The 70,684-nt window shown below is 32.4% G+C and overlaps 11 protein-coding genes across 12 annotated transcripts in view; 5 read left to right on the top strand and 6 right to left on the bottom strand.

The window, feature by feature from the left end:
- The first annotated feature begins 6,216 nt into the window (after positions 1-6,216).
- LOC122594536 (transcription factor bHLH18-like) lies at positions 6,217-8,030 on the top strand. Its single transcript, XM_043766980.1, has 3 exons — positions 6,217-6,753; positions 7,088-7,462; positions 7,560-8,030. Exons 1-3 carry the CDS (start codon positions 6,217-6,219, stop codon positions 7,632-7,634), a joined length of 987 nt encoding a protein of 328 aa, XP_043622915.1. The 3' UTR covers positions 7,635-8,030.
- Positions 8,031-16,047: 8,017 nt separating this feature from the next.
- LOC122594041 lies at positions 16,048-17,738 on the top strand. The gene is made up of 3 exons (XM_043766523.1): positions 16,048-16,230; positions 16,384-16,719; positions 16,824-17,738. The coding sequence occupies exons 1-3, from the start codon at positions 16,111-16,113 to the stop codon at positions 17,637-17,639; spliced, it is 1,272 nt and encodes a 423-aa protein (XP_043622458.1). The 5' UTR covers positions 16,048-16,110; the 3' UTR covers positions 17,640-17,738.
- A 220-nt stretch (positions 17,739-17,958) lies between these two features.
- On the bottom strand, positions 17,959-18,738 carry LOC122591829 (zinc finger MYM-type protein 5-like). The gene has a single exon (XM_043764060.1). The coding sequence runs from the start codon at positions 18,736-18,738 to the stop codon at positions 17,959-17,961; it is 780 nt and encodes a 259-aa protein (XP_043619995.1).
- A 4,823-nt stretch (positions 18,739-23,561) lies between these two features.
- Positions 23,562-28,994, top strand: LOC122593035 (methylmalonate-semialdehyde dehydrogenase [acylating], mitochondrial). The gene is made up of 19 exons (XM_043765377.1): positions 23,562-23,705; positions 23,871-23,971; positions 24,662-24,733; positions 24,863-25,024; positions 25,126-25,204; positions 25,282-25,436; positions 25,651-25,714; positions 26,408-26,487; positions 26,672-26,737; positions 26,827-26,877; positions 26,969-27,120; positions 27,211-27,301; positions 27,373-27,453; positions 27,629-27,706; positions 28,093-28,128; positions 28,214-28,257; positions 28,341-28,419; positions 28,553-28,643; positions 28,757-28,994. Exons 1-19 carry the CDS (start codon positions 23,678-23,680, stop codon positions 28,870-28,872), a joined length of 1,626 nt encoding a protein of 541 aa, XP_043621312.1. The 5' UTR covers positions 23,562-23,677; the 3' UTR covers positions 28,873-28,994.
- Positions 28,995-30,021: 1,027 nt separating this feature from the next.
- Positions 30,022-32,109, bottom strand: LOC122593037 (uncharacterized protein C6C3.02c). Its single transcript, XM_043765379.1, has 5 exons — positions 31,979-32,109; positions 30,978-31,037; positions 30,807-30,887; positions 30,530-30,696; positions 30,022-30,293 (listed from the first exon to the last, which is right to left on the bottom strand). The coding sequence occupies exons 1-5, from the start codon at positions 31,998-32,000 to the stop codon at positions 30,201-30,203; spliced, it is 423 nt and encodes a 140-aa protein (XP_043621314.1). The 5' UTR covers positions 32,001-32,109; the 3' UTR covers positions 30,022-30,200.
- A 1,614-nt stretch (positions 32,110-33,723) lies between these two features.
- LOC122593036 (GATA transcription factor 24-like) lies at positions 33,724-39,758 on the bottom strand. The gene is made up of 7 exons (XM_043765378.1): positions 39,224-39,758; positions 36,298-36,381; positions 36,088-36,221; positions 35,079-35,180; positions 34,527-34,632; positions 34,167-34,238; positions 33,724-34,009 (listed from the first exon to the last, which is right to left on the bottom strand). Exons 1-7 carry the CDS (start codon positions 39,656-39,658, stop codon positions 33,932-33,934), a joined length of 1,011 nt encoding a protein of 336 aa, XP_043621313.1. The 5' UTR covers positions 39,659-39,758; the 3' UTR covers positions 33,724-33,931.
- A 3,652-nt stretch (positions 39,759-43,410) lies between these two features.
- Positions 43,411-44,393, top strand: LOC122593435 (costars family protein-like). The gene is made up of 2 exons (XM_043765846.1): positions 43,411-43,598; positions 44,076-44,393. Exons 1-2 carry the CDS (start codon positions 43,518-43,520, stop codon positions 44,256-44,258), a joined length of 264 nt encoding a protein of 87 aa, XP_043621781.1. The 5' UTR covers positions 43,411-43,517; the 3' UTR covers positions 44,259-44,393.
- Positions 44,394-46,083: 1,690 nt separating this feature from the next.
- On the bottom strand, positions 46,084-51,810 carry LOC122592758 (protein EXECUTER 1, chloroplastic-like). Its single transcript, XM_043765057.1, has 12 exons — positions 51,278-51,810; positions 50,651-50,767; positions 50,506-50,571; positions 49,852-49,958; positions 49,516-49,597; positions 48,699-49,403; positions 48,478-48,601; positions 48,166-48,335; positions 47,395-47,469; positions 47,059-47,151; positions 46,803-46,949; positions 46,084-46,439 (listed from the first exon to the last, which is right to left on the bottom strand). Exons 1-11 carry the CDS (start codon positions 51,695-51,697, stop codon positions 46,857-46,859), a joined length of 2,052 nt encoding a protein of 683 aa, XP_043620992.1. The 5' UTR covers positions 51,698-51,810; the 3' UTR covers positions 46,084-46,439; positions 46,803-46,856.
- Positions 51,811-54,255: 2,445 nt separating this feature from the next.
- On the bottom strand, positions 54,256-56,643 carry LOC122593500 (probable small nuclear ribonucleoprotein F). Its single transcript, XM_043765920.1, has 4 exons — positions 56,558-56,643; positions 56,123-56,248; positions 55,747-55,811; positions 54,256-54,584 (listed from the first exon to the last, which is right to left on the bottom strand). Exons 1-4 carry the CDS (start codon positions 56,561-56,563, stop codon positions 54,515-54,517), a joined length of 267 nt encoding a protein of 88 aa, XP_043621855.1. The 5' UTR covers positions 56,564-56,643; the 3' UTR covers positions 54,256-54,514.
- An 8,435-nt stretch (positions 56,644-65,078) lies between these two features.
- LOC122593365 (magnesium-dependent phosphatase 1) lies at positions 65,079-69,214 on the bottom strand. Its single transcript, XM_043765760.1, has 4 exons — positions 69,039-69,214; positions 67,230-67,401; positions 65,436-65,552; positions 65,079-65,327 (listed from the first exon to the last, which is right to left on the bottom strand). The coding sequence occupies exons 1-4, from the start codon at positions 69,146-69,148 to the stop codon at positions 65,205-65,207; spliced, it is 522 nt and encodes a 173-aa protein (XP_043621695.1). The 5' UTR covers positions 69,149-69,214; the 3' UTR covers positions 65,079-65,204.
- A 959-nt stretch (positions 69,215-70,173) lies between these two features.
- The window catches only part of LOC122592454 (general transcription factor IIE subunit 2), a 6,310-nt gene continuing 5,799 nt past the window's right edge, over positions 70,174-70,684 (top strand). The window contains exon 1 of one of the 2 annotated variants that reach the window (XM_043764689.1): positions 70,174-70,321. The gene's annotated coding sequence lies outside the window, so the exon portion shown is untranslated. Of the gene's footprint in view, positions 70,326-70,684 lie in introns of both variants that reach the window. The other variant, XM_043764688.1, reaches the window with a different exon arrangement.

Here is a 70,684-nt window from a genome sequence, read left to right as displayed (position 1 = left end):
ACTTATTTGTAAGTTTTTTTTTGTATCTTAGGTTTTTCATTTGGGCACGTGTGAGGATGGGTGAAACGAGTATTTCACGTTTTTTTTTTTTTTGTTAATTGTATAAGTCATAATTTTATACTGCTTACTGCATAATCTTTCTAGAAGAGAGATATATTTACATTACTTTTTAGTCATCTACAACAATTATATATATTTTACAGCACAGTATACAATTGTACGATGCATATATTATTGTAAATGGCAATATGTTGTTGTAGATATATACCAAATGACGAGAAAGAGAAAAAGAAGTCTCTTATCAGAACCAATGTTTGTTTTTCTAATGAAATAATTACGAGTATATGTTTTTTATATGAGATAATCTAATTCTATATTGATGGGATCTTATCTCCTTATTGTTTATATATGGTTCAGAATCTTTTTCCTATCTTTATATATACTAAAAGACAACTAGACTAACAACTTATTAACCAATCATAATTCTTGATTTCTCTTAATTAAATTTTGATGATGTCATAAATAGATTGCATTACTATTTTATATTTAATTATAATAATAATCTAGATAACTATAAATACGTAAATAAAGCCTATCTTATAAATAAACATCGACTTTAGTTGAAACAAGATATACGAACTCAATCTTAAATTATTGATAACAACATAAAGACTTTCAAATTCAAAATTATCTACTTAATATCAAGGGAAAAAAAAACGTTATTATTCTTTATACTAATAATAATTATAAAAATGTTATGTGTATTTGACACGGAGCTAAATCTACAATCTACAAAAAATACTAAAAGAAAACTACTTCAACAATTGACCAATCATAATCTTTAATTTCTCAAAATTATTTAAATTAATACATGTATAAATTAATTTACATTTTTTGTTTTTTCATCACCAATTTACATTTTAACTCAATATAAAAACAATAACTAATACCTTTATTATATAATGTTTATCTAATAACAATTATATAGCTAAAAGTTAGAGAGGTTATAACATTTAGATTGTAATCAAACGAATTGTAGTTTTGTTGTTATTAATAAATGTAATCAAACTATAATTAAGATAATCATTATTGTTATTAGTAATTAAAATCAAGTTATATTTAGGATACAAATTCTTTTTATATAAAAATGAATCCTACAAATAAAATCACAGCACATGAAATCATTAAAAACCCACAAACTAAAATCTTGATTCCTGCTACACCATCCTACCTTGATATAATTTAGCATTCAGTATTTACATTTGAATATCTCGATTCCTTTTTAAGTATATTTTTACATTTAACGTATAAGTTTTATTTTTCATATACTAATTATTATATTGATAATGTTGTAAAACCTGTGTATCTGACACGAGTCTAAAAAACTCAATGTTTTTTAATATAGATCATTTTTTATTACTAAAAATTGTAAACTAAATTTTAAATTATAATAAACTAACATCTAATATAGATAAATTTATAAGCTCGTATATTTGATACGGGCCTAAAATCTAATATGCAACTATTGGCTAATAAGATTGATCATAAAGAATAAATCAACTACTAAAAAAGATGAACCCTACATTTACTGACTTGCATACGAAATATATATTATATTATTTTACTTTTTTTCAAACATTGGACACGACATATGGGAAACTTCAACGTATAAAGGTGAAGTCTTGAACGTCAACTGAATAACGAGATGTTTACAATAAGCCGTTACAAGTATTCGGAAGAAAAATCGCAAGACTTACAAAACGATTGATGGATGGATAGAGCTAAATAAATTACTTCCTCTATGTTCTTCTTTCGCTACATTCAATATATCGCCTCATCATTTTATAAATATTTGCCAGTAATCCGTTTAGGAAAATGCTAAACAAAATCCTTAGGCTTCACTTAACGTGCATGAAAAGATTGTACATTTCCATATTAAAAGTATACCTCTGAATTTTATGATAAGTATACACCAATTAATGCACCTTAACGAAACGAAAGTCCTTAGGGCTTCGTTTAGCAAAACCATTTGCTTATAGTTGAATCGTTTTTTGTTGAATCATTTTATTAAAAAAAACTATCAAGTCATTTAAATTAAGAAAGAAAATGCTAAACAAAACCCTTAACTCCTTAAGGCTTTACTTAACGTTCATAAAAAGATTGTACATTTCTATATTAAAAGTTCACCCTTGAATTTTATATTAACTGTACAATTAATTAATGCACCTGAATGAAAGCTTTTAAGGCTATGTTTAGAAAGAAAAAGTAATTAAGAAATATGTTTAGTTTGAAGTAATAAACAAAACAAAGAAATCCCGCGAAAAGTGGAGCATAATTTGGGATGATTAAGACCCCTATGGCGGAGGGCATTTTTGCGCTTCCGGTTCCTGTCCAAAGCATATGACAGCTTCGTGTCTAAAAATCAAATGGGTCATATTATATACTTGACATTGGATTTTATATATACTCATATATAGAACGGTCCTGTTAAAATAATAATTGTGTTTTGCTAATTACTGATCATGGAACATTAGTGTACTTAATAAAGTCAATTTTTTTTTATAATATAAAAAAAAGTATATATCATACAAGGATTTTTACCCCGCACGATGTGCGACTCTTGAATTATATTTTCAAAACTTTTAGTATTGAATCAATAAAATTTCTAATAAGCAACGCTTAGATAAAAAATTATATAAAATAACTGAAAATATTTAAAAACCAAATATTCAAAAATTTCTTAATAGTCGAATCCACTCCATAAATGAGTGGACAAACAAAATATTAGAATACATACAAATAATTAGCAACAACAATTTTGTGAAATAAACTTGTTATATTGATTTAGTATAAAACACATATTGATATAGACGCTTCTATATGTTAGTGATTAACAAACTTATATATTGGAAAACAGGTGTTAGCAATTATTTATTTGGAAACAAATTAAAAATTGATTATTTTATTCATAATATGTTGTGATTTTGTTTTATTGATATTGTAACAAAAAAGAAATGTAGTATATATTAAATGGAAAAAATTCATAAAGATGACACATAGGAAATATCTTATGTGGCAAATCTAAAAATAGCTTTAAGTTGAGTTGGATGACTTTAAAAAGCTAGGATAACTATTGTTTTATTAGATACTAGGTCAAACCCGCACGATGTGCGGCTATTTAAAAATGTTATTCGTGTTGTTTAGTTATATATGTATTAATAATAACTTTTAACAATTATAACGTGTTTTTTAAGCATAAGAAAGAAATTGTTCATAATGAGATAAAACTAACCAAATAAAAAACATCCAGAAAGCTAAACTTATATTCACAAGTAAAATAGTTAACACAAAATTGAAATGAGATATAATGATAAACATAAAAGATGTTGGGAAAAACCAACCTAATGGATGTTGTTGATGATGAATAACGTATAGGAGAAGAATTAAAGATAAATAAAAACGGAATTTGCAAATTTCATACGAACTATTAAAGGAGGAAAATCTGCCTTTTCAAAAAGATTTAGAATGTATAAGTTTATGTATAGTTTTAGATATTAGATATTACATTATTTACTGATATTCTTATATCATTAGTTTGAAGATCTAAATTAATATATTAATAATATTATAAATGTACTGGAGTAAGAGTTAAAATTTTGTTGCCAAAATTTTAGATTTGCATACATATGCAATTGATATAATACCCATGATATAAAAAAAATTGATTTAATATTACTATTTTAATATTTCATAGATTGTTACTTTGATCGAAAATATGCACATTAGACTATTATTATTTTGATATTTTATAATAGTTTCGATTAGTATATATAAATGATGATAAAAAATAAATATTGTGAGGAAAAGTATGGAGATGTCACATAGAAAAAATCCTATGTGGCAATGTTTAAGAATAGTTTTGAAGTGAAATGGATGCCTTTAAAACGTCAGGATAACTACTGTTTTATAAAATGTATAGATATAGATATAAAAACATTAATTAATTATTAGATTGAGTTAATTAATAATAACTAAATGTATGTTTTCTTACGGATTTCATCAAATTCTTCATAACCGGTGATATTGGGGTACCATCAATATTAGTGTTATGGAAGAATTGAGAACTTTGAAGTATATATCTGTGAACAAAATGCTCCCAAAAACGAAGATAGAGGTTTTTTCATAAAATTAGTTCTCTCCATAATAGAAATCAAGTAGCAGAAGAGACATGTCGATCAGTCCACATTTACTTTAAAAAAAAAAAAAAACAAACGAAAACTTTTTAAAAATTTTATACCAAAAACTACGGTTAGAAGTATATAATTAATAAGCATTCTTTTTTAACAATGACAATAAGTCTCTAATGAAGTTTTTGCAAATAAGTCTTTTAATTTTAGCTTGTTGTGCCAAATGATCCATGGTTAGAGTGTTAAAACAACTTAGTATTACTTTAGAGGCAAGAGTTCAATTTTTTTTAGGCTTAGTCTTTATGGGAATTTGTAAGTTGTAAGCTTTCTGCCATACTTGTCTCGTTATCTTAGCAAACACACATACACTTATTTGCAAAGTAATGCATAGTTTGCTACTTAAATATTAACAAAACATACTATAACAATCGCTTATCTCACACTCCGTGTATATTTTTATGGTTGTATTATATAATACATCTCGATATACTAATATTTAAAACTAGTTCACAACTTATAGTCATAAAGAAGTTAGGTCAAAGTTTCATCTAGAAAGATATGAAAATCAAAGTAACACGATATCTCGCTGATCAATAAAACTACACCGTGTAAGATAAAAATGACTCGATCAGAGCACATCATGTCATGTATTCAACCCTTCAAAACACCACGTATAAAACTAATTACTTTCTTCTTTAGTTTAATAACTTGTAATATATAGACGGGGAGAACCTAATCAAATACTAAACATTACAATAATTTTTAAAAAAAAAAAATACGAATCTCAAGACTACCAAATAATATTTGCGTGTATGAATGAAATTGTGGAAGGGATTGTATATAATATAGGGGTAAAGTTAATGTAAATGGTTTAAAAGAAAAGAAAAAAAATTAAATGGCTACTAATTTGAAAAAGTAACTGTTTGTGGTGTCTACGCACATTGTACACTGGTGGACGTGAAACCACGACGGCATCCTCCACGCGGGTGCTGCCTATCGCGTCGTGGTGAACGAGATAGAGAATGGCGCAAGAACTTAACAGATTTTTTGTTAACGTTAACAATGTTAACGATTCGTTAGTTTCTCTACATCAAACGAACATTTTGAGTGTTCATTCATGCAATGCAAATTCGACAAAAGGTTAGTATTATATTCCAATAAAATAGCCCTATCATAATCATAAATTTTTTTTAAACACTACAAATAAATCAATACTTTTAATTGTTTTGGTGTTTGTGTATTGACAGGTTGATAAGGAAGTTAAAAGTGAAGTATGTGTGTTTTATATCAAAGTCAAGTAGTAGTTGATAGAAAGTCTAAAAATCCACCATAATCATTGCGTTCAAAAAGTCTAAATCACCATCAAATTGTCACACCAGCTCACGTAATTACTATTACTATCTATAATATATTCAAAGTCATGGTTCTATTTTGTCATATGCTAACATAACTATTTATATTATATATAAAAAAAACAACATAAAAGTAGTCAAAAGAATTTTAATAAATGTTTTAAACAGCCACTAATGTGCTGATTACCATTTGTTCTAGTTATTCAAACTATCATTAATCTAACTTTGTATATTTTATTCATACACGGCCATTTGAGTTCACATCACCGACCGCTGTAAAGACTGAAACAACATTAGTTGACCAATTTATGGCATCAATCTTCACTTATAAAAGCCTCACTTATTTGTCCTTAACATAAAAATTACAAAAAAAAGGCAAAAAAACTAGAACTCACAAAAGCTTTGTTTTTCTTAACTCTAAGGTACAACTTTTCTTCGATTTCTTGATCTGGGTATTTGAAATTTTGTTGAATTATCGAAAAAACGTATCGTATATTGATAGATATTCGTTCTATCTTTCTGTTTTGCAGGTGTTTTTTTGTGATATCCGTATCATTATATTTCTATACTATACTTTTGGCCTAGTTTGATCAAGGGTCCTCACAAAACATATCATTTTTTTCTTCTATCATTTTATGGAGATTTCACAATTCAGAGGCTTTTCGGAATTGTCAGGAATGGAGGACCCTTGTTTCAATACTCAATGGCCTTTCAACTCTTTTGATGATCATCAGCTTACTACATTTGGTGATAATATTAATACACATCATTTTTATGATAATGCATTACCTATGTTTGATCATCATTATAAGCCGATTATGGAACCGTCTCCAAGACCATCAAAGCAACTTAAAACTAGCAGCTGGAATTCATGTATTAGTTCTGATCAGTCCATAATGAATCCGACACCACATTATAATGGTAACGATTCGTACGTTGCAAATCAAGCTAACGTTGTGAGTCCTAAAGAGGAAGGCGTCGTTTCTTCAAAAAGTACTATTGGTTTTACTTATGATACTTCTCCATCATCTAATGTCCAATTTCATAATCAAAGCTACAATCACCATGTTGGTAGTGCTAAAAAAGTAGCCACAACAACCAATACAGCTAAATTCAATACACCTCAAGACCATATATTGGCTGAAAGAAAAAGAAGAGAGAAACTTAGCCAAAGGTTCATTGCCCTTTCTGCTTTAATCCCTGGTCTTAAAAAGGTAACCCTCTTTTTAATTACATGAATTACTTTTGTAATTTCTTTTTTATGAATTTGAATATATGATCAAATATTTTCTTAACTTGACTAGTCAAGTTCGGAAGAAAATTCTCCTTTTGGAAGTGACATGTGTCTGATACACTTTTTTATGTTCATACACATTTTTACACCTTGATGAACCAAAATGCACAAAAACTAATTAGTACATCAAGGTGTAAAAGAAAGTGCATCAGACACATGTCAATGCTAGAATCTTTTTTACACTTTCTACTATTAACAAAAAAAATTTATACGACGTTCTTACTAATATATCATATATTCATATGCATATATAGATGGATAAAGCTTCGGTTCTTGGAGATGCAATCAAGCACTTGAAACACCTTCAAGACAAAGTCAAGACACTTGAGGAACAAGCAAAGAGAAGATCCAATATAGAGTCGGTGGTTTTTGTCAAAAGACATGAGGTGTCAGCTAATGGTGATGAAGTCCCTTCATCAGATGAGAAATTACCCGGTGGACCGGAGCAATTACCTGAAATGGAGGCAAGATTTTCAGGCAAGGATGTTCTAATTAGAGTTCATTGTGAAAAGAAAAAAGGGGCTGTAGAAGAAATACTTGCTGAAATTGAGAAACTAAATCTATCTGTTATCAACACTACTGCATTGACCTTTGCCAATTATGCACTTGATATAACCATTATCTGCCAGGTAAGAAATTAGACCATCATTTGTGATTGTCACAAACAAAACAAAAAAAGTTAATTCTTTTTTACATATTAATCGATATATCGTGTTTTTTTCACAGATGGATCAAGATTTCACCATGACAACGAAGGATCTTGTTAAGAATCTACGTATCAGCTTCAAACGGTTCATGTGACATTCGGGACTACGTTTCTGTTTGTTTTTTTATAATCCTTTTTTCTCCAAAATTTCTTTGTTTGGTTACAAAAGGCCTCTTGTTCTCCACACTTTTTACCACACATATGCCTTCAAAACTTATTTGCTATTGGGTTCATTTTACAGGAGGGTTTTTTTTCACATCTTTTTTTCATGGTTGACTTGTTGACCATGTTCACAATCCTCCTGTTGTAAAGTAATAACCTTTAATGGCTAAATTGAGGCATTTTTTTTTTCTATAACTTTTTCCCTTTTTCAGACTGACTTGAAAAGGGCTTTTTGAGGGGTGGATGAACAAACAGGCTTATGTAATCAGTCAAATTAAGTGTTTGGTGATCAATGTTTTAGAGGCCTTTTTCTTAGGGTCTCTTTTTTCTTATGTACTATATGTGAATGTAAAATCTTGTATTATGTTTGTAAGATCTTAATTATGATTATGAATAACACTTTGATCATTTTTGTGGAAATTGTGTATTTTGAATGCCATCTAGTCGATTTTGGTGTTTTTTTTTCCTGTATTTATATATTTTTTTTAACGGTTAATCGATATCTTAGCAAGATGCTAAATATATAGTTTACAAAATACAAGATTAAAAGTTTAATATATGGATCAAATGTCGAGTCAATCCAATTACAAGAGAGTAATTAAGTCAATATATATCATCACAAAGAGTATATAATAATATATGCATACATTCTGAAATTACATTCGATTTTTATTTAATTTTTCCAAATAATCCATATAGCAGTTTGAACCACGACATTAAAATGGGTGGTCTAGGTGTTAGTGGCAGATTCAGGACCAAATACCATAGAGTACATTTTTCTATTGTACCCGGTCTATTTTATTAAAAGTGAAATTTTTACAAAAAATTTAATACTATAGAGAAAAAAAATTCATAAGTCACCCCTGTTTGGTGTTGTCTAGATGATCATGATCTACCAAAGAGATTAATAGAATTGTGATTCTAACCGGGTTGCACGTATTCTCGACAAAGATGGTAAGCAATTGGTGTATAAATCTCTACTCTTAATCCCATTAGTCCATTACTTAAATTAAACAAAATCCAAATACTATATCTTCCAAGTTGTTCTACAACAATTTAATTAGATGGAGTGCTACGTAATCACTTTTAAGAGGTATTATAAAAATCGAAATAAATCATTATGGATCTATTTATTCTTTAAGCCACCAATGATCAAGTATTTGGTCAATGCTTCTTTTCAAGTTGTTGGAAGTTGGTGACAAATGTTTGACATTGATGAAGAAAAGACAAGAAAAGAATTTCTTCTTTCTAATTTCACAAATATTATGTTCTTTGAATTTTTTATATCACCAAAACATCACCTGTTATTATCAAACATAGACATGATTCATTGGATTCCAGGGACCAAAAATATTAATATGTTAAAATCCCGAAATTATCCTTATATAAAATGCTCGATTTTATATCACTTCATAATCGATATAGATTGGAAACGTATATAGGATGTGACCGTTTTTATGTGTATGAATAGTATGATTTCGGTTTAGTGTCGCTATATTTTATGAAATGACTTTATAAAGTTGTAATGCCTATTATAGCTCAGCGGCTAACTGAACAATAATTTTTTATGCTGGAGTTTTCGAGTTTAAGAAATAAAAAATACATTTCAAGGAATATTACAAATAAAGTTCACGTTGCTTTCAGGCAATTTAGTTGGAGATTTCTCCTCATACTAGGTATTAAAAGTGAGGGGGCTCTCTAGCGCGAACCCGATTAAAAAAATGTAAGTTAGATACTCTATTGCGAGCAAATAATCCACACCTTTTTGAAAAACTAAATGACTAGGTATTTAAATAACTGTTGATACTCAATAATCAAAACGTAATCAATTATTTATATGTTTTAATCATCAGTTAATTTATTATTTACTTTTAACAAAAAGTAAAATTAAATCTTTAATGAAACAAACAAATGTTTTTTTATAATATATATTTTGTAAACTTAAATGTTGCACCTAGTGCAGTTTGGGATTGCCACACATAGAGCACTTTACATGCATCCTGTGTTTTGTAAAGCTCTATATAAAGTCATGATAATATGATATACAGTTTTGTGTTTGTGTGTATTATATATATAATTAATATGTGTATCAGTTTGTGTTTGTAGTGAGGAATGAAGATATAGTGAGGGTTTGTGATGCCAACAAATTAAAATGAGGGTTAAAATTGGAAAAAAAGAAAAAAAAGTTGAATTGACATAAAAAGATTGGTTGATTACGTGCAAATCTCTATTAAGAAACTAAACTGGGAACTCATTTACATCGGATACTTTAAGCTAGTCTTTCTCTTTTTAACATATGTATAAATTAACTCTTTTCTATATAACTCGAATAATACAATTAGGTGGTCTTCCATCAAATGGGATTGTAAGCTAGTTAACAACATCCACAATTCCCCATCTTGTGAAGTCGTCATTGCAAGTTTATTCTATTGTAATCCACAATAAAACCATCAAGTATATAATAAAATAATGAATGTTCATAGATATCTTAATTGGTATCTAAAACCAAAACTAATATTGAAGTCCTTAGTGAGTTAGTGATGTTTTTGTTATACTGACAAACTATAAAATAATCATTCACACGCTTTGTATATTAAAAACAACAAAAATGGTGAAAAATTAGATAGGAAGGATGATATTTTACGATACTTTGATATCTTGGGAATCAAATTGTTTGATTTTATTTCATAAATAAATGGATCTTATTGTATAAATTCTATTTATCTATGGAAACATTTTAGTAGTTGCTACCTCTCTATCTCTTGCACCTATTTAATTTCAATAAGGGCACTAGCTAGCTAATATGCATTAGGTTCTTTCAACAATATTATTGAATGCAATTAAATAAAATACCTACAGAAAAATAAACACACTTGCAATATTAATCATTCTTAGAGCATTATTTTTATTATAATATGTGATTCTCAAATCTCTTGATAATATTAATAATTACTTGTGTAGTTGTGTATATGGATAACTAATGTTAATTTGTAGTAAAATATACAATGGTTTTGAAGAAAATCTAGTTGTATATATAATGAAGTGATCTTTGTTGTATATCTTGTTTTCTAGATCAACCATAAGATCAGTTTTATCGTATATTATCATTAAATGACAAGTGATCATCTTTTTATCTTATTTTATGTTTTTTTGGTTGTGACATATAATTGATATGAAAAAAAAAGAGTAAAATAATAAACAATACTTCTCAAACAATACATCTCATTAGATATATAGTAAAGTTTTTAAGCAGTTCAAAAATAAAAAAGATAGTAAAGTCTATAAACTTCAATAACAATTCTCAACCAAATTATGTTGAAATTATTATTTGGAATGTCGGGAGGTTGAGAGCCGGGCAGCCAGCAGCGCATGTGCATATATATATACGAGTATATATTTTTTTGACTTGAACATGTCCACCATTTTGGGGGTTTTTTAGCTAACGACAAAAGCCCAGGTTACTAGAATCCCACATTTTCACTTTGGATCCCAACCTAGTCTTATACAGCCACGTTTTTATTAATTTATTACTCGTTCTCTTTGTTGACCTTATAATCTTATATACATAAGCTAAAAATGTTACACTGTACATAGCTACATGCGATACAAAATTACAAATCATGAAGTATACAAATCCACCGGATCATATATGACTAAAAAATTTTTATCTTTAAACAATAGCTAATAGTATCCATTAACTTATAAAAGTTGTGTCATTTATATATTGTTTTGAAAACTTTTTAATTATGTTTTATTGATAAATATTTGGTGTATATATTATTTTCATCAAAACTAATAGCCATAAAAAGTGGACGATTTTGAAAGTATTTTGCTAACCAACTTACTCAGAACTATCAATTAATTTCAAGAAAAGATCAAACCAATTTGGAATATGTGATTATTGTATTAAAGTTTTCAGAACAACTAATGTTTTTTTCTCTTATTTATTTTTTCCATGTGTCATTTTAGGTTTTTTATTCATGCAATTATAAGTTGCTTTAAATAGCCTAGATGATTGTGCTCGACGCACGCCAATACATATATCGTGAGAGTTCCCATGATAACCATAATAATTTTTCAAGTTAGCTATATTTTAAGCAGTTTTACTAAACGAAGCCTAAGAGCTTTTGTTAAGATTTATTAATTATTTATATACTTATTATGTGTGTTTTTAATATGAAAATGTACAATCTTTTTATGCACGTTAAATAAAGACTTTATTTAGCATGTTTCATATCCGAGAGAGAATAATAAAAATAACTCTATACGAGCATGGTACCCGCGCAATGCGGCGACGATGACATTAGTTGCGATGTGGTGGCGTCGATGGATGGTGATGGCGTCGGTATCAAGTGTGTATGTAAATGATACAAATATATTTGATTTTTAGGGATAGTTTATGGAATGATTGTGTAAGTTAATTAATTAAGGGTACAATGATAATTTTGCATGTCCCAAAATTATAACTTTTTAACATAGGACTATAATTTTTATATAGTAGTATAAAAGTATAAATAAGATAAAGCCGTAAAGGTGTTTCATCAATTATATTTATTTATTGTGAATTATCATAATGGCATCAATAGAATAACTTAACATTATTAAAATATTTGGGTACATAAAGTTAAAGGTTACATCATAGATTACATCGTAAAGACATCACTGCTTGCTAATTACATGTGAATCCAAATGGGTGTAGATTGGAACAGGGAATGCTGACTTTCTATTTGTCAATTCATGCTAGTATATAAAGCAGATTTTCTAAAATTTTAGGTTAAACACTCTTTCTCTTTCATCAAATCTCAACCAATCATCTTTTTTTTCTCTCCTCCATAAATCACTTACTCCACCAATTCATTCAAAAATTTTTATCTCACAAACCGTACATCGATAAACTATAAAAATTATATGGGTGTTTTTAAAATTTCATGCTCTTTCATTAGAAATGTCATTCGATATACTTTCGATGAATTTTTAAATCCAAGGGCGGAACCCGTACGGTTAAGGTCTTTGGCTATCACACTTTATGACCTATCATCCCACCATCTCACCGCTGCAACGCGCGGATACTTACTCTCGTTAATGTAAATATATATAAATGCACATATAATATAACAGGAAATATGATTTTGAATACGATAGCATTGAGATTTAATATTTTAAATATAACTTTTTTTTAATAATAAGATACATAAGCAATCAAACACAAACAAAAGTTAACATAAAATTTCAGTTAGGATCAACATCACAAGACAAAATAGTAATTAACTGAAAGTTAACATAAAGTTAAATTAGAGACTCTTTATTTTAGAGATCATTAAGGACACTTCTCAATCATTCATTTTTCACCATCTCTGACCACCAGCACCAGCACCTCAGACCACCACCATGATCCTCTGACAACGACGATGACTACCGCTACCACGACTTACGCAACTTAAACATGTGTAAGTTACATGTCCCTAATGGTCCCTAATTTAAGACGACCCTTGAATGGGATTAATCCCTTTTAAACCTACCAATTTAAAGGTTATAAAATTTTGTAAATAAACACATTTTAATGTATAAAGGGGTTCAAAACATTTCTCATAAAATGTCATTATAAACATCATCCTACTATGGAATTTGAGTTTATAAACCATCCTTAAAAGTTTTTAAATCTTTTCATGAACCTTTCATTGGACATGTTTTAGCACTATATTTTAGCTAAAAGAAATGATATATATATATATATATATATAGCTCATATGCTTAAAAAATGTTTACTTCATACATTATATGATACGTGACTTTCACTGATTCTCTTTCATCAACTCTACGTTAATTCTTATCGTATGATTCAATCTTCTTTTTAAGTTTATCTCTAAGCACACCAAATTACTCATGCATCATTTATTAGTGTTAGTTGGAAAATAAGCAGATTTTGATTGGATAATAGAAAGAAAGAAACTGCTCGGTAACGCTTTCTGCAGGTTTTGAGTCTCAATAACTCAACGGTGTATGAGGGATGTTAAAATATATAAGCAGACCTTACCCCAACCAAGATAGAGATGTTGCTTTCAGTTTCTATCTAAATGATAGAAAAGGACTTCCGATCTTTGCATGAGATGAAGATCGAACATTTGTATGGATTTTGATTGGATGTAAATGTCAAATTTTAAGCTTCCTTTTTTTTTATCAAAGCTAAATCGTATTTTGGGTTTTCATTTCCTTGATATGTCCACTCTTTTTCCAAGTGCAGCATAACCCCATGGGGTCTTGGGTTTTTTTTTGGTGAGTAAATTACACTTTTCGTCTTTAAAATTGGCATGTTTTTCATTTTTGAACCCTAAACTTTAAAATTACAATTTTGACCCTAAAGTTGGCCAATTTTTTCAATAATCGTCCTTTGGTCTTACGACGTTAAAAAATGACCGTTAACGTACACACGTGCTAGACACGTGAGAGCACTAATGTCATTTCACCTTACACCGAGGACAAAAAGTGAAAAAATAGCTACCTGAGGGACGAAAAGTGAAAAAATAGCTACTTGAGGGACGAAAAATGAAAATCATACAAATAAATTTATTTTTTCATTCTTTCTTTTCCGATCATCTTTTCTGATGGAATTTTCCGACTATACATTTATTTCCCCTTTACCAACAAGCCTCTGCAATCACCACCACCTAATAACCACCAACAACAATCGTCGCTACCAGTCACCGCCGTCTATAACCACCACGAGCCACTGCCACCCACCGCCACCCCCCCCCCCCCCCCCCCCCCCCCCGTGCCTATAATTACCACCAGCCACTACAATCAACACCAACCACCACCGCTTACAATCACCACCAGCCACCTCTGCCTACAATTACCACCAAACACCACCGTATAGAGTCACCTCCAACCGCCGCCACCTAGAATCACCACCATCCACCGTCCCCCTTTCAATTAAAATCAAAACTTAGAAAAGAAAAAAAAAAGATGACTAGCATGTTTGAACTATAATTTGTTTGATTAGTTGTATTTTGAATGTCATGAATTTAAGTAAATGATTTTGTTTGTGGTTTAGATTTGGATTCAAAGTCGAGTTTTTATTAGGTATTATCGGAAAATAAATGTCTAGTCGGAAAATTTCATTGGTAAAAATGATCGAAGAAAATGATCGGAAAAGAAATAATGGAAGAATAAATTTATTTGTATGATTTTGATTTTTCGTCCCTCAAATAGTTATTTTTTCACTTTTCGTCCCTTAAGTAGCTATTTTTTCACTTTTCGTCCCTCGATGTAAGGTAAAATGATATTAGTGCCCTCACGTGTTTAGCATGTGCCTACGTTAACGGCCATTTTTTAACGCCGTAAGGCAAAAGGACGATTATTGAAAAAATTGGCCAACTTTAAGATCAAAAATGTAATTTTTAAAGTTTTAGGATCAAAAATAAAAAACGTGTCAACTTCAAGGACGAAAAGTGTAATTTACCTTTTTTTTTTTTTTTTTATCTTTCCTTTTTTTCTACAACATAGCAAATAAAAATCTAGATTAGAAGGCCCAGTTATAAGTTAGGTACAGTTATGAACTGGCCTATCTCCATTTCTACATCTTGTATGTAATGTTCTGACAATTTCAGGATATATTTCTTGACAAACATGATGTAAAATTGTAGTAGCAATTACTTGGAAAACAAAACAAATCCAGAGTAGAGATATGTTATATAGTTAACCATTACGTCACAACCAATATCCCTATGGATTAACAGGCTAACAACCAATGATGAAATTTTTATCATGCCAAATCAAAAGTTGATGATTATTTATCAAAATAAATGAACATACGTTTAAGCTTAGAAACACCTGTATATAATTGTATGTTACGTTTGTGATCACACTAGTATAATTCTCATTATGATAATTATGTTTAATTGAATTATATTAAATCTTTCTTCTAATCTCATCTTATGATCAGACCACTGTGTCATGATCAAAGAATTTTCAGGAGGATGTATTACAAGGAATAATCATTTTTTCATTTATTTTAACGTATCAAAATCAATCATTCCATGTTCTAAACAAAGTATAGCCATCTGGCAAGCATAATTAAGGTATATTGATGTATGATTAGTATCCAAATTTAGCCAATGGCCCATTGGGTTTCAACTTGATCATTTTTTTTTGGCCCATTTTCTGGCCCGACATAATAAGCCAATCGTGAAAGACTTTTACGTCAACGTTTCCCCAACGTAATGCTCACGGTCCACGATTTCCACGTCAACACGTCCAACGTGGACCAATTACAATGCAAGTTCGTATCATATTAATATCACACCTTTGGGGTCTCTAAAAACATATCATCAACCTTACAATTTTGCCTCTTAAAATCAAACTTTAAACTCTCAAAAAAACACTCAAAATCATAATATTATCGTATCGACAATGGCTATTAAGGTTATAAGCTTCGTGTATTTATTTGTTTTGATGATACAAATTTCATGTTCAAGTGCTCTTTTAAACTCCATGCCAGATGTTAATGTTCAATATTCTAAGTCCATATCTGTAAGTTAATCATCTTTATTCTATGCAAATTAATTATTTAGTATTTTTTATCTACATGAAAAACTATTGATATTTTTGTTTGTAGGAAAATTTTGATATATATTATAGATTTTGGGGGTTCTAATCATGATTTTGTATTTGTTTTTGTTTTAGGATTTGAAGGAAACAATTGTAAAGGGACTGGAGTCACAACTAGAAGGTGCCAAAGTATCAGGTTTTGACTTAAAGGATACTTTAGTAGCTAGATCAATGGAGTTTGAGCTCGAGATCGATAACAAAGTTCTTCCTATAAAACTGTTGGAGGATGTAAACAAATGGGAACACGTCGAATTGCCTACTTTCCTAGTGGAAGATAAGGTAAGATTATCTGATGAAAATGGGTTGCTAGCGAAGAAAGATAAGGGTTTGCCTAGTTTGGCTCCATTCCAGCTCTCGGGTCCAATGGAGCTTTGGATTCAGGATGCCAAGGACATGCGCCTTTTTTTGCCAGTAAGTTTTTGTTTATGTATATATGTTGATTTGTTTGCCAATTTTGGTGATTACTGTACTCCCATTAGGTGTCCTTACAAATTGTGATTGTAAATAATGTGCAGCATGATGTTGATGCTGGAGAGCTAAAGAAAGTAATCCTAGCAGATGGTGCTGTAGTCACAATACACGGTGCCAAGTCTGTCAGTTTACGACACCCCATTGAACTCCCACTTCCTTTTAACAAAACAAATGACGGTTTTGCTTCAGGCCTCTTCACGTTAGCAGACCACCTCCTAAACGCCTCTCGTTCCAAAAGCCAACTTATCTCTCTCCGTATCGTTGGACCTGCGTCACTAAGTTCCCCTGCCACATCATCACGCTCTTCCAACAGGCTCAAGCTTAAACGCCTTGCTCCTGGCTTGGTAAAACTATCTGCAGTTTCAAAGCCAAACTCAAAAACTGCACTCTCTACCATTGATCTTCAAGAACAGACCCCGGCCCTCTTCACTCAAGAAGGCGTGAACACATTTTGGCCCGTTTCATCCCTCAATAGGTCAAACTCAAACTTACGTGGTATAGAGACGCTAATTTCTGCTGTTTTGGATTCAACAGCTAGCACGAGTGATTCCTTTAAGGTGTTGAAAGTTGACATATCAGCTCAGACTTTTTTGAAGCTAGGTTTTGCTGTGGAAAAGAAGTTGACCGGCAATGAGTCCTTCTGGGAGGGGTACCCTGAATGGAGAACAAAGCCTGAGAACATAAATTTGCATTATGAGGTATTGGCGAAGGTCGATGGTCAAAAGCTTGTGCCAGAAAAAGTCTTGGAAGTTGACCCTGTTATTGTTGAAGATTCGGTGGCACCGAGTGTCCTTAACAAAAACATTTCCATGTCAAGGATGCCGATCATTCATTTTCCCTTTAGTCCTTTTGCATTGTGAATTTGGTTGAGTCAAACTGTACATATACAGCTTTTGTTACTAAATTTTTGAACTAATGATTATATATTCATAGATATACAGTATATTTATTTGAACACACAAACTTCTGCATCTTTGTCAAATATGAGATTTGAAACATCAACCACTTTGATCAAAAAAACACCTTAAATACATCTTCGGTGTTGCAAGCTGAAAGATCTCTTGAATAAAGCAAAATGGCAATCAGAGAAAATCGAACCAAAAAGGACAACAAAATGATAATTATAACTCAAAAACTAACAATCAAAATAGATAAAGATTTTTTGTTAAACTATGACATTTAGACATTTGGTTCCTTCTCAGCAACTTTATCAATTGTTTCATTCTTCTTCAACCGTAAACGCATCTCAACCCAACTAACCATATTCATCATGTGTTCTGAACCAACTTCATGCTCTTTAAGTCGAGTGCTAAGATGTCTCCAATTCGAAAAACCCTCGTTAGCTAGCTGACCTTTCACGGACCCCTTTCTAAATATCTTACAGCAGAAACAAAAAACTTTGCCAAGCTCTTTCGAATATACCAACCATTCCCTGTCCCACTTCTCTTTATTTGGTAGAATTCTAGTATAATGAGTCGCAGAAAATCGTCTAGAAAACCTATCTTTAGGACCTTTCTTGATAGATACATCTCTTTTAGGACCCTCTGCTACTAAAACCTTAATCATATCCGAAGTAAGACCATCCCAACATCTTGGATCAAATATGTCAAACTTAATATTCTCACCGGCATCATTGACATCATCACCGTTAACACCATCAACATTACTATCACTATTCTTAAGATTAGGATCATCCGTGTCAGCAGAATCCACATTCATGTTGCCAACACAGGTATCATCAGGACCATCGCCACGGCCATTATTAACATTGTCATTCTCATTATGATTGCCATCGTCGTTGTCAACATTAACATCAGTTGCATTAGTACTAGCATCAACCTGCGATTTCCGTTTATATTTTTCTAGAGCTCCACTTTGAGACATAATAAACGCTTCAATTCTTTTTTTCTTCTTACGCTTTTCCCATCCACTAGGTTGTTTTCTAATCACAGGAGCCATAGTCGTGTATTCGATACCTGGTAATTGACTAATTAGCTACTAGCCAATTGTAATCTTAAGGGCATAATCTGCTGAAAAATGTAGCTTATCTAAGTAAATTAGTAACATTTTGCACAAAAGTAAACTACATAAAAGAGCCCAATATCAACTACTTATATTACTACATCGAAAATAATTAAAATTAATTATTAATAAGAACGTTAAGTCGTGTAATTTAGGATTAAGAGCAAATTATAATGCCGTTATAAAAATAATAAAAATATAAATAGAATAATACTCTAAGTCATTTATCCTGTACTCCTGTAGCCAACATTCACATTTAACTTGCAATATAACTGATAATCTAGATTAAAAAAAATCAGCAAAATTATGATAGTAAAGAAGTTAGGGTTTTTTAAAATACCAGAATGGGAATTGTGGAATAGAAAAGACCAACATTATAGGAGAGTCTTCTTTCTTTATTTTATGGAGTGTTTGCCGCTATTTATTTATTTTCGTTTGGTTCAAAACCTGGCGCCCTGGCGGGCTATGGTGAATTGGTGATCTATAAACTGGCGCCATGGCGGGGTATAGCCGTATAGGTAAAGTTTATTTCTTTGTGAATAAATAAAGAAATTCAAACGGTTAAGAGCAAAATATGAGAAGTCAAAATTGGTGGTAAAACTAAAAAAAATAGAAGCTTAATGGTAAAATATAAAAAAATCCAAGTTTGTTGTCAAACAATAAAAGTTAAAAGTTTTGTGATAAAAATAATAATAAAAAAATATTACAATTAAAAAACCCTAAAAGTTTAAATGTGGTGGTAAAAGTAAAGAAAGCAAAGTGTGATGGTAAAAATAAAAACGTTCAAAAATTTACCGTGGTTAAACCTACTTTAATTGTTATATATATAATTTGTTCATATTGATGATAGCCACGTAATGTGATGAGCACCGGTGACAGCTTAGCGGTGACGATGTGGTTATTAATGTAAAAGTAATTGATATAAAAAGGATTTGCATAGTTAATTTAAGGATTGAGCAATATATGTTTTAAATAATTTTATTAAGGGTATTCTAAGTATATTAGGTGGAGATATTTAAATTTGTGAATGAAAAAGATGGATAGTTTAGGTAGATATGGGTTGGAAAATATTTTGGGGTGTATTAGGTAGATGTATGTGTGGGTTGAGAAAGAGTTGGATACTGAAAGAATAGAGATAACTTAACTAATTTAAGGGTGTTGACTTCCCGTCTTAATTTCAACCTCTAACTCATCACTCACCTCCAACCAATCCCCTTATGTCACATCAACTTTACTACTCACTCACCACTCACCCAAATTTTGTTGGCAACCCACCACTCACTAGAATTTTATTTTATTTTTTAAACTAAAATTCCATTAATAATAATTACATTACATAATAATATTATGAAAAACATAAAACACATAAAAAATTAAAAACAAATATAAAAATTGAAAACCTAACAACGTTACTTAATGCCAACCCAATTGACAATCTGTTGAGGATATGTCACTGTTTTCGTCATTGCAATGGATGTATTCATAGTGTCTAAGAGACCGGCCAGCCTGGTCATCTTGACCTGCGTATTCCTTATTCGGGTCAGTCTGGTAACCTTGGGGTCGTCCATCATCGACACCACCTTGCCAATATTCACGAGTTTAAGCATGGTCGTTAATGTAGAAGCGACATCTATAAGCATGACAAGGATTTGATCCAACCAGACGATCTTCTATGGAAGATAAGTAACATAATTGGATTCGTTGATGTTAGATAGACCCCCCAAAGCTCGTAGTTGTGCGACCATGTAAGTCGACCTGTTGTTGGTTATGCTTTAAATACAGCCTCCACCTCTGATCTATGTCTTGCGTCGTCAAGCATGTGAAGTTGCATCGAGTTTTTATACTTAAATAAAGTCATAGTTGGCCTATTGTTTGCCATTGTTGATTTGAAAATGGATGTGTGTAGATGAATATATGTGTAATAAGGTATAGATGAATATGTGTGTATATGTAGTATAGATGATTCTAAGTGAAAGATACGTGTGGATTTTAGTTAAATAGATGTGTACATATAGAAATTGTACAAAGATATCCGTTGAGAGACTAAAACTGTCAACTTTGAAAGTTCTTTAAAAATTTAAAAATAAAATAAACTTGTTGTTGGAGGGTGGTTAGGCTTCCCATGGTCACCTTCCACTCACCTCACCACCGGCGACATATTTCCACCCATTTTCATGCCTTCACGCGTGAAAAGGGAATGGCGGCGGTGTAGTAGTGTAGCGCCACACCTTCTACCCGCCTACCACCCACATGATGTCAATAACCTAAAGGCTAAAAAGTTGAAAAGGAGACATGGTAGTTTGTTTTTATAAATAAGTATAAATTTAATCTTTATATATAAACATCCATTTATAATTTTAAGGTTTTTTTTTTTCAATTCAAACGCATAAGCTTTTCAAATGTATATATTATTTTCTTTATATAATAGGCTTGTAAATTGTGCAATAGGTGTAAGTGTGTGACATACTAACAAGTAACACCGATCATATACCCTTAAAATTGTAAATGAGACATATTATTGACACCAAAGAATGTAACTATTGACACTAAACCCCATAAGAGGCTAATTGACTAAAAAATTTCCCTCTTCTGCTTGTCAGATAGTTAACGCAATTGATATTGAGCAAAAGGGGCAGATTTTGCCTCATCTGGTATTACCCCTTTTGTTTTTAAACTAAATGTGATCTTCCACATTTCTTTCTCCTCCCCGCACTCATTTCTTTCTCCTTCCATTTTGTTAAAGGCCAAAATTACTATCTTGATTTACTCTATTCATAATTTTATATATATATATATAGAGAGGGAAGGAATATGTGTTATCATGGGAGTCATGTGATTTATTCATTTTGAAACAAATATTAAGAAATTAATATATAAGGGGATCTATACCCAAACTTGTCAAGCTTGGGTACAAGATAGCCATATATTATATATATATATACCCAAACATATATATATATATACATGGATAATCAAATAAGAACAGTTTTAAAATAAGAACGGTGAGAACACCTTAAAATCATCATTTTGATGCATTAAAAGTCCATAAAACTGACATAGTACATAACTAATTATCATTATTTAAGTGTTTAACAAAACATTGATTCATCAAAATCGAAAAAATCAAGTTTTTTGTTGGATGCATCATTTTGATGAATATGCATCCAAGATGGATGCACAAAACAAAAAACATGATTATTTCGATTTTGACGGATGAATGTGTTGTTAAACATTTAAATAATGATAATTAGTTATGCAATATGTTAGTTTTATGGACTTTTAATGCATCAAAATGATGTTTTTAAGGTTTTCTTACCGTTCTTATTTTAAGAGTGTTCTCACCGGAGTGTTACCCATATATATTATATTATATTATTTAAACTCTGTCTCACTTTATTTATAAAAATAACTAGGTTTGATTGGTTGGATTACACCACCGCCGCCACCAGCCGACCTTCGCTGCTGCCATCCTACCACCGCCGGTTGTCCGCCACTGCACCAACTTCAGCCCGTACATCCAGGACCTTCCTCCAAAAAATATAATCGGAAAGGGAGTAGAAAACGGGGTGGTTGTAGCATTGACGAAATCATACAAAAATGAAGTGACGTCGTAGTCAAAATTACAACCTTCATTTGGATTGTTACCATCAAAAGTATCCATCTAAGATATACAACATTACTTATGTATGTATATATGTATGTGTATAGAAATCAAACAATATTTTATATAGTTATGAAAAGTTAACAAATACATACCTGATATGGAAATAAAAAAACTTCGGAATGTAACTATAAATGGAAATATATGGTCGCTCGTTCATGCATAAATAGGAAAGGGAAACGGCGAACAAACGAAAGAGCAAACAGGGTGACATGCCCTGACATTGTCAGATAAAAGTGAGATAAAGGTGATAGGGGTTTGGGAAGAAGTGTTGTATTAGATGGGACGAATTTCGCTTCTTCTGTTTCAAGATTCACCCTTCAATTCTGACATGTCAAGTTAAATTGACATAAAGGTGACAACGGTATGACAAAAAGTGTCGGTCAGATGCCGCCCTGTATGCCCCAATAGATCGGCCCCGTATCAATAGGAAGCCCCATATGTAATTCATTATTGAGATAAATATTTTTGAATGTAACAAATTTTTGACGAATGTATATAGTGAGAAATAACTAATGTTGTGTTCATTGTATGTAATAATTTTCAAATCTTGTCTATTATATATATCTGACCAATCAGAAACGTAGAAGTGACAGCTTAGATGGTTCCCACATATACTCGAATATATATAATAGGCAAAATTTAAAAGCTATTACGTACAATGGTTCAACTTTAATTTTTTGACACTATAAATATTCATCTAAAGTTTATTAAATTTCAGGATGCTTATCCCTTTGACTATTCAGTTTATTAAATTTCGGATGCTTATCGCTTAATTATTCATTTATTAAGAATAGAATGTACAAGTGGTAGCAGTATTGAAAAAAAACCCCGAATAATATAAAAAAGGGTTTTGTTAATGACAGCCCTTAGGGTTGTCATTAAAAATTAATTGGGTGCATAAAATTTTGTATTTTGCTGTTAAAAAAATCAAGAGAACAATTTTTAATATATAATGTATAAATTTTTAAGCATGTAATAAATTGTTAGTAACAGCCGACGTGACAGCTGCTGACGTGAGTCATTATCATTTTCCTATTAAAAAAAAGTGGTGATAGTATAGTCCAATATACTGTCAGTGCTTACCCACCCTCGTGCTGATCCAAACACACTCCCATTTCTTCACTTCCGTCTTTAAATTATTAACAAATCAAACATCATCATCATCATACATTTTCTGCTCAGTTTTCTCTCATCTCCATTTTCACAAAAACGATGTTGCGATTATCTTTAATTCGAAAAGGTTTTTCTTTTTTTCTTTCATTTCTTTTCATATTCTTATATTATAATTATCATCATCTAAAATCACATGTATCTATCCACTAGTCTAGTTTTTCATCATATTATAATTTTACTGATATATTTTTCCGTTTTTTTTTATTGCTGTAAATGATGTTTTATGTAACAGTGAATACTTTAAGTCCTCAGTTATTTGCGTTGAAAACTTGTAATCTATCTACTGAGCAGTCTCTCAGACATAATCCCGATCATCATCATACTCCTCCTCCGGTATTTACTCTTTTCTTTTACTGAGTTTCGTGCAGTAATTATTGTAAATTTTCTTTAGGTACATATTGTCATATTATTGTATGTGTGTGATAGTGTGTATTATAAACCATTTTGCATTGACAAATTAACTATCTTTGTCCTAAATCTTATAACTTAATTCCCGACTGTGGTGAAGCCGAAGGCCGGCATCCCACCACTTAACTATCTCACTAAAAAGTTATAAAATGATGTACACTGGGAAATTATAAGATTGTTCGAAAGTGGAAAAGGTTCAAATAAGAATTTATTGAATACTTATCATGTGAGATGAATTCAAAGTGATGTCTTTGCTGAAAAATTTGATACATTTTTATCGATTCATGTCATGAGATGCAGAGATATATCTTTCTGAGCTTTGTGAAATTCAGTACTGAGATATTATATCTTTCTGAGCTTTGTGAAATTCAGTACTGAGATATGAAAAGTATGATTTTGTCGAGTTAGAGTTAAAACGTCTGATTAGTTCTTACAAGGATTTGAGTTCTTATTTTGATCCTAGTTCTGTAAGTAGTGCATGTTAATATAAACGGTGCTTAAAGATCAAACAATAATAATTATGAATTTTGAATTCAAATGTGTATCTGGTGATGTCTAGTATCTATGCTTAATAAAAAGATATTTTATGAAGAATTAACTGTTTTATTGTTTCAGAAAGTACGAAACTTGATTGGTGGTAGCTTTGTAAACTCACAATCATCCGAGTTTATTGATGTTATAAACCCAGTAAGTCACCGGACGTTGAAAATCTTTGATCTCATCTCCTTTTATCATTACCTTGTTTCTTGACACATGTTTCTGAATCTTGGTTATTGGCTTATTGCTGTCTAATTTAATTAACTGATATGGAGTTAGGCGACACAACAAGTTGTTTCACAATTACCCTTGACAAAACATGAAGAGTTTAAGGCTGCAGTATCTGCAGCCAAACAGGCGTTTCCATCGTGGAGGAACACGCCGATTACCACCCGACAACGCGTCATGTTAAAACTTCAAGAACTTATTCGAAGAGACATGGTTAGCTTGGTTATAATTTAGTTTCACTGCATAAAAAGAGATTCCTTTTCTAGCTTACAACAGTGTCGATTAGTTAATTAGTACTCATATACTTCTGTCAGGACAAGCTTGCCATGAATATCACTACAGAGCAAGGAAAGACTTTGAAGGATGCACAGGGTGATGTGTTCCGTGGACTAGGTAGGTTCATTGATTTCATTCATGGTTAAAGTATGTGAATCAGAATTTTGAATTCGTTGGTGTGCTTTTTTGTAAAGAGGTGGTGGAACATGCGTGTGGAATGGCAAGTTTACAAATGGGTGAATTTTCTTCAAACGTGTCGCAAGGGATTGATACTTACAGCGTAAGGGAGCCGCTTGGTGTATGTGCCGGTATATGCCCTTTCAATTTCCCGGCAATGATTCCCTTGTGGGTATGGTTTCCAATCTTCTGTTCTTTTTAAGGCCATTACATGATCTCCTTAGTTCATTTTTCAGTGGATGTTTCCTGATTATGATTTCATATTTGTATCTTGCTCCTAGTTTCATTTAATATGCTATTTGGGATTGCATGCTTTCATTTTATTTTTTGTACCTCGTCAGAAGCAAAATACCTACCTTGGCTCTTCCATTTATTTCTTTTTGCAGATGTTTCCAGTGGCAGTTACCAGTGGGAACACTTTTGTTTTAAAGCCATCAGAGAAAGATCCAGGTCATTGTTTTCCCTTTCTCAAAATCGATTATTATCACCCTTAAAATGCAATATTCTCACATTTACATCATGTAGACAATCTTGCCTTGATACCTATACATAGTGGCATTTGGTAATTGCAAATTCCCACTCGTATATACATAGTGGCATTTGGTAATTGCAAATTCCCACTCGTAAATACTTATGAATTTTCTCTGAATGATTATATGAATTTCAATTATGAAATCAATTAGAAAACACTTAGAAATGAGGTTTAAGTTTTATAAGAAATATGATCCCTACCTTCTCCGCATGCTTGGTTCTTGATTTTTCTTAATCTTTTAAAACATGTTATTCTTCTATTCTTCTGAAAAGACTAATGATGGTGGATCTCATCATGTTTTTGGTTTCTGTTCTCTTAATCTTTTAAAACATGTTATCTTCAGCTTTGGTGAAGTTCTTCTAGTTTTGTAACTTGAGTAATCAATATACATGGTAGCTCTCATCATATTGCATTTCATTGTTACTTTTAATCTGAAAAATATGACCTGAGTCACCTGACATAACCACACATATCTTTCAGCTTCTCTTTTTCAGTCTCCTTCTGTACATTGCACATGGGTCACTTCCATGTTGACATGTGTTAATTAGCAAGCAATGGAACCTGTTTGTTCCTATACTGATATATTATAACTTCCTTCTTTATTCTTTTAGGGGCTTCTATGATACTTGCAGAATTGGCTATGGAAGCTGGTTTGCCCAGTGGTGTTTTGAATATTGTTCATGGCACCAATGTATGTTCTTCCTTAATCATACAATATTTGTTTGCTATCATCACCAAGAAATCTATACAAGACTTTCTTATAAAATATCAAGTTTAGGTTCTAAGAGAAGAAAATGTAACTTCAGATAAGATTTTGAATTAATTTACTGTTTTGCTCTATTTTAACAACTTTTTTGTTTACTTGTTTGATGCAGGACATCGTGAATGCTATTTGTGATGATGAAGACATTAAAGCTATATCATTTGTTGGTTCAAACACGGTAGGTGATATCTCAAGGTTATTCCTGCAATGTCAAGTTGCTATAGCTACCCATTTCCATTTACTTTTTTGTCATTCATTTTTCATTAGGCTGGCATGCATATATATGCAAGAGCATCAGCAAAAGGGAAGCGTGTTCAGGTATACTATCAGTTCCATCGTCTTTATGATGACTAAGCCCTGTTTTTTAACTGGTGAGATTTTCTAATCAATTGTACTTGATATTGAGCAGTCAAATATGGGAGCTAAAAATCATGGTATCGTGATGCCTGATGCAAACATTGATGCTACTTTAAATGCATTAGTTGCTGCTGGGTTTGGAGCTGCAGGACAAAGGTGCATGGCTTTGAGCACAGTCATCTTTGTTGGAGATCCAAAAGAATGGTATTTTACTCTCTTGTTGTTTATCTATATATTGTTCTGGTTATTTTATTTCATAGTTTTTTGCTGCTAATTTCCCTAACTTCGTATCAGGGAAAATGAGTTAGTGAAGCGTGCCAAGAAATTAAAAGTAAATGCGGGAACAGAACCTGATGCAGACCTAGGTCCAGTCATTACCAAACAGGCAAGTACAGTTTACATTCTTTTTTAATGAAGTTGACTTGTATATTTTACAATTACTTTTACCTTCACCAGGCAAAAGAACGAGTGTGCAGACTGATTCAGAGTGGAGTTGAAAGTGGTGCTAGACTTCTGCTTGATGGAAGAGATATTGTGGTATTTTTCAAACTTCAGAACATATTGTTTCATGCAGTCATACCTGGCTTGATGTTACAAACTAGCATATAATAGTTTTGTAGTTTCTGATTAGAAAAAATGTGTATTTTTTTCCTTCCAATCTTGCTTTTATTGTTGCCACAATTTGCTGACGTCATCTTTCGATGACGATAAGGTTCCGGGATATGAGCAAGGTAACTTTGTTGGACCTACGATCTTGTCTGGTGTTACTGAAGATATGGAATGTTACAAGGTATATGTTTTATCATGATTTATTTAGAGGTGGCAAAATGACTGTCAGGCAGGTCAATATAGGTCAATCTTTTTATGGGATGGGTTATTGCCTGAAACACTTTTCCTCTATAATTTGAACTTTCCCTTAAATACTATAATACTAATATCTTATTTTCTGATAATTTAATGACTAAGATGATCGAGTTTTACTTATGCAAATCACACTTTTATAACTTTTGACCTGACTCCTTTGTATCTAATATTTTTATTTTACTCCTTTTATCCCTTATGGATATAACATGACCCAAAATAATCTATTAATACATCAATGGGTTAAAATTGCCACCTCTAATCTCATTGTTCAACTGTTAATGGTTCATGTTGTAAACTTGCCTATATCTGCAGGAAGAGATCTTTGGTCCGGTTCTTATTTGCATGCAGGTCTGTTAATAATCTGAATTACTTGATTATGTTTTGTCTTGGGACACTTCAGGGTTAATAATCTTCTGGTTGCACTAATTTTCAGGCTGACAGCTTGGAAGAGGCCATAAATATTGCTAACAGAAACAAGTAATTTCTTCAGAAAAACTACTCGTGATATTAAAGCAACTTATGATTTTTGATTGGGTATTAAAGAATAGCTTTTTCTGCAGATATGGCAATGGAGCGGCTATTTTTACATCATCTGGTGTGGCTGCTAGAAAATTTCAAACCGACATTGAAGCCGGACAGGTTAGCCAACTTCACATATGCTACAATAAATGGGAAAATAAAGACTAGTATAGAATATAGATAGATCCCATGTAGTATCTTGATTGAAAGATGAAAAAATTTCAACATTCTAAACTCAACTATTTTGCATCAGGTTGGCATAAATGTTCCGATTCCAGTTCCGTTGCCATTTTTCTCGTTTACAGGGTCGAAGGCATCTTTTGCTGGTGACCTCAACTTCTATGGTGCGTCTTACCATGCTACTTTAAACCATTGATTATTACCCTTTTTAGCATATCTCTTGATCAAGCGAACATCCTGGTTGGATAAGAAATGTTTTTTTGTTATGAATTTGCAGGCAAGGCTGGGGTTAACTTTTATACCCAAATCAAGACCGTGACTCAACAATGGAAGGATTTACCCAGTGGTTCTGGAGTGTCGCTAGCTATGCCAACTTCTCAGAAATCTTCGTAATAGAATGGTTTGCGAGATTAGTCATAGGATTAAACCTAAATTTCCGTACATGTATTTTTCAACTCTGGATCCATCCTTTGTTTTATAGTTAAATATTTGCAAATTGCTAAATTGTTCCTCAATATGTCTTGCACCTAAGATGACCTTACTAAATCCCAGGCCACACCCCTAAACTCGCCAGTGCTCCATAACTCTTACCAAATGTGCATTCTTGATAGAATGATACACAACATTGCTTCACAGAGCTGGTGACCAGCTATAACAGAACTAGCAATAGCTAATCTAATGTGACAATGCTTGAAATTTTTATATTGGTTTTAGCAAGATTGTGTACAATGTCGTCCCATTATGAGGTCATGTTTATCTGCAACCACACTATTACCCAAATAGATAAAGAATATGATACAACTATACAAGTGATTTATCAAACTTATATGTGTCCTTTCAGGACTTGCTAGATGTGTTAATTTAGTTGACCATAGTCGCAACAAACGACTCAACTTGGAACACCTCAAACTATAGTTCAACCAATGGCTCTAACAAGTAATTTTAGGTGCTGCAACAGCTTAAATTATAGTTCAACCAATGGCTCTAACAAGTAATTTAGGTTGCTGCAACAGCATGATTGTTGATACGGGTATCTTTCCACACTCCCCATTGATAAAATCTGAGTTTCATTTTCTTGTTTGTGTGCGTCTCTCCCTACAAATGAATGAGATTTAGGAGATTTGTATTCCTAAATCCTTATGTTCTTGTCCGTGAAGATAGCAGTTTAATCTAATCAATGCTAACATAGACAAAAACAGGTAACGAGGAAGCAAATAGTGAAATTAAACCAACATGTAAATCCCAGAAAATATATTCACATTCACCAGTACCCTTAATGCCTACATCGACCAGTTACTTCACAAATACATATTGAAGTATCAAGCATATGACCATGCGTATGTTTTCATATCATAACGTACTCTCGGTAACAATTCCAAACATAAGTCATAATGTCATACCAAAACGTGTCAAGCTCAGTGAACAAAGTGATATGCATGTCAGTCTCATTCATATTTGGCAGATAATGTACCTAGAGCATGTAAGCAAAGGCAAGAAAAAAACACATACTAACACGGTTTTGACCCATGAAACAAACGTAGATGATAATTCAATTTCCAAGTCATTTATTGGCCAGCAAAGCATTTCATACTTGAAAGTTGAAACAACTCACAAGTCTCAAATATTATAGCAAATGCCACATGTTCAGATCCACCCAATATACCAAATAATACAATGAACAAAGTCTAGCTCATTGATAATCATTGTGAAGCAGCTTATAATCAAGCATTCAAACTCGAGTTTCTTTTGCACTCTGCGAGCATATCCATGTAGAACTGGCACTTCCCAATGTCACTTCCAGAGCTGTTAAGGCACTGCAATGAAAAAACAGGTTTACATTCAAGTGATCTGTTACCCCACTGTTTACAGAAGTTGAGTGAGATGACGAACACTGTTATTCACCCAACAAAAAAGACTACAAAGAGGGACATATACATAAAAAGAGATGGACTTATATGTTGGATAAGACTATATTTTCTTGTTTGACTGGTTTCTAGCTAGCATTTTTTATTTAAAACTTAATGCTGTTAAAAAAAAGGGATAGACATACATCTTGGAATGCCTTTGAGTGCATGCCACAAGCATCAGGAACCGTGTTATTTATGCCAACATCTGTAGCAGCAGCAGCACCAACAGTTTCATGCTGAATTGTACGTGGACCCACCACAGCATCAACAGCCCTGTGGGCAACAGCACTCCCAGTACCAAAAGCCATTCCTACGGCAAGAGTTTAAAGATAAACAAATTTCATATATATGATATATATATATATATATGTAACTATAAGAGTAATGACTGATCCATTATGTGTAGGTGATTTAATATACCTTGAGCTATCATTGAACCAACGCCACCAAACATGCCACCACCGCTACTCTGCACAGGTGCAGGAGGAGGTGCACGGCTTGCTGCAGCAATTAAAATGTTAATCAGATGTTAGGAACAGAGAAAGACTACATAAATTTGTACTCGAGTTGAAATTGTTCAATAAAGAATACCAGTCGCCGGGGGCGGGGCGCTACGTGCTGGAGCACGGGCAGGTGCACGAGCTGACCTTCCTGCAAGATAAAGAACATATATTCCATAAACACACAAACTAGACGTCTATCAAATTACATATAGGCAGAAAAGAAAAAGAAAAAAAAAACCCAAACTGACATAATAGAATAATGGCATGCCATCGGCACATACAGAATAATGTTACATATCCATCAAGCATTACATGCGACCTATTTCATTTCTAATTTACATGGACAAAATTGGTACAAGCTGAAACTGCAACTGCTAACAAAACGCTCCGCAGGGGATAAATCAAATGAACCCATTAAAAACGAGCAATCTTCCCAACGGTAGCAAGATAAATGACGAAATACTTGACTCAACATTTGACCATAGACTCGAGGACCATTATATTTAGCTAGCATTCATCTACACTACATCATACATCCTAAACTATTTCTGTCTACACTAAAGTTTTACCTTGTGCAATCCCCTCAAATTATTTAAATTTAAGGCTTACGAGCTAGAAAATGTATCCAACAATCTATAATAATCCATAATATAAATCATACTTTAAATGATATAATTGTGTATACAACATTCACCTATTGTTACTATATTCATCTATAGAACGGTCTAAATTTTTGTATGCATTTTTGCCTCTTTTTTTTTTGTGACATAATATTTGTCACTGTAAACCGTCAGATGCATAAAATAACAAATAATCGAAAGTTAGATACACATTGAAACAAAATAATAAAATAATAATAACGATAATCTAAAACAAACAAAAGCATAGGTTATATTTATGGAACATATAACATGGAAAGTGTATCGAAGGTCAAATGAAATAAAACCCTAATAACAAAATGAAATGTTTGATTGTTTTCCAAACAGATCCAAAAGAATATATACACAATCAACACTTCAAATATTTATATATCTATCTATGAAATAAAATAAGGTAGATCCAAAAAAGAAAAATAAAAATAAATATTACCACCAGAGCTTCTGCGAGCCATTTTTGAGACAAGTCTAGAGATAGAGAGAGAAAAAGAGAGAAGCGGTGAGAGGTTAGGTTTAGGTTTTACGTTGTTGTTGTTGTTGTTGTTGTAGTGTAGATAATTTAATGATTTATATCTATCTATTTATATAAGTAGTGTATTTGATAAAGTTGACTTATTTATAGAAATGTTTTCCATCTATCTTATCCACCAAGCTACCCAAAGTACTGGGATCAATTCAAAAATAATCTCAAATCTGCCTTTAGAAAAAATAAATTTAAAGATAATCATTTTTCTATTTTTAATAAATCATTAATTTTTATTTATTTTATGACTAACTTTTGAAAATATAAAAATCTAACTCTAACAAAATAAAATTATATTAGCTAAATCTCAATTTAACAGATCAAATAATAATAATGGATAAATCATTGAGTTCTTTGAGTCAAAAATTTTTTTATTTTATTTTTAGGAGCGGCAAAAGAATCAAGAAATTACTTGTCACATCTACAATGATATTATAGACCTACGTGACTATGCGTGGTGAAATAATATGTAAAGAGTTGTCATTAGTTGTCATTTTTAAAAGTCTTAGTTTTACGATATAATAAGGAGTGACGGCGTAACTTATAGTCAATTTGCCTTTTATTTCTATGTAAATTATTATATCTATTTTTAATGAATTTTGAGTTAAAATAACCCTATTTAAAAGGTTGTTAGTAAACTAAGTGGTTTGAGCAAGCACTTTTATAACTAAAAATGCTTATTGTTATTTTAGACCTTATTAGTTCTAGTAGTAGAAATGTACAATATTGTGTCATATCTAAGATAAATATAAATTTGGATAAAGATTTATTATCTATCCAATCTCATTGTTATAAGGGAACGAATGATCTTAGATGAGAATAAGAATACTTTATGGAAAATGATGATGACAGCCTTAACGGTTGTCATTAAGAGCTTATTACATGCATAAAAAGTAGTATTTTATATATCAATAATCATCCCCTGAATTTTCACAAGAGAAAGTACAAATTTTAATGAATTAAACTAATTAATACTAACAACCTAATGACTGTCATGTATTGTTAAAATTTTAAATGATGAAAATCTTAAATATATCATAAAAAAAATTCAAGTAAAGGTTTTTCATAATTTAAAATTCACAAATAATTCTTTCACTGAAAATCTTTTAACTTTTAAAAATATGTAACAAATTACGTTATCTTTTTGACTAGTACAACATCTGTCACAACCATCGAGAAAAAAATTGTCAAAATTCACTAGTAATAAAAAAGATTTGATCCCGCTACGATGGGCGAACAATATGCCAATTTTTCTACTCGTAATTGTTACGTCAAATCAAAATGCGATCTCATGTTTCCTTTTCATCCATCTGTATTTTTTTCTTTTGTTAACACTTATTTTGAGAAGGAACGAATATTAAAGAAACTTAAAGAGTGTAAGTTTAAGAACAAGATGATTAACAAAATATATTTTTAAGCCCATATTTGTTGTCATGTTGGTGAGTAACTGAGTATAGATATAAAATATCCCATATCACTACTCTACGGATCATTTGACTCATTATATCCAATGAACACTCTGCGATAGAATTCCCCACCCTCTATGGTTCTTTTTGTTGCTTCTGGTAGTTCAAAATTGCTCGCTAATGTTGTATGTCCTCCATACATGACCATATTTACTAGGCTTCTTCTAGGCCAACAGAATATCACTAAAATAGAGAAAGCAACCGACTCGAATGCATTTAATGTTGTAATAAAATGGAGTATGAGAGATGCAACCGAGTCATGCTTCAAAACCTACATCTAGCAACAACTATGATACAGTCTCATGTACCTGTAACAAAACATACTATGCCTACAGATCTTTGTTGTGATGATTAAACTTATAGCATCCTCTCTTATTTTACATCTTTTACTTCCACATTAAGCAGAGCTGTCTCCATTACTGATCATAAGAGGATTCACATTTGCAGTATCTGAGTTGTTTGCTTCACCGTCACTCTGTTAAACAAACCAACAAATGATTAGAGTTTCATTTGTTTACGACTTAGCACCATTTTATAGCTTGTAAAGTAGTAAAGTGAGTCAATCAAGCGGCAAGCCACTTTAGATTAATTGACCCATACAAAAGAAACATGGTGTGCTTGCAAGAAGTTACCTGCTCAATAGCTTTTCCAGTAGGATCCTGAACTCCGGGTGCTGAAACCTTGGTTAAATCGCGTAGAACTCCCTGCAGAAGTTAGTACTCAGAATAAGACATACACGACTGTAACAAAAAATGGTTACCAATAGATACAGAAAAAAATCGAAGGACCATGATGGTCATGCACTCTTGTACTCATTTCTCGGTCACAATTCCTTAGTCATGAACTAGAAGACAATCTTAGCATAGGATAAAAAGGTTAAAATGGAGAGAGCTTGCAAAACTTTCTAACTAGTTGAAATCTTTTCTAAATTTGGGTATTGACAGCATTTGCCCACACAAAAAATGCAGAAACATGTAGGATTTATTTACTACCTTATTGGCCCACTTGAGTCCACATGCATTGCACAATGTTCTTGGGCCAGAAGGTCCACGCCGCATCATAGGAGTGGACTTTGAGCTGATTCCACAGTGTCTACATCTGTAAATAGCAATACATATGATTCTGAGGCAATTTTAACTAGCACCTTTTAAAAGAAATTTATATATACAAGGGTGTCATTTTACAACAGGTTAATGAAAAAAACAAGCCAAGGTCATGAAAAGGTTAAGAATCTGAGCCTAGAGATACCAATAAACACATCTTTGACCGATTTCCTGTGGACAGGTAGTTTTAGTTATGTCTATTTCATGTAGGTCAGATGGGTTACAGTAAAGGAGTAACGATATAGTTTACATAACCACATGTAGAACCTTCATTATCAGTAAAATACTGAATATTTTGATAAAAAAAAAAAGTGCTTGCAGGTCAGGCCAACTCAACTGGACCCGACCAATACTCAAATCACCCATTTTGATTTGTTACCAAATACCAACCCACCCACCTTCCTATATTCAGTTAACATGATAACTGAAACTGGTGCTTACGTTGTTTCTTCATCCTGTCCAGGACCACCATTCCAATCAGAAGCAGCTGCTTCATCAGATATTGCCTTGGATGATGTAAACTGGCCTTTTTTACGTTGCATTCTGTGGGAAGTATATGGAATTAGATATCCAAGTGAAGGAACAAACACACAAAAAGTAACTCCTAGCAGAATATGTCTCAGCCTCAAGTCAAAAATGACACATGATAGCCACCAGTTGAGAACTCGCAGCCAACAAACTGTAGTAGTTTTCTAGTCTGATTTCAATTTAAGTTTTCAAAAATTACTTAAGCTTTAGAGCAACTATAAAAATAGATACCTCTCTTGTTAAATGCACAGAAAGTCACCCACGGTGTAGTTTAATGCATAAATCCTCCTAAATTATGTTATTCAAAGAATTTAGATAACTAATAGAATAGTATATTTTCTTTAACACGTTTGAGACTTTGAGAGGCTCACGAGCTAATTAATTAAAAAAAATGGAAAAAATTGTCAGGCAACCCAATCCCAACTATAACTAAAATTTACCCATCATGACCCGTTACCCAATCTGCCCACTTTGCCACCTCTACCAATGACAAACACAGATCTTGGCAAATAAAGAGCAAACCGGTACACTCTCGATGGAATTGTATTCCCTAAACTAATATGATTTTGACAATAATTTTCTATAAATCTTCTCATTATTCTTATACCCTCCTTAAGATACTATACAATAATCATTACTACATTAGAAGCGAAAAATTGAAGGCTGCAGATACTAAACTGGATAAATTAAGTAGCATAACATAAGTTTGAAAGCCTTATGTAGATAGAGATGGGCCAAAAATGACTAGATATTTGTAACCTAAAAATTGAGGATCAGGACGCTTATATATGTCAGATTACATCAATACAATAGAAATTAGTTTTAATACACATAGTATAACAGACTTAGACTCAAAATTAGGTTTAGGGCCAAAACACATGAGGAATATACATAACGAAAGAAATCTCCAAAAGAGTGCTACCTAAGCGCAACTTCCTTGCGAACAGTGTAGCGGATTTTCTTATCAAAGCATCTTTCTTTTCTCTTCTCCCTGAACCGAATCAAGGAAGCAGCCCTTTGAGGTTGACTTGATCTTGCAGGAAACTCGCTCAAATCCTACAAACATTTGATATAAAAGTTTTAACAGATTATAACCACAACAACTTGATAGAAAGAATCACTATTCTCTTACCCTTTGACTTTGGGGAGGGATTCCGATCGAAGGGACTCCACCGGGTACTTCAAATCCACCCAAAAGTAATAGAACAGCTTGCACCTGTAAATTCGCCATTAGTTTAATGACACATAACAGGCATACTGCATGAAATGTAAGATACTATTCAGTATACACTATTTACCAATATTGATACTCTACTTTTCACCATTTAACGAACATACTTATCTTTTTGTCATTTTAATGCAACAATATGCATATATATTGGTAAGAATAATAAGCATGTCACAATAAACGTTTAAAAACAGAGTATGTTACATCTGAATGTCAAAACTAGATAATAACATGCAATTTTCCACATTCATATCAAACCACCATATAGCTGAATCAATCTTTAAAGCACTTGACAAAATTAATTTTACCCTAGCTAATCAAAATATCATAAAAGACAACCAATTTGCCCATAACAATAGAGGGAAAAAAGGCTCCAATAATCTGTCTGATTGCATACCGTAACAGTTCTTTTGAGCAAATAAAAAAGTCCCAGGTCAATTTTATTACACTAAAAGCAAAATAACTTAATTTCACAAAGACCGTAATAACACCTCCTATGAAGACTTGAAGAGAAGCTTAGAAGGTGTTTAAGATTACAAATTTTGAAGTGCTTGTGGCTTACAAACTGTGTTCAAAAGAAGCACTGCTCCATCCGATTATATAAAAAATAGGGATACGTACCCCGGAATGTAACTAAGTATGACCCAATGTCTATAGTAGGAACCAACTACAACTTTTAGATATTGGTTTTAACTTGTAATTTTGTCCACAACATGTAGTTGGTGACTGGATCCTTCATTAGCCGGTAAATACTGTACTTTTGTTTTAGTTTGACCTGCTATAAACATTGACTTTTGCTTGACGCCATGAACTTGTTCGTGAACTTATGTATTTGTTCTTTCGTTCTCTATATCATATATCTTCTACATCCATCTCTCCGTATATATATATATATATATAATAGACACAAGAAATTTATGCAATGATATACATGTACATATACAAGAAATTTAAACAATGATAAAGATAGAGTTGGGGGGTATGGCTAGCACCACTATCGCCGAAAAAACGAAAGGTTTCTACAACTCCGTCACCATCCACCACCGCCTTCCATCACCGGGAAAAAAAGAAGTTTCTAACCCCGTCGCCATCCACCACTGCCTTCCATCACCGGAAAAAAAACGACGGTTTCATCTAAGATGGTGGCGGAGAGGGCGAGACTTGGCCGCATTTCAAGGCTTCTCAATCTTCAGCAACTAATTCCACCTCCCTTGATTCCTGATTTAAACTTCAACTTCTAGATTTGCGGATTTGTAGATCCCGATTTGAACTAAAAAGAGTTAGCATTGTATAATCAACCAAGCTCGCTATGCGGTATTAACGGGTATATATTGTTTGTATTAACGATTATTTATTGTGTGTATCAAAAGGCTGGAGCAAAAATGGGTAGATTATTAGATCTGGATAAGGACTTTTATTTTAATTCAATTCTCTCATTCAGATACATATAACCACAAAGAAGAAAGTTTGACACACATGACATGATTAGATGGATGCAACCGGTAAGCATAAGCACCTAGCTGGTTGCATACATGTTTTAAACATTCTAAACAAGTTCTCACCACATAGTATCCAAAAGTTGTAGTTGATTCCTACTATAGACATTGGGTCATACTTAGTTACATTCCGGGGCACTTATCCCTAAAAAATAATAATACTAGAATATGTTTTCCTCTAAAATAACCTAAAGAGGTTTCCAAACAATTCAAAGCAAGTATTTGCTTTTAAAATCCAAAGCCAAGCACATGAAATATACATTCCCGGATACCCTCCTAGTATTAAACCCATAGAGGAATGATCAGGCTCCTCCTGGCAAAAAAGGTATGAAGGATTCCAGTGTTGAGTGTTGACACGTGGTTGATGCACCATACCTCTTCTATGCTTTAATGAACCTTTTTTTTTTAACCCAGTGTCCTAGAGCATAAGATACGTGTAAGCACCGGAACCCTTACTACCTTTTTTCCATGAGAGGAAGAATCTCTCGTGAATCTCACCATAGGGGATTAGTTTAAGTAGCAATACGATGTAAAATAAATAAGAAAGAACCAGATGGCGAACGTGGTAATTTTTGGGCAAGCGTGCTTCTATAAGCATCAGTTTATAAATAAATTTGATGAACACCAGCCAAAAATTTGATGCACAGCTGCCATGTGATGCTATCTCATTCTTTGGTATTTATATTACCATAAGCTTTGGGTTACATAACCAAACCCACTATACATCCATAATGGAAGCTACAAGCATGTTCATTTAGGCCAATAAATAAAGCAAAAACTAATGTCATACATACTGATATAGAGGGTCTACTTCCAGTTCGAAAGAGTCTTAACATAAAAAGTATAATAAGGGTTTGGCATTTCCACCTATCCCCAGCCATGGCTACCCACAAGTACTTCCTTGATGCACATATCCTTGATAGATCTTCAGCTTACTCTTTCATCTACATAGACACCTTTATACATCTCTCAAAGAGCATATCAAGTGCAATGCATCGAAAGTAAAGTCAGCATTATTACCCTGTAATTCACCTATCGTTTCCTTTACTTACTCTTTTATTCACCCTGTAATGGACCTATCGTTTACTCTTTTAATTCTTACTCTGTAAAGCACCTATCTTTTACACTTTGTAGAGCATCAAGGAGTATAATCGTGTGCGTCAAAAGGTAAAGTAAAATACTATCAAGGTCTCAACTACATCACATTAAGACCCATTTTCCCAAAGGCTTCCTACGTTAAGACCCTATTCCTACGTCTACGCAATCCTATACCTATATCTATATATCTACACACAAAACAGAATAATAAACACAAAAACAAAAAAAGGAAGGACCTTTTCGGGGGAAACGGCATCAAAAACATAAACTTCACCCTGAAAAGACAAGGTAAGCTGATCACCACCACCACCAGCACCAGCACCCGCATTTATCGGCTGAATAATTTCGGTATCGGGCACATACAAAGCATGACCTGGCCCACCACTCATTCCATCCATTCCACCACCAACACCAACATCAACATGTACAACAACATCATTATTATTATTATTATTCTGTAAACCATGGTGATGATGATGATGATGATGATGATGATGAAAACGCATCTGAGTTGGATTATCTATTGATTCTTCCTCACCTCCTGCCACGTCATCGTCTTCACCCTCTTCGTCATCTTCTACATCATTTTGTTGAATTACAGTAGTAGGATCATATGAAGTAACAGCTAAATGATGATGATGCTGCTGTTGATTGTTGACATCTGACATCATCAAATTTTCAATTTTTTTGGAGTAAGTTTAAGCCCTAATTTTACTACTATACTGGGGATTTGTAAGTGAAATTTGATTGGGGGATTTTTACTTTTTTATTTTATTTTATTATGTTGATATTATATATGAAATGGAAAAGCTATGATAATATTAATGGAAATGATTTTTGGTGTACGAGAAACGTAGGCACGGAAAATACGGGTTTCTACGGATGACGATTTTACAACATTCTATGTTTTCCTTGCTTTTTTTTTTTTTATTTTCAAATAGCTAATAGGGGTAAACTCTGTCCCCTCAAATTTAAAACTGGAGATATCCCAGTCAAGCCTTAAGGACTATCTTATATATCAAAATTGGTGGAATGGAGATTCAAACTTTAAGACTTAAAGGTCATCAAGGGAACTCTTAACCATTACACCAACTTATCATTGAACTTTTTTTTTCATCTAGTCAATTATAAAATACTGCTATCAGGTTTAATTGTTGTGTATACGTACATATGAAAATGAGGTGATGATTTACTCAAGTTGATTCCCTAACTTGAGTTAAATTGGGGAAATTTTGGCTCTTAGATACAAATCGAAGACTAAAATTCAAAGATCATCTTTGAATCCTGGCAAGATACTTCTAACTTGACCCCTTAAGTTAGAATTAAATCTCTACCAATGAAAATGTTAGTGAAATAATAAGATAAAATTACAAGTATAACTTTTAAACTTAAACTTATGTAAAGAAAAAAAACTCAGTGAGGAGGTTAAGTTGTAGGCAGACCTCTACCTAAATAAAGAAACTGAGGCCAGAATGTTTACCACTGATCCAATCATGCTTCTTTTAAACTATGTTATATTTCCTAATGTTAAAATGTTTATTTTTAACAACTGCTTTAAAATAAAACAATTGATAAATGATTATCATAAGAAAAGAAATTGATTAGATAAACTAAACAGTAACTTTTTTTGATTTTTTGTTGGTTAGTGTTTGTTTAAAGATAGTGCAAATGATTAGCTGAAATGACTTAATGCTAATATATGTCATGCGTGAGAGAAAAATCAATCAACGAATATCATAGAATAGAAATTAAAACATATTCATTGAAATGTCATCAACAACCAATTTACAAGAGTACAGGGATGAACAAGTTTCGTTCATTCTTCAAAAAGTGCTAAAAGCTCCTTTGAGATTTGTAAGTTGAAAAAAAAAAGGAAGCGTTGACATAATCTAGCCATATAAGCACTCACATGTCTCACATACTTGATTGAGGCAACAAGAAAAGCCATTTTAGGAAACGAGCAATTCATATAGCAAGGCTTATTTATTTTTTTTACACTGAAAATGCTAAAAAACAAGATAAATAAGTTAAATGTAATGGCATCGAGTGTACTTTACTAATATGATAAAGATACGCCAAAAAATGTCAACATAAAGACAACTAATACCTTTGTAAGTTTATCTATGACGTGCAAAGATAGAAGTAAAAAAGTATCAAATCTTTAAGGGTGTGTTTGGTAGGGGGAGTTGATGATAAAAAAATGGAAATAAAATCATTTCCCACGTTTGGTACAACCTAGGAAATAAGGACACGGAGAATTTTATTTCTCGAGAAATCCATTTGTATGTAAACTGATTTCCTCACTTTTGTGAAGGAAATGCATTTCTCCATTTTTTCAACATGAAAATAAAAGCAAGGAGAAATCAACTCTCTATATTCTTTTGCTTTATAACCATACTTAAAACAAAAAACGCACGTGACTTCTCACATGCCACCAAACATCAAATCTTATTGAAGCCCTTCTTATCTTCTTCCTTTGTCAGTTAACAGCGATTCAAACCTTATCATGGCTAATTTATATGTTCTTGCCTTCTTGGTCAGATATATATATATGTATATTCCTTTTGCCTTGAAACTATTTATTTCTAATTGAGAAATCTTAATCCTATTTATAGATATGGTTTTTTTATATCACAGATTTGCTGTTTGGATCTGGTTCCATTATTCAATTTGTGCATAAGCTTTGAGATCTTCAACGATGGGTTCTTATATAAGAAGTTTAATTTGTTTAACTTCTAAACTTTAAAATCAACAACAATGAAGCTTGATCGATGATATTTATTTTGATGGGCCTGATGGATTTGGGATTAAACAGAATGGTAGGTGGTTATGGTTTCTATTTTAGAAAGTAGCTTTTGATTTCTTTATTTTTATTTTTATCTAATAATGATTTTTTTTTATTTTTTCAGATTTCTAAAGTGGATTTCTCCCTCAATACCAAACAAAAGAAATATGTTGAATTTATCAGCTAATTTCATTTGTCTACATTTCATTTCTCTGTTTCATTTGATTTCTCTGAATTTTTCCCTACCAAACGTGCCCTAAGAATTTTATAATACACGTATCGTGGACAACTCTTGAAGTGAATTTTCGTACAAAGTGATTAAGTTTACTATGAAAGTCAAGGTTTTGGATTTTGAATTTCAAAAATAACACTATGAAGCTTTTAACTATTGCAAAACTTAATAACTAACTAAACTAGATTTTGTTAGGAGGCTAGATTTTATTAGCTGTCAATCTAAAGTTTTTGGCAAAGGTTGTGTAGGGAGCGAACAAGATTTTGGTTAGTTATAAAATCGGCATTAAAAAAAGTATTTGGCTTCAAGACATACAACAGATAATAGTATTGGCATTAAAAAAAAGGTGACATTTTTGTAATCAATATTAGCAACGAAAAATAAGTTTGCAATGGCAAATAAGTTAACGTTTTTATTTAATAGGAATTAGTGTGTCGGAATGCAACAAACTATACCCAAAAGGTTATAGTGTGTACGAACTAACGTTTTTTTCTATTGTATGCATAAACTTAGTAAAAATGTTCAAATCATGCAATGTGTATACGTGACAGCCCGTATGAGCCGCCACATGTAAATTTTTTTTTTTTGAACAGGCAATGTGTAAGGTTTTTATTGGTCGGTCACAAAAAGTTGCATAATATAAACTTTTTTATTAAGTTTATGCATACAATAAAAAAAAAGACGTTAGTTCGTGCACACTATAACCTTTTAGGCATAGTTTGTTGCATTCAGGCGTACTGAACCCTATTTAATAAGCTTTGACATTATCTATACTCTTTTATACAAGTGATATGATATTTCTTAATTACTTTTATCTTAAGAAAATTAAAATCGTATATGTGCAATGTGGTATTTGCATAATTTATAGATTGTTTAACACGTAATTATAAACAAATTGTGTATGTTATCTATACTTATATTATAAAGTAAAAAGTCCATGTCTAAATTTTAAGTTTCAACATTTACTTTTCCAAAATGCTATTATATCGATTATATATATACCTAAAATAACTATATTACTCTTTTTGTATTCTCAAATCCCAACCAATCATTTTTTTTTCTCCTTTATAAAATCATGTATTCCTCCAATTCATTCAAAATCTTTTATCTCAAAAACCGTACATCGATAAATCATAAAAATTATATGGGTGTTCTTAAAATTTCATGCTCTTTCATTAGAAATGTCATTTGATATACTTTCGATGAATTTTTAAATCCAAAACCGGAGCTCGTACGGCTAAGGCATTTGGCTATCACACTATATGAGCTATCACATTATATGACCTGTATACCCATTATCTCATCACCATAATGTCAATGTGAGGTACTTACTCTCGTTTGATTAAATTTAGAGACGGTTATGATTAGGTAATTTAGATATGGAAAAAATATAAATATAGAAATAGTAAGGTATGAAAAGAAAAGAAAAAGAAACTTTTCCAACATCCCTTGTGAAGTACATATATCTGAAACGTGAGAACCGCCTGCAACACAACACACAAGTCAAGCAAGCATGAATGTTGAAGAAGAAGTTGAAAAACTAAAAGTTGAGATCCATCGACTTGGCACTAAGCAACCAGATGGTTCTTACAAGGTACGAGTAGTAAACAACATTTCACACCCCCTCCAAACTACAGTAAATTCTAGTATTAATTAATCTACTCAGTTGTTTTTATCTGAAATATGGATCTAGTGTGATTTTTGAGCTATAACCAGATCCGATCTGTATCCAATTACAGTATTACTGATCTAAGTCATCTAACATATTTTATATATTCATTGCATGTGCAACCTTTTGTCTTAGATCTTCTTATGTAACTTTTATTTACATAGGTAAAAGGTCACTTGTATAGTTGTATACATAATGTAACTATAACTTGAAACATCTAAAGGTAAAAAACTATCAAATATATGTCAAACTTGCAGTGATCTTTATCACTTGCTCCCGAATGTTTAAGTTCATTTGATATGTAGATCTGTGTAATGATGCAATTGATGTCTATAGATATTGTATGGATTTTGATCAAGTTTTGATGGCTAAATTCTAACAATGAAAATCGGGGTCATGAAGGTGACATTCGGTGTGCTTTTCCACGATGATAGATGTGCAAACATATTTGAAGCGCTGGTTGGGACACTGAGGGCGGCCAAGAGGCGCAAGCTTCTAACATATGATGGTGAATTGCTGCTTCAAGGTGTTCATGACAATGTTGAAATTGTACTAAAAGCACCTCCTCCAGAAGCTGTAGCATGATTGACTGTAATCTGAACTATAAATTACTGGTTGAAAACCATGTTTGTATAAACTCGAATCTTGTTATCAAGTTGTATGTTTGATCATAATTGGCTTCCAAACCAATGTTTGTAATAGATGTTTTCATCATCCTAAGGCTGATCATTGTTATTGTATTGATCATAATTTGCTTCCAAACCAATGTTTGTAATATAGATGTTTTCATCATCTTAAGGCTGATCATCCTAAACTCGAATCTTGTTTTCACTATTGATAAAATTAGTAGAACTCATATTACCAAAAGTAGCTGGTTTACCTGGAAACTGTGAGGCCACCATCGATATCTAACAAGAAGAAACACAGCATCTAAAGAAAGCATATGACAACTGACAAGAACAATTCAAAAAGCTTCTTCAAAACGACCTGCCACATTTAATTCTCATAGATTTCTCTCCATACTGGATTCCTGAAATTGCTGCCAAGTATGGAGTGCCTATTGCCTTTTTCAGTGTGTACACTGCTGCCACTCTGGCATATATGGGACCTCCAGATGAGTTGAGATGGGGCCATATACGGAAAACCCCGAAGGCCTACGCTATTGCACCAGATTGGGTCCCCTTCCGTTCTCTTGTGTCTCACAGGCCAGATTATGCTCCCACAATGCTTTGGAACTCGCAAACTCCCGACAGATCTGGTAAGTCAAGTGGTCAAAGACTAAGTGCAATTTTTGAAGCATGCCAGTTCATAGCGCTTCAAAGCTGTAAAGAATTTGAAGGAGAATATATTGATCTCCTTCAAGAGTGTGACTCCGACCTGCTACCTCCTAACTTTGCAGAAGCCTAAGGGGTAAATGACTCCAACCTGCTACCTCCTAACTTTGAAGTTTTTGTGTTTGATAAGGGTGTGGTTTGCCTTGGTTGGCCACCCCAAATGAAGACACACCCTTCAATTGGAGGGTCTCTTTTTCATTCGTGGTGGGGTTCGATTATTGAATCTTTAGGGTTTGGACACCCGTTGATTCTCATGCCTATGGTTGCCAACCAGGGCCTTGCCAAACTACTAGCTGAGAAAGGGCCTGGTCATGAAGTGTCAAGGAAAAAAGATGATTCCTTTACCAGAGACATGGTGGCGTCTGGTGAAATCTGTGAAGCTTGTGATGGACTCAAAAGGTGAACCACCAAGGAAAAAGGCTTGTCAGATGCAATCAGTTTTTTGCGACCACAATCTTCAAAAAAAATTATATAAATTCATTTGAGCTACTTGCAACAATTCAAAAGAATTGAATCTACCTAGCATCAATGTTTGACTCTCCTAATCCCTATTTATCATTTTTTCATGGAAATAATATTCTAAGCTATTTGATTATGGAAATACCATCAACGCTTACTTTACCAGGCAACCCTAAAAATGCAAGTCTAACAAAGCAGAAATGTAAGATAGAAGATACCATTAAAAAGGTGCATGACATTACCTGTTCTTATGTGATCCGGAAGCAAGCTATGACCTCTGAATTACTCGTACTAATTAACAGTTTATCCATCTCCACAGATTCTTTTTTGATCCCCTTCCGTTTTACAGAACAAATCATTTTCGCGAAGAAGAAAAACAATGTCATAACATCTCAAGCATTATATAATAGAAGAAAGCCCGACTTTAACTACTCTGAGAGATAAGAACCAAAAGGATTTAATTACAAGAAAATACCACTATACAAGGAAGAGTATGTCAATTTGTATAATTTTTGTATACGCTATGGAAAAACATAGTAGGGTCAAAGACTCAACAGTTCACATGCCTTTGCCTTAGCAAGCCACGGTCTTCGCAATGTGAAGGGAAAAAAAATGCATGAGAGAACCCATAAATGGAGATTGTTATTTCCTCTTACTTTTAAGTAATAGTTTCTATTCACAGCATATATAGCGTATATACAGAAATGAAAAAATGAATTGCTTCTCCATTATTCCTCCACTATCCACAAAAAGACCCACGAAGCCACAAAATCCAAGTCAAAAAAAGAACTTCAGAAGGCACCTAAAACCTATTGTATCTAGAAAACTGCACATACATCCAATGTATCAATGCTACAAAATGCTATGGCTATGTTTGTAAGCTGAGTGTTCCAAGAAATATAGGCCAGCTGCAAGTTGCATACACCTCACTGATCCACTCATAGGACTACATGGGAAAGGAAATCAGGTGACACTGCAAAAGAGCAAACCAAACCTTCAATCAGAAACCACTATATGAGAATTTGGAAGAAAACTCAGAAAAGCAACTCTAGGTTCTTTATATCGTTTGGATGATGTTTCCGACATACAAGGACAATAATGTTCAATCCAGACCAATCTTCATATGCAAAATATTAGCTCCTAATATATTTATAGCTAACCATACAACACTTCATAAAGGTGGTATTGAACATATTGTAAATATAGAACTTCAACAACAAAATGTAATTAATCTTTTCCATCAGGTTTATTACACAATACTTACCAAGCAAATTTAACATCTCTACAAACTAAACGTATTGCTATTTAATAGGGCTATGACTGATAAAGAGCATACCTACAAATCTGATTGGAAAGAAAAGATAACTGAAGTTCATATGCAAAGCACATCCTAGTTCTGCAGTCTTAACTGATTAAAGAACACTAAGAATTGATATTCAGGGGCCCAATATACAAATCCCACAACAGGACCTGCTTTGATGTACTGCAAGTGGTCAACAGAGATGAACATTCTGGAATTAGTATCTATTCGATAGAAAAGAAACACAATCTACATCACATAGTAAAAACAGGAAAATTAGAGCAATGCAAACCTTTCCATCTAGAACAACAAGTTCACCATCCACCCATCGAGGATTTTCAAAACCTGGCTCTGCCAGCCTCCCTTGTCCTCTATATCGAGCAATCTGAATCGTCAAAAGATATTAGTTATGCTTAAAGTTAAACTATTAGTCTGAGATACACTTAAATTAGGACACAGCAAGAATTATATAGGTTTTGTGATTCCTTTCCTATGTCTATATATTTACATGCTTTAATTATTAATGACATAGGACCAGATACTAATTCTCTTATCTAAATTCACAGATACAACTGAATATGTAATGAAATATAAAAGAAATTTTATAGTTTAAATGATAGAGACTTGCCACTCCAAATTCTTCTGGAATGATCCCCTTATGAGGAAGTTGATACTGTGTTCCAACTTTTGCACGAAATGCTACCTGTAAAAAGACGTGTTCATAATAGTTTAAGAGAGAGAAATTTATAGGTACATATAATATTCATACAACTCTTAATGAAAATCTGTCTAGAATATCAAGATGCACATCTTATGGACATGCAATGCTTCCTATAAAGTTTTCCTAGAGTATAAATAGTTCACGCACCACTGCCTATCTGTCTGTTATCCCACTTTTCAGTCTAGCAACAATAAATAAATATTACAGTATTCTATAATGAATTGCAGAAACCATTTTACTCCAAAATGTGCAAAGACTCCCCAACATTCAGAGGCCAGGTCCATTGACCATACGACAACCAACTAATTAACAAGATGCTCGACATATAATTTGCTATATATATATATATATATATCACAAAAGATAGCATACAAGTAAACTTGCTGTTGCTTAATGTTTTGTGCATTCGTATATACAAGATGTTAGTGAAGCATGCTTCTTAAGACAATAATTAGTACACAATTTTTAAGGCTTCTAGCTTAGATACCAAAAAGATACCTGAAATACTAGTTGTCACAAAATATGTCATTGATATTTAGGGTGTTCAACCGAAATCATAGTGACTTCACCCAAAGCTGTTTCTACCAATTAGAACCATTGCCCGGAAATATAATTCCAGGAAGAAGTCAAGAATGGTGTTATAGAAATGCAAAAAGAGTTGGCGATAACAAAGTTTACCTGTCCAGCTGGCACATAAGGGTCCCCTGTTAACTTCACTGCTTCTACATACTCGTAGAATTCAAGAGCTGAAGGCTCCTTCATGCCACCATCTTCTTGCCACTGGCCAAATTTTCGCTTTAGATGAATGACCTCTGAAGTGTAAAGCCCATGTGCACCGACATATAATCCTGCCAACGGTTAAGGCAATTAACCGATAAAAAAATTAGTGTTGTAAGAGGCAAAATGTCGATTAGTTAAAAAGATGTCCCGGGAACAATATATAAACAACATGGAAACAAATGGCAGCATACAAATAACATAGAAGATCACCATTTAACGGGTCACTAGTCTTCGGAAGATCAATTCGGTTAAAGGTTGTAGATCCAGATAAGGGTTGACGATTCTTAGCCTGATTAAGGGTAAGATTAATCATATGACCAACATCCTTGAGCACCTGGAGACGTGGAGAGATTGTCACAACCACTTAAGTGCTGAACATGTCATCTAATACAACGTGATAAATAATATCATTATGAATTTACAAGTCTAACCTTCATGGGTATCTTCCCTTTCCCAATGGACTTAGCAAGATCAAACATGACACTCTCTGTGCTACGGTTACCTCGAATTCTAGTGTCTTTCTTCTTTATAGATTGTGCATTTCTGGAGGAAACCAGTTGCTTTTCATTCTCTATTGAGAAAGTAAATGACGAGCGGCTTCTTTTCTCCAGCTTGGCTGGAACACGAATTAATTGTTTACGTGTTGTGCCATTGGAAACTTTTTGTACCAAGCCACCAACTATAATCTTCACTGCAATTTGACTTTTCCCTTCACTGTCAACTACTGAACTATCAGAATCAACATCAATATCATCTTGTTCTACATTAGTTCCATCCAAGTCTTCTGAATCGGTATCCTTCTCTTTTTCATCTTCTTCATCCGCTATTTCTTCAACTACCTTATTTATCAGATTTCGATCTATTTTTTCTGGTTTTGTCACATTCAAGACTTCAACTTTTAACTCTTTTGCACCAGGAATCATATCTCGCAGAATATTCTCAAAAGCAGATTCCTCAGCCATATCATCATCATCATCATCACCATCATCATCATCATCCATTTCATAGTCATTATCTTTATCTTCAATATCCTTAACAACTATTTCTGGGAGTTTCGTGCTACTAATGAGAGGTGACGACTTGGAAGATACAGCTGGTAAATCTTGGGGAACCTCAGGGCGCTTCAAGTATACAGCCTAATCATGCAAATTAAATCCCATGTGAATTAACAAAACCATCACCAATCTAGCTACAAACTACTCATACATAAAGTTAGGCAGTTCAAGTAAGGTAAATAAAAAAAGATACCTGATATTTGTATTCTCCGTTATCGTTCATTGTTAGAAAAACTTCAAACAAAGGAGCACCATCTGAAGCCGTAGCAAGCTGCCTGAAAACCAAACCTTCAATAGATCATTCTACCATAGATGATAATCAATTACATAAACAGACTTTTCTAAGAGGTACAGTTAATATTTATTGTTGACATTGAGCTTCTGCCCAAAGTGCAGGATATGAACATAATAGAGAGAAATCATTTAAACATCTAAAAACATGAGTTCTTCTCAACGATCAAAACTCAAAAATATAACTAATTTCACATATAATCAAGAGATATGGTATGAAACAAATTGGCTAATTTACCTAGGACTGTAACTTCTTGCCAGGTACCTTCCATGCTCGGCACTTACACGAATAATACGACCATATGGATCTTTGTTATCATCTGAAAGTCCAGCCCACCATCCCACCTAATTTGACAGTTGAATAACATAATTAAACAATTAGCAAAAACACATAAATGAATCCAATTTAGCTCAAAACCTCCAAAGTAATCAAGATCAAGTTTACCAGATTTTCAGAAAATTATATGAACTACATGAAGAAACACATGTCCTAGATGCCAACCATGAGAAGCCACTAACCATCACACATGTATTTAGAAATAGACAAGACACAAAACAAGAAAAAACAAGATGAAAAGTTAAGTTGAACCAAGAAAGACGGAAAGTTCATATATACTTGGTGATACATAGACCCGTAGAGTGTGGCTAATGTACGTCAAAATAGAAAATACTGTTTAAAGGGTTGCTTGAACTTTTAGAGCATCAGATATTTCCTCTCCTACTAACTAACACAATAAGTTATTTCTCATATATTGCACAAGAACTTTAAAGATTCATCAATAGACCTAATTGTGATTCTACTTTTCAAGGAGAGGCATGGTGTGCAAATAAATAAAATGATAATTTCAACTTCTAATAAGAATCTTTTAAAAGAGCAGTTTTAATAACTCACCAAAGCTGCACCTGCATAATCCCGTACAAAAGCTGCATCCATGTAACGCTCCTCCTCTATGGCTTTCTGCAAATTTAAAAAGGTTAGCAGGTATGGTTACAAATGTCATAATCCATGCCTATCACAAACTATAACTTTCTCTTACCCTCAGGTGGGACATCACTCTGCCAACAGTATCATTATTAGCAGCTGCCGCAATCGCCACCTTAATCCTAGCAGCATCTTCATAATCCTCTTTCGATATGGCTCGCTTTAGATGTGACTGTGATGATTCAATTTTACATGTTCCATTAAACTACCTCAAAATAAGGAATAAGCATATCTAAAAAAGATGTAATAACTAATACTGGTAATTTCCTGCAGGCAGTTGTTAAATGCATATATCTCACAAGTTTACGTATAAAACCACCTCATACCAACAATTCCTTCGACAAATTCTCCTTCAACTTAATCCCAATCATTACCTATAGACCTCAAAAACTACTGTTTTCAAATTTCAGGATGTTTATCTTGGTTTATCTATACTATATTATAAAACAGATTTTTCCTAGATTTTCAATATTGAATTTGAAATTTTCGATACTGATTTTAAGGACATCCCCAAAATAACCATAATACCTTTTCTCTATCTTCAAATCTCAACCAATCATCTTTTTTCTCTCTCCTCCATAAATCATTTATTCCTCCAATTCATTTAAAAATTTTTATCTCAAAAACCGTATATCGATAAATTATAAAAATTGTATCTCAAAAACGTCACAAGGCAATGTACCTTGAGGACAGAAAGGAGACGTTCCTGTTGATCAACTTGAACAAAATGCTTCTTCCATCTTTCCCAGTCCCACTCACTATCCACAGTGACGTCACCACTATCCTTGATTACGTCATCCTTATTCTTATCGTCATTATTCATGTGAATTTTTTTATCTCCAGTCATATAATTATTAAACCATTTAATAGCATTTTTAACATACTTTTTATATCCTTTTACTTCTTCATTATTATCATTATTATTAATATTACAAGAGCATATTAATGAAGAAGTGGAGACCTTAGAATTTGAAATTGAAAATGGAAATAGAATTGGTGATGAAGGTTTGTGGTTTAATCGGTTTGTTTTGATGGTGACGAATTTGTGACGGGGGCTGTTTGTGTAGGAAGTGAAGGCAGGTGTTGGAATTATTGACGTCATCAATTAATTTGAGACAGAGAGCGAGTGTTTGTGTGAAGAAACCAGTTGTTGTTTTGAGATGGTCACGGTGACGATAATAGTGATACGATCAAAGATGGGGTTAGCATAAGGTAGATTCCTTCAAGTTATTTATAACATATTAGATAAAAATTAAGGGTCAATATTCAAAAGAAGAAAGCATAAGTAGTATTATATATGTTAGGTACTACGGCACTCTCATCTTGAGTATTCAGTGTGTACATTTATTAAAATTTAGGGGGTAAAATGAAAGTTTTTTTCTTTAAAAAGTTACAGTACGCAACATTTCCCCTATTCAAAAAATAACTTTGAATTTTAGCCCTTAATTTTTATTTAAGGTCTAAGATTTCCCTAACTTAATTCAAGTTGGGAAATTAACTCGAGGGAATCTCGTCCCTATAGAATGGGTATAGTTGGTACTTGGTAGCATAAAGTGGCTTGAAGCCACTATGTTCTCTAATTTTTTTTTAAAGATATGAGAACAGAAGAGAGGGTGCAATTTCCATCCTTTCAAATCAGCCCAAATTTAAGAAGACAATTTGTTTTATGAAATCAATTAGTAAATATTTTGTTTTTATTCTCTTATAAAAACTTAAAGAACACAATTTATCTTAAAAATTTTTATATTTCTTTCCTTTCCCCCCTTCAAAAACTCAAGAACACAAAGGGTGACGGGGAGCCATTAAAATGTGACTAAAACACTATAAATAAAACTATCCGAGAGCATGGACGGAGACAACATGGGGGCAGTGGGGTCACCCGCCCCACTCTAATTTTAGTACAATGTAATTTTTCACAATTTAAATGGTATATTTGTGATTATTTTTTAAAATTGAGAAAAAATAAGTAGGAAATAAATACAAATATTACTTTAGTTGTTATAAGCTTATTCTTTAAAAGTCCACTTATCATCGAAATATTAATTTTGAAATAAATATTTTCATTGGGGAATAAAGATTTTTATTAAAAGAATGAAGAAAGGTTTTAAAAAAAGTTTTCTCCGTTTGAGTATGTAAAATACATTAATAGTGTAACTATTTATGAAAAAATTACTACCTTTCAAATTATTATATATATTTATAATAAATAATTAATAATGATAATGATAATAGTCATGTAGAAAAGATATTTTTACAAGCTAATCATTTTCTAAAAAGTATATTTTTTGGGTTTTGTATATGATGATTGAATACATTTTCATTTAATAAGACATTGTTTGACGGTGGTCTTTATTTATTAAAAAAAAATTTTGGTATTTTTAAATGTGAGTGTTACACCCAGTGCGAGTAATAATTTATTTGAGGGTCCATTTTTTATTCTCAAGCTAGGGTCCATATTTTTCTTTACATTACTAAATATGTCTCTTCTAAATATGACAAACAAATTTTAAAATTGCCTCCTCACATAATAATTTCTAGCTGTGTGCCTGTTTGAGAGGTAAAAATATTTTTTGTTCCAAGTCCCATTAACTGATCTTTATATTCAATATTAAAAAATATTCATTCTGTAAACTAATTACACAATATACTAGTTTCTAATTATGATATTAACATTAATCATTCATCGGTTAATATGCAAATGATAGTCGCCTAATAGATTTTGTTTGTCCATGTATATTTGACGTTGATTTCTTGGTGATACAATAACTTCGACATGGTGGTTTCATTATTGTATCGATTCCATTAAACGATAATCTCCATTATTGTATACTTGATTTATATTAGGAAGATGAAATTGGAGGGTTAATCATTTTTCTATGTAATGGGTAACAAAAGTAGCCGAACCATCTTTACTTTATACTCCATGGTCTACATTGTAGATAATGACAAATATATTAAATAACGACTAGATGTTGGTACCAGATTTTGGGGACCGGTATCGGTGAGTCTCATGCCCATCCCTACATGAGAGTCAAAGGTGTAACCCATCTATCTAATCTTTTATGGTAAAATTTAGTTATGCCTTTGAAAACAGAGGTTATGGGTTTGATCCTCATGCCCAGCAAGGCTGGAGGTCCTTTTCTACCTATGGTAGAACCTGGAAGCAACCTCTCTACCTTTGGTAGGGGTAAGGTTGTCTACATATCAACCTCCTCATACACCATCGAAGACGGTATTGGGATCCACAACCCGTGAAAGACGGCATTGGGGGTTACTGCTTTTTGTGGCTTTATTACAAAATTGCTTTTGTATGTGTTATATGTGCTTAACTGCTTATGGTGCCAAAGATATCACCAGATTCTGCAGCAAGCAGACATACTGTAATAAATTGTGTTGCAATTTTTTATTTGAATGTTTCAGTCATATTTTGATGTAACTTGCATTCTTCCTTTACACATTTATGGGGAGCAAATATTAGTCCAGAAGAAAACTATAAGACCAACTTCGGATATGTTTAGTTGGTTCTCAGACAAGCAATCACCAATTTTCAAGATATTTTATAAAGGTTTTTTTATTCATCTGATTTGGCAAAATTAATATAAAATTAAGCTTGCCTTGCTATTGTAACCCTTAATTTGGATCTTCTATGATCTCCATCAATTAAGCATAATTCAAACATTTAGCATAAAGAAATAAGAAAGGACTCCAATACAACATTGTCTGACAAACTGTTGATAATCTAGAATGGATTCACATCCACCCAATTGAATTCTAGCCAATCCAAAGGTTCTAGAATTCTAAATCAAGTGTCACTTAATTCATTACGCCTTGAATCATAACATCTACAGATATTTCCATACAAAAAACTTAAGATGTTGAAAATAAAGCCAATAGACCTAATGGGGAGCGCGTTCACCAGCTAGTCACGATCTGCCTCTTCTATTTCTTCATCCTCTGGTACACCTCGCAGATAGAGAACATTATTACACCTGCATATCCAACACACAAGCAGCAACAATTAGCCAAAGATATATGTGCACAAAGGTGTATTACTTAAACAAAAACTATCAGCAGTGACGAATTAAAAACTTGTTTTAAATATATGCACAAAGAGCAACAAACTTCAAAGGCAAATCTTGATATCTAGACAGTAAAAAACAGTTAGCACACCATGTAGTCATGTACTATCTTCATGTACAACTGGAAAACAGAGACGCCATGACAATGTACAAAATTTTGCAAAACAACATCTTTGAGTCTAGAATTCTATGAATTATAAATGATAATTCTGAAGGCATTATTTGGATGTTAAATTTGGCACTTCATATTATGCATGTTATACATAATCAGCATGAAGAAAACTAACTTTAGGATATCCCTCTCCGAAGAATTAAAAACCTTTGCATTTCTTACAATGTACAAACTACACAGTACACATATGATGAAGATTAACTACACCCTTGAAAGTCAATGATGACCTTCATATAATAGTATAATACTGGCCTCCCTTTAACCCAGTATTGCCACTGTCAATATAGTAAGTTGTAGGTTAATCCTGATCCAATTACTTCCCGAGTTACATATAATTTTCCCAATCCAATTTTCTATTTTCTATTACATATTAATTCAAACATTATTATTTTAAATATAAAAGTCCCAATCCAATTACTCCCCGAGTTGCCAAAATTCCAGAATCCCCACCCTGCCAAGCCATATCCAAGTCGCGAGTTCCCCAACATTGCCGCCTGGCCCGAACTTTGGCATCTCCGACACTCAAAGCATGCAGGAGAATGCAAGAGACATTCAGGTAAAAATAAAATTTCCTAAAAGCTCCACTATGTTGACGCAATGAGTTTAGGACTAGCTTAATAAAGAACACTAGAGAGCTTCATATTAATTTTCATCATGTACCAAAATAACTGTATTTTGTGATCAGAGAGGCTCAAAGTGTTCTACATCATGCACAAGAATAATAAGATCATCTAAACAGCCCCACTATTCTAAGCTCGAGATAAATCAAGTATAAGATCAGAGAAACATAACTTCACATGTACATAAACTTATATATAAGGTGTATAATCGGGAGTTATGATTTTATATCTACATAAAGTTTCTCGGGTTTTAAAAAGCTATAAAAAGATTCCAGCATACCTGATTAGAATCTCTCCAAGGTTTCCACTCAACTGCCCATCAATGTATTCTTCAGAGTTTGCCAACTGCAAAAGTAAGACATGAATTAATATTATAACTTAGAAGCAACGTGTATCGTTGGCACATCGAGTCTTTTCAAATTTTAAAACACACATGCATCGAGTATGGTAACATCACAGTAGACGGAAGAAATAAAACCCTGTAAGAAGCTCATTTATCATAACAGCAAAAAACAAATAAATAAAACTTTATGTCAAAATAGTCGAGTCAGATGGTGTGTGACTGTGTGTGATGGGGTCAAAATGACTCAAATGCAAAGATGCAAGACAAGCTAAAAACAGTAAAACGACACGATAAAAAAGTAAGAGATTTGTACCTGCAAGTTCATGTATGAATCAACAGAGACAAGAAAACCTTTGTACTCCATACCCCACTTGAGCTTCACAATCACAGGCTTTCCAGTCAAGTTGTTCAAGAACGGTTTCGGGTTAACCGGTACAGTCTGTAAAAAACTTAAACAAATTAGTCCAATTCAACATTGATAAGGGAAAAAGAAAACATTATTTTGACAAAATAAATTCTTAAACCATATATTAAGCTACCATTATTCATCCATAAATTGCTAAAAAACTATAGAGTAAAATATAAAATAAATTCCAAATAGACTTTAAAGTGGAAACCTATTAGCCCCAAATTTTCAAACTGAGCCCTAATTAAATCTATATATATTTTGAATGTAACATACATTAATTGTTATTGTAATGAAACAAACAATATAAATAAATGAAGGAATTGAAAAGGGGGGGCTTACGGCCATATTCGCGTGTAGAGTAGAGCCGATTCGCAAATTCCTGAACGAAGGGGGGGGGGGGGGGGGGGTTAGGGTTTTGACTATTGGAAGTCAAAGTAAAAGAGGAAGGCAGGATGATAACTCAGCGAACGGGAGTTTGTTAACGAATGGTCCATAAACAGGTCAAACCAATCCATAAAAAATAAATAAATAAAAATAAAAATTCATGTATGTCACAAATAACCTTCAAAATATTAAATATGTCCAATTAAATTTTTAAATATCAAAAATGTCATTACTAAACATAAAATATATCAAACTTATTCAAATAATTTTATTTAATTAAATTAAATGTTAAACATTATTAATTATAAATAACATTTGTAATTAACGATTATACCCTCCATTAATAACTAGATTAATACCCGGTCGATGACCGGGTAAAAAGATAAATTGATATATGAACCGATCGGGTAAAAAGATAAATTGATATATGCATCATACATTGCAAAAAATATACGTTAAATTATTAGAAAATGTATTGTGAAAGAGAAAAAAAAACATATAGTTTAATTGTAAAGATTGTTCTATTGATATTTTTACAAGTCTTATGATATTAGTATTTTTTTTTGGCATGTTTATTGATATATGAAGTTTAATATGATAAATTGAATATAAAGTTCAGATAAAATTTTACACACGTGTAATTTTGGGTATATCATGTTAAGGTTGTCAATAGTCAATCTAACCCGATACTCAATTTAAAGAAAACATTTTTAGGTCAAGTATCTCAACCTACCAACCCAACAACTTGATTTTTTTCAGGTTAGTTCGGGTTGGCTCTTTTGGTTGTCAGGTCCACCTAGTGTACAAAAACGCTTTTTACTCAATTCGACCCGATTTTTTGGTCAATGAGCCAAAACCGGATTTGACCCAACCCAACCCAGTTTGATACCGGTTTTTGGTCAAACTTTGACTGGGTGGTTTTACCAATTTTTTTTGACCAAAACCCGTGCCAGACCCGATCTCAACCAGATATAAAAACGAAAACCCAAACGGTTAGTAACCGCTGGGTTGGGTCAGACCCGGTTGTTGACCAGTTTTGGGTTCAGGTCCGGGTTTCAACCCGGTTTTTTGTACACCTCTAGGTCCACCTCCCAACCTGAAATAGTTTTATATTAATTTGTTTATAATTAATACTGATCCGTTTGACAAAAAACCACACATTTGACATTTCAACCCGTCAACCAATTTGTCTCGAAAACAATTAATTTGACTAAATTGATCCAATAACAACCCATTTAACCTAATAACACACAAACCTACAGGTTGACTCAAGTTGGGTCTTGGTTGTAATTAAAGATATGAAACTTTATTGGGTCTGATTAAGGTTAAAGATTTATAACTTGTCATCCTAATTGGGGTGGTTCTAATTGACAAACGTATATCATATATAAAGCTTTCTATGAATCTTTATGTAGGCTAAAAAAAACTCTTATTGTTAAAAAAATTTAATTATAAATTTTAGAAAATTTATACAATATAAATAGTTATAATTCTTGCATGAACAATAATGGTGGAGTACATAATCCCGATTCTTTTAAACGAACTTTAAAAAATCACATGTTTAAAAAATATATAGTAATAATGTTGATAAGCTACTATTTCTCATTATGTTTAACAATTGTATTCTAGTTATATAGACTGCAGTCAATTTACCAACCCATATATTAATTTGGTTTTTATTATGTTCAAGTTAAATTAAAAATAAATCAAAACTTTTATATTTTTTTTAAATAATTTGTTTGTATCTAGTATTAAGCATCTTCTTTAAATTCCAAATATAATTACTAATATATTTGTTTTATATTTAACTTCATTAATGAAAAGATCCTTCTATAAATAAATTTTAAATCATTTCTAAAAATAGACTCAACCAATCAAAACACAAGAAAATAAAACCAACAGCCAATCAGAAGCTAGAAAATTCAATCTTTTTTTCCTCTCAGCTCTACCGGCAATATATATATATATATATAATCACTAATTTAATTACACAAGATCTTCTTTTTTTTCCATCCACACTCCCGCATTTTTTTCCTCCATAAGATTAAGTAGGTTGGCCAATATTTATGTATATATGATTAACCCTATTATTATCATAATTTTCTACCATTATTTCTCTCGGTCTCCAAATCAATTTAATCAGGTAATATTCATACTCATCTAGTTATCTCCTTAAATATATGAAGTATTATTTTTTAAGATGGCACTTCATCATTCTTTTAATTAATTTTTCATAAGTTCATCATTCTTTTTGGTCTTAGCCGATGGGATATATTAGTAAGGAGACACCTATATCATTGGCTGATAATTGAGAATAGAAGCATGATAATCGTATGTTTTTACATTACTATATTAACATGTATATTACTGTTTTCACTTTCGAATTGAGTTTTTTTTCCATTGTGTAAGTTAACTGGATGGAATGTTGTTGATATTTAACGGGTGTACATTTCAAAGGTTTTACTTATGAAAAGTTAATGACTTTTACTTACAGTCATAACTAAGAGGGTAAAATGATAAATTAGTTTATCATCAAAAGTTAAGTTGCATATATGTCATGTAATTAAGGATTATAAAAGGAGGGTATAATTGTCAATTACATATGTTATTTATAATTTTAAAGGACTTTAACATTTTATTTTTTATTAATTTAATCATTTGGGTAAATTTGAAATATTTTAAGTTTAATAGTGACATTTTTGATATTTAGAAATTTAATTGGGCATATATGATATTTTGAAGCTTATTAGTGGCATATATGAAATTTCCCCCCCCAAAAAAAAGTACTCGTAACTAATTTATAGGGATAATAACTAATATGATTTTTTTTTTTATATTTAAAGAGAAAGTGGATAAATGGCTAATACCACCAACTTTGATGCACACACGTCGGGTTTGAATATTAGAAAACTCCACAACCACTATTACCCTAATGACAACTTATATGATGTTAATCATTTAGTTATCAATACTATATCATAAAACAGATTCTCTCTGTCTAACATTTTAAGTTTCAACATTTACTTTCTCCAAATGTCCCTTCTATCAATTTTATATTTACCAAACACTCTTTCTCTCTCCTCAGATCTCAACCAATCATCTTATTTCTCTCTCCTGCATAAATAATTTATTCCTCCAATTCATTCAAAATCTTTTATCTCACAAACCGTACATCGATAAACCATAAAAATTATATGGGTGTTCTTCAAATTTCATGCTCTTTCCTTAGAGATGTCATTCGATATACTTTCGACGAATTTTTAAATCCAAGGGCGAAACATGTACGGTTAAGACATTTGGCTATCACACTTTATGACCTATCACCCCCACCATCTCACTGCCGCAACGCACGGGTACTTACTCTCGTAGTTATATGATGTTCTTTCAGAAACCTTAAAATAATAAAAATGGTGTTGAAAATAGCCAAGTTAAATATGGATAATGGCTAAATGAGCAACAAGGTGCGCCCCTATCTCTTTTGAATCGCAAAGCCTATTCTACTGAATACAAACCCTTGGTTCCTCGGGCTTTGCGAGTTACTGTGGACCATCTTCTATATCCGCTCCAAAAACTGAACCGCCTAAGGGGCTAGGGATCCGAACGTGTTGATGGCAAACGAAATGAACACAAGCTGATTCTCTAAACTTCCTGCCTCATGCTTATTGTAACACCCCAATATTTTATGGTAATATAATATTAACCCTTTTCATAGTTTTGACAGTTAATTAATTTCCTAATATTTTATTTTTGGTTATGGGGTTAATTTAGTTGGAACTTTAGCGGATAGCGGGTAAAAATACCCACAAAAGTGTTATGGGGAGTGGCAAGCCCATGGATTGCTAGCCACCCACCTCCTATGACTCATGATTTCATTTTTCTTTTTCTCTTGTTCACTACACCAAAAACTTCTCTAAATCTTCTTCTTACTTCCATCAAATTTTGAAGATTAATTCATCCAAGTAAAAGAGAGAAATTACAATAATAATCATCACCATCTCTAATCTTCAATCAAGGAATTTAAAGTTAGGGTTTTGAGTGGGAAAGAGGGGTGGTGGCCGAAATTTTAAAGGAAAAAAAAAAGAAGGAAAATTTTCAATTCAAGTCTTGAAATTTCTTATTATTGTTGAGGTATTTGATTTCCCCTAATCTAGTCTTCATATTTCTTTTGAAATTAGGGTTCATGGAGTGAATCAATTTGGGGGGTTTTGATAGAAATTGAATTACGGTGATTTTTCCCCAATTCCTTAGAAAACCTAGTTTGTCATTGAGTTATGAGTTGAGTTTGAATATGAAATTGATAAGTTCATATGATAATTATAGTTTATGAGAAAAGATGAACTTTGACTAGTTATTGGATTGTTGATGAAAATGGTAGGTTGAACTACCTAGTGTTATTGTTGAAGAAAATGAGACTCAATGACAAATGGGTTGGGTTTTGGGTGTAGGAAGGCTAGTGATTGGGTATGACTAGGTTGAACTAGTCAAGGGGTAAATATAAGCTTATACTTTGTATGATGATTTATGTCTAGGTGGTGAAGAATAATTTGTTGAACCTATTTGCCTTGTAGTGCCAAGTAGCCAAGTTTGAGGTGAGTGTATATGCATATAATCATATTCTTGTTATTAGAGGTCATAGGTGGGTAAATTCCCATGACCCGTAGTTTGATTGTTTGAAAGAACTAGTAGGTGGGTAAATTCCTACTAGTCATGTTGTATGAAAGAACTAGTAGGTGGGTAAATTCCTACTAGTCATGTGTATGAAAGAACTAGTAGGTGGGTAAATTCCTACTAGCCAAATTGTCCATGACCATGTTGAAAATGTATGTGTGATGTTTGTTATGAATGATAAGGCTAGCTTGCTAGGCTTTTTGTGGTGCTTGATGCACAATGCTTACATAGCTTGGTTATGATTATATGTGTATGCATTCACTAAGCGTTGCTTACGTTTTAGTTGATTATTCTTTTTATAGGAATTGATAGTAGCAAGGGAAAGGATTTGATCAAGTGATAGATTTGTAGTGAAAGTTGTTATTGAAGGTATTTTGGCCACCTTGGAAGATTGACAACTTGGGTAATGGCATAGACAATCCCTTGGAATATTATGGCTCTTGATATAAACCTTTCTCTTGGGTGAACAAGTCTATTTTGGTATAAAATATGTGGTTATGTCAAGATTTTAGTCATTTGACTTGTTTATAGTCATACTAATGTTAACTAGATTTTTCATTTGGTTTATTGACCCATTTACTTGTATAAACTTGATTTGTATAAATTGATGGTATGAAGACTTTTGGAAAGATTGTGTTAGGTGTTTTATGTCAAAATTAAGTTGTTAATCAGTTGTTGGAAGCTCGTTTTTGAGACAAGTGTTTAAATGTGTTTGTGATCAGTTTTACTAATTGTTAATATGTGGAAATGAATTATTGGGTAAAAATGGGTTTGTACAGAAGTATTTAGGGTATTAGTCTGTTGTAGACTAATATATGGAGTATTAGTCTGTTGTAGACTAATATGTGGGGTATTAGTCTGCTGTGGACTAATATATGGAGTATTAGTCTGTTAAAAAAAAAATTCGATTTTGATTTAAAAGGTTTGGGTCATTACACTTATTAACCGAAGCCACTGTCTCTCAGCCCCATCTTAAAATTCATGGGAGACTATTTAACATGTGTAAAAGCTGATGTGAGTGATCAACTATAATGTTAACATCATATATATATAACATTTTCCTATAATTTATGCTTCATGTTTGTTAATAAATACTAATAAATAAAAACAAATAATTCAAGGCTTTAAGCATTGGTTAATATTATTTGCTCAACATTTTTAATTATAATTTTAATATTAAATATTAATCTAATAAGATAAAAAGTTAATAGTCAAAAGATAATTTTAAGGTACATGTTTAAAACTTTCGATTTTGAGCTAAACATCAAGCAACCACTATTTTTATGTACGTTTCGTTCATTTAGTGAATGAATGAATTACAAGGCAAACGATTAATGAAATGTATAAGAATCTTCACTTCATTTACAACCCTAAATGAGGTTGTGTTAATCTAAACCAAGTTGCCGACATATGGTATGTATTCGTATTTCAAAGTCGACCAACTATTTCTAATTTTTTTTTAATAATTTTTTATCCTGAACTAACTTAGATATTCATATTTTGTTGATTACTAGTTTATTAATCACGCGTTGCTGCGGACATATAATGAAAACATAAATCAAAACATCTTAAAAACACTTTACAAAATATTACCTTAGAATTTCATCCCACCTGCTTTATATAGTAGATAATAAACATAAATGATTAGATGAGCTCTAAATGTTTATAAAATCGGGTGCTTTATATAATAGATCATAAACATAGATGAGCTCTAAGTGTTTATAAAATCGGATTGAATTGGTTCATATATTAAGCTTCTTTCATTCTTTCTTCAAAGTGGACGCACACATTACTTTTTTTACTTTGTGTTTTTTTAAAAAGGTAAATAAGTGGTAGCCTTTCGGTTCTATGTACCAATTTGGTATTTTTTTTCTTTTAAAATTGATAAATTGTAAAAAAAAAAAGTGAATAAATAAATTCGGGAATGGAACTCTCTTGACATGTTTATGCTGGCCTTTTCTTTTTGATTTTTCAACAGTAAGTTTGCAGTTAGCATTCGAGACATCACAGTAACATTCAATTGGGCAGTATGCAGAGCTTGAACCACTAATGTCTGGGATAAAACCTAGGACTCTCAAAAACCCACCTAATAACCCACTCTACTCTGACAAATGTAGAAAATGCGATTTTAACCCTGATGGATTTCCTCAATGTTTAAGACCTTATCAATGAGCAACGTATAAACTATGTCCATCAAAAATGGTAAATTAATAGTAACCAAAATTATATTAATAATTATATTATCATATGCATATAAACTTATACTAGATTGGTACCCGCACAATGTGACGGCGGTAACGGCGACGGTGATAGTGTGGCTATTAACGTAAAAGTAATTTCATTGTGGTCGGAGATATGATGAATTGTTGCGTGGGATATGAAAGAGAGGAGGAGGGGAATGGATTTTGAGTTAGGGTTTTTGCTATGTGTTTCTGCGTGAGGGAAAGATAGAGGTTGAATTTTTTTAAGGTCATTTTATTCACAGTTTATAAAATAAAAATTAGAATGTATTAAGATGGAAGGTAAATGTATCATTTCAAGTTCTTAAAATTAAGAAAGGGGTGGGGGGGGGGGGAGTTTCTTTTATAAAGAAGTATAGATATAGAAATGCAAGTAAGCATGGATTTTTTTAGCATGGTTGTACTCTAGGCAGTTTTAGTTGTAAATTGTATGTTGCTTTTTAGTATTACGAGAGCAAGTACCCGAGCGTTGCGACGATAAGATGATGGGGTGATAGGAGGTGATAAATCATAGAGTGTGATAGCCAAATGCCTTAGCCATACAGGCTTCACCCTTGATTTTAAAAATTCATCGAAAATATATTAAATGACATCTCTAATGAAAGGGCATGAAATTTTAAGAACACCCATATACGAGTAATTTTTATGATTTATCGATGTACGGTTTTTGAGATAAAAGATTTTGAATGAATTGGATTAATAAATGATTTATGGTGGAGAGAGAAAAAAATTGATTGGTTGAGATTTTGAGTAGAGAGAAAGGGTAATATAGTTATTTTATATAAATATAGAATTGATATGGCGCATTTTGGGAAATTAAATGTTAAAACTTAAAATTTAGTTTTTGCTTTATAATATAGTATAGATAAGATAACCACTAGGTAATAGCCTAGTGGCCACCAACCGCCACTTTCCAGGAGAGGTCCTGTGTTCAAGTCTTGCCAAAGGCAAACTTGAGATAATCAGAGGAAGAAATTATTAAGTGGTTGAGATTTACCTGGACATTAACCTGGCTGGAGGATTAGCGGGTAACAAATGGTACATGAGATCAAGGGTTCTCATCCAATTATTTTTTTTTAGTATAGATAAGATAATTTGTAGATACGCAGACTAATTGCTTTCACACAAATTCACAATTACAGGAAAAGCTATCCGTGATCAGTGTGAGTCATATTAACTTTGACACTTCTAAAGATCAAGGTCAATATGCAACCAAGCATGCTACATAAAGAAAGCATAGTAAGTACAATAAAAGTGATGCTGAGTTGCTGACCATATTGTATTTGAAGTATTAAAAGTACCCATATTGTATTTTGAAAGTGTAAAAGGCTACTAAAACATTTTTATTTCAAAAATGAGATTATCGTTGTAGTAAACAGATTTCTTAATCATATTTAGCCACTTCCAAGTTCTAAAAAATTCACTATATGAATAACAATAATAAGTTTGTAAATAAAACCTTGGCGTTTTAACACCAGATCATAGATGAAACAAGTATCTGTTAGAAGCATATGTATATGTTTATACTATTTAAAAATCGTGTTGACATAGTAGTTGCACCAAATATATAGGTGAAATGGTACACAGCATGATAAGTGTTATAATACATGAGTCAAATATGAATTTGATTTAAATTGTCACCAGCAATAATGTGGATTCAATATCCAAGAGTGTCTTTTGTTAAAAAAAAAAAATTACTTTTTCTTACCCCTCTTTGATGAACTTGGACCTTGAGAAAATTGTGTAAGCCCTTGCCGAAAGGCTCCAAGAGTGACCCCATTGTTGACCAAAATGGCTGTCACTCCCAGGTTCGAAACCTGCAAAATAGATTGCATATAACAACATTATTAATTTTCTATTGGGGAACATACAAGGCAAGGATATGCATATTACATATGAAGAGAAGTAATGGGAAGAACTTCTACCGGTCCTATATTACGATCTTCATCATCAAAGAAAAGCATCGATTCATATGGCACCTGAGTCTTTTGATGGATTTTCTTGAAATGTTCTGTTTTGTGACTCCAACTGGAAAAGATCTCCTATATCATCAAAAAGTGATAATTGCGTCATATAATCAGTAAAAAACACATTATTAGTGCTATTTGTACAAAACTTTATATTGATAGATCCATTTTGTAATACAAATGCAACAACTTTCACTAATCTAGATTCCCCATGAGTGGAAAATGAAACAGACCATTGAGTATAAGTTTCTCCTCTGGATGCACTAATGGTATCCTGGTAGGGGGTGCAATTAGAACATGGAAAAAGACCAGCATATCATGAAAGTATGAAACATGGCCGATGCAGGACAAGATAATCAAACGTGAATTTTGGATAGAAGCACAAAATTATAACTAAGACTTCTACTACACAATGTGTAGGAGGATCCATTGGCATTTATGTTTCAATGGCAAAGGCATGCCTAGGATCTATTGAGTATCTGACACAATATGACATCAAACATCATGCCTAATTCTTAATTGACTGTTTCCGATTATAAAAGAAACAGCTCTCAAAGGCAAAGACTCTAACATACATTGTCTTAATAGCAATCAACTTCATGGTCAAACAATCCTGAATATTGATTAAGGAGGCAAACTCAAGTACTCAGCCCATCTATTAGTGTTATCTGTACCAAACTTTATATTGATAGATCCATTTTTTAATGCAAATGCAACAACTTTCACTAATCTACATTCCTCCATGAGTGGAAAATGAAACGAAGCATTGAGTATAATTTTCTCCTCTGGATGCACTAATGCTATCCCGGTAGGGGGGTGCAATTAAAGCATGGAAAAAGATCAACATATCATGAAAGTATGAAACATGGCCGATGCAGGACAAGATAATCAAACGTGAGTTTTAGATAAAAGCAACAAAATTATAACTAAGACTTCTAAGCTTCCTACATAGAATGTGTAGGAGGATCCATTTATGTTTTAATGGCAAAGGCATGCCTAGGATCTATCGAGTATCTGACACAATATGACATCAAATATCTTGCCTAGATCCTGATTGACTGTTTCGAATATGAAAGAAAAATCTCTTAATAGCAAAGACTCTAACAACATTGTCTAAATATCAATTAACTCAAGGTCAAAAAATCCCGAATATTGATTAAGGAGGCAAACTCAAGTACTCAACCCATCTATGTGAAAACGGGTCAACGGGAATTATGCTAATGATAACAGGTCAAACGGATTAGCTATAAAGGAGAACACATCAAGCAGGTTGACCATAGCCGCACTGACTCGCCTAACCCAATTTTGACCTGTTACCCAACCCGACTGACCAACCGATTCATTAGGCCACCTGTATTTAGTAATAAAAGACACTATAATACCCAGACAGCATCTTATTACAAGTTTAATAAGATTTTGTGTGGTGCAGGGGATGTTCATTTCTGACCAATTTCCTCTCGTAGTCTCTTTAATACAAAAAACCAAGAGCACCTGGCAGCTGAGTAAAAAATAAATGAAAAACTCAAAAATTTTCAATCATCATCTTTATTCTTAAGAAGGTCATGTCATATTGAAATTAAGAAAGCATAACTAATTACCAGAAACATTCAAATATGATCTCCTAATAACAACCTTCAGACCTCTTTCACTATAACTTAATCAAATTCATTTCGTTTCATACAATGCAACCTCTGAATTATGACTACAGTAATCTACATCAGAAAAATCAATGCAGAGACTGTTTACACAAACCTGGGCTACAAACATCGGCTTTATGCCCAACTTGTCAATGAAAGTTTCTGCAATGTCTCTGGTTGGTGATCTGGAAGCAATAGCCATGCCAACTCCTTTATCCTTTAACGCATGTAAGATGCCTTTAGCATGCGGATACATAGATGGTGTCTCACGCTTGGATCGACATTCGCTAACGATTCAAACAAAAGTTAAGTTAAGCTCAAAGTGCTCGGAGACCATTATACAACACAACAATTTCTTTATTACACAAATAACTCATCATTGAGCCAGTAAAGTAGAGAACTTGATATCTCCTCAATTCTGAAGATACAAAAAATATCAAGAACAAAAAACTAGGGGCGCGTTTGGTTGTAGAAAACACCCCTTGTTTTTCATTTTTGTTTTCTAAGAAAACATGAAAAACAGAAAACGCGTTCTAATCATACTTTTTGAAGAATGTTTTCCAAGAAGACAAAAAAACAATGTTTTCCATTTTTCAATAGAAAACTTGAAAACATGTTTTTCTTGATTTCCATTTTCTATTTCCTCCCTCCCCCTCCCCTCACATATCAAACATGTTTCCTAGTTTTCTAATTAGAACACGTTTTTAAAAATTTTATTTGTTTTCTAGAAAATAAAAACCCGTTTCATTTTCTAGAAAATTAGAAATGAAAAACTAGAAAACATTTTCTACAACCAAACGGGCCCTAAGCTCTCCACACACTACAAAGTATCCATGATGGTACCATATTCTGCCATAAAATACGTCACAATTGGGTCACTTTCAAGTTTCAATGCTACAAACTTTACAACAAAGCTGTATATCAAATAAATCTAAGTTCAATGTAACATTATGGAAGGAACGGAAAAATGTTTTAATTTTTAAAGCCGTGATATGATAGAATGGCCAAGTGTCTGGCGCTCTCAATCCTTAAAACTATATAATACCTAAGACTAAGAGAAGTGGAGGTGACTTTGCCCGACTCTCGCCCTTTGTCACCAAGAGTCGCCCCCCACACCACCCCCCTTGCCCGACTTGTGTTTTGCCCGACCTCCACAGCTCGCCCCTTTGTGCTCCAAAGTCAGCCAAAGTCGCCCTGAACACCAACCCCCCCTCGCCGACTTCTCCTAAATCCACCCATATTTACCTTTTTTACATACAACACTTCCCTACCCCACATGCCACATGGCACAAGTCACCTCACTCTTTAAAATCCACCCATTTCCACCTTTTTTAAGGGGCAACTCTTCTTACACCACACGACACATGGCGCAAGTCGCCCCTCCCTCCCTTTCTTCCCACTCCTTTTAGTCTAAGTGTCTGTACAATATCTACCTACAACCGACCCGTGAATTCCAAACCAAAAGACTCAAAAAGTGACAAATTTCCATGAAATCGGAGGGCGTAAGTTTCCTTATTGTTGTTACAAAGTGAAAAAAGGAAGTAACTTTAATATCTTTTATATGTATAGTCAATAGTCTAGCTGATTTCTGGATATGGGGCATTTGAAACTTGAAAGTATCTTGGGTTTAGCCCTCATGAGAGTCAAAGAGGAAACCCATCTATCTATTCTATCTAGTAAAACATTCTTCTTGGTGAAGATGTATCACCACCAATTATACAATACAGTATAATTACATCATTTTATTCCCAAGAATATATTCAATTAACGAAATATTCCATTAATGTTTAAAATAAATTAAAAAAGCTCTGAAATTTTTCATCAGCTAATTAAAGATGAGGTGATTTTATACAAGAATTGCTATAACTTCATTCATATATATATATATACAGACATATAGAGATAGGGAGAGATGGAGGAATACCAGTAGAAAGGCCAGAGAGTGTAATCGAGATCAAAGACGACTAAACGAGGCAAGACTTGAAATAAACCCATTATTTCCATTGCCTCGTTCTTCACCTTCTCGTCTCCCATGGCCTCTTCTTCTTCTTTTTCTCTTCGCAGATAGATAGATATATGGGTCACTTATATATATATATAGGGTCGATCTTAGAAAGAAGAAAAAGTCGTTTTGTAAATTGTAATGTACCAACCAGATATATATGGTATGCTTAACCGGTTCAAATGATTATTTTTTGGATTTTTATCTACTGTTAAATAAAAACTAGTAAAACAAAGATATAAAAAATTTATTTTGATTTTTGTGTCTTTAACTTATCAAATTTTATAATGAATTAATGTTACTACAATGGATTTTGTTTGGTTATTAAAGAAAAAAATAAATTAGATGTTTGATTATTATCTATAAGTAATGATCAATTAATTAGAAAATAAAAATATAATAAAAAGAAGTTTATTGAAATAATTTAGTTATTTGATGTCATCTTTATTCTTTTTAATACATACAATAACATGAATTTCAAATATAAATGCAAACTAATATTTTAAAAAATACATAAAATAAAGATATATAAAATTATACTATTATATATATATATATATATATATATACAATAAAAAATAAGCAATTGTTCAATATATTTTTTAATCAAATCAAAATGCAATGGATGGAATTGTGATGCCCATAAGGCCAGTGTTAACAAAGTCATTTTGAAACTAAATTCTTGCGTTCTTATAATCACGATTCTTGCCTTCTTATAATCACGACACATTCTAGTCTACATTCTCGTACCGTTTTTATAACCCAATCGCAACCACCATTTTTTGGTGGCCTAACACACACTGAGTAATGTGGTTCTTATTTATTTATTATTATTATTATTATTATTATTCTTATCTTATTATTATTTAAAACCTTAAGGGTGTAGAAATAAATAAAAATAAGGTGGTGTTAATATGACAATTTGAAAGGTGAAAATTTGGGATGTTAATAATCAAAAAAATTGCAGTTAAAAATAAATAAATAAATAAATAAAATTGCACCCATGTATATATAACCGAGTTTATCATCCTATTTTACATTCCTTTCCATTATATAAATAAAAACACACCTACAAACAGACAGAAACCAATCGGAGACGAAACACCGATAAAGTCCCAAAACACAGCTGTCGGAGGTGTGACCTATTATATCATCGGAGCTGCAGCTCTCCGATCGCCCCACTCTCACGACGATCTAACGCAATCGTCGGTAGCCCCATATCCTATATTATACCTATTATTTCTATAAAATAATTAATTTCCCAATTCATATCATTTTATGCTAATTATATAAAAAAGAGTGCCTTTCTAATTTCCTGTATGTAGGGCTTTTATTTCTATTAAAAAAATTAGTTTAATTTATGCTTAATTTGGTGGTTTCATTTCAGGGTTACCATATTGCTTTAATCTCTCCTGCAAAACAATATAACAAAATTAAAATTGGTTTAGTTGGTGGTGTTGTTAATTTGTTATCGTAAAATGAGGTGTTTTTTTGCGAAGATTCGATTCGCAAAATGTAAGCTGATTCTGTGAAATATTCGTCGTGTAGGTTCATGTATTTGGTAAACG

The sequence above is a fragment of the Erigeron canadensis genome, chromosome 3 (assembly GCF_010389155.1).
Source record: "Erigeron canadensis isolate Cc75 chromosome 3, C_canadensis_v1, whole genome shotgun sequence".
In the NCBI taxonomy this organism is placed as follows: domain Eukaryota; kingdom Viridiplantae; phylum Streptophyta; class Magnoliopsida; order Asterales; family Asteraceae; genus Erigeron; species Erigeron canadensis.
The sequence above is the reverse complement of the archived record's forward strand: the minus strand, read 5'-3'. Positions and strand labels throughout refer to the sequence as shown.

Excerpts from the sequence above, each read along its gene's own strand:
- LOC122594536 (XM_043766980.1), top strand. The coding sequence starts at position 6,217 with ATGGAGGACCCTTGTTTCAATACTCAATGGCCTTTCAACTCTTTTGAT. Across the intron at positions 6,754-7,087 it reads TAATCCCTGGTCTTAAAAAG|ATGGATAAAGCTTCGGTTCT; the intron begins GTAACCCTCTTT and ends ATGCATATATAG. Across the intron at positions 7,463-7,559 it reads ATATAACCATTATCTGCCAG|ATGGATCAAGATTTCACCAT; the intron begins GTAAGAAATTAG and ends TTTTTTTCACAG.
- LOC122594041 (XM_043766523.1), top strand. The coding sequence starts at position 16,111 with ATGGCTATTAAGGTTATAAGCTTCGTGTATTTATTTGTTTTGATGATA. Across the intron at positions 16,231-16,383 it reads AATATTCTAAGTCCATATCT|GATTTGAAGGAAACAATTGT; the intron begins GTAAGTTAATCA and ends TTTTTGTTTTAG. Across the intron at positions 16,720-16,823 it reads ACATGCGCCTTTTTTTGCCA|CATGATGTTGATGCTGGAGA; the intron begins GTAAGTTTTTGT and ends AATAATGTGCAG.
- LOC122591829 (XM_043764060.1), bottom strand. The coding sequence starts at position 18,738 with ATGGCTCCTGTGATTAGAAAACAACCTAGTGGATGGGAAAAGCGTAAG.
- LOC122593035 (XM_043765377.1), top strand. The coding sequence starts at position 23,678 with ATGTTGCGATTATCTTTAATTCGAAAAG. Across the intron at positions 23,972-24,661 it reads ATCATCATACTCCTCCTCCG|AAAGTACGAAACTTGATTGG; the intron begins GTATTTACTCTT and ends TTATTGTTTCAG. Across the intron at positions 28,258-28,340 it reads AATATTGCTAACAGAAACAA|ATATGGCAATGGAGCGGCTA; the intron begins GTAATTTCTTCA and ends CTTTTTCTGCAG.
- LOC122593037 (XM_043765379.1), bottom strand. The coding sequence starts at position 32,000 with ATGGCTCGCAGAAGCTCTGGTG. Across the intron at positions 31,038-31,978 it reads GGCTCGCAGAAGCTCTGGTG|GAAGGTCAGCTCGTGCACCT; the intron begins GTAATATTTATT and ends TTTATCTTGCAG. Across the intron at positions 30,294-30,529 it reads ACTCAAAGGCATTCCAAGAT|TGCCTTAACAGCTCTGGAAG; the intron begins GTATGTCTATCC and ends TTTTCATTGCAG.
- LOC122593036 (XM_043765378.1), bottom strand. The coding sequence starts at position 39,658 with ATGATGTCAGATGTCAACAATCAACAGCAGCATCATCATCATTTAGCT. Across the intron at positions 35,181-36,087 it reads CGCAAGGAAGTTGCGCTTAG|AATGCAACGTAAAAAAGGCC; the intron begins GTAGCACTCTTT and ends TACTTCCCACAG. Across the intron at positions 34,633-35,078 it reads GGACAGGATGAAGAAACAAC|ATGTAGACACTGTGGAATCA; the intron begins GTAAGCACCAGT and ends TGCTATTTACAG.
- LOC122593435 (XM_043765846.1), top strand. The coding sequence starts at position 43,518 with ATGAATGTTGAAGAAGAAGTTGAAAAACTAAAAGTTGAGATCCATCGA. Across the intron at positions 43,599-44,075 it reads AACCAGATGGTTCTTACAAG|GTGACATTCGGTGTGCTTTT; the intron begins GTACGAGTAGTA and ends GGGGTCATGAAG.
- LOC122592758 (XM_043765057.1), bottom strand. The coding sequence starts at position 51,697 with ATGACGTCAATAATTCCAACACCTGCCTTCACTTCCTACACAAACAGC. Across the intron at positions 50,572-50,650 it reads GAGTGATGTCCCACCTGAGG|AAAGCCATAGAGGAGGAGCG; the intron begins GTAAGAGAAAGT and ends TTAAATTTGCAG. Across the intron at positions 48,602-48,698 it reads AAGGGAAGATACCCATGAAG|GTGCTCAAGGATGTTGGTCA; the intron begins GTTAGACTTGTA and ends CCACGTCTCCAG.
- LOC122593500 (XM_043765920.1), bottom strand. Across the intron at positions 55,812-56,122 it reads ATTCATACATGAACTTGCAG|TTGGCAAACTCTGAAGAATA; the intron begins GTACAAATCTCT and ends TTACTTTTGCAG. Across the intron at positions 54,585-55,746 it reads CTTGGAGAGATTCTAATCAG|GTGTAATAATGTTCTCTATC; the intron begins GTATGCTGGAAT and ends TTGGATATGCAG.
- LOC122593365 (XM_043765760.1), bottom strand. The coding sequence starts at position 69,148 with ATGGGAGACGAGAAGGTGAAGAACGAGGCAATGGAAATAATGGGTTTA. Across the intron at positions 65,553-67,229 it reads AGCCGATGTTTGTAGCCCAG|GAGATCTTTTCCAGTTGGAG; the intron begins GTTTGTGTAAAC and ends TTGATGATATAG. Across the intron at positions 65,328-65,435 it reads AAGATCGTAATATAGGACCG|GTTTCGAACCTGGGAGTGAC; the intron begins GTAGAAGTTCTT and ends TCTATTTTGCAG.